Source organism: Carica papaya, chromosome 3 (genome assembly GCF_054855325.1).
Source record: "Carica papaya isolate Zhongbai chromosome 3, ASM5485532v1, whole genome shotgun sequence".
Lineage (NCBI taxonomy): Eukaryota > Viridiplantae > Streptophyta > Magnoliopsida > Brassicales > Caricaceae > Carica > Carica papaya.
In genome coordinates this window covers 21,706,453-21,778,541 of record NC_142311.1, presented here as the reverse complement: position 1 = coordinate 21,778,541, position 72,089 = coordinate 21,706,453, and the positions used below count along the sequence as shown (strand labels likewise).

The following is a 72,089-nucleotide window of genomic DNA, read 5'->3' as shown; positions in this document are numbered from 1 at the left end:
CTATGCTACTGAAATTCATAAGAGTGCAGGAACAGTCATGTACTTGTGGATCCACGGGATCCTCATAGACTTCCAAGGGCAGTTTGCCTGCAGTTCCTCATTTTCTTCCTTATCTGCAGGAACTGGAAAGAGTGAACTCCATATACTCAGTAAAGAAACAATATTAAATTAATATCACAAGATTTCAAAAGTTTATTATTTTATCTCACTGTTTAACTTTCTTATTTACCTAACTCATCATTAGAAAAGGAAATCATTTATTTGAATATCAAAATAGTACGTTAGAATAAAAAATCAAATATACATATATCATGCCAAATAATAGAAAAAATCAAATAAGTCATGAAATGCATAAATATTTCATGTCATGCTTCGTGAAGTTGTTACAAACTTCTATCTCTTAGGGTAGACACAAATTTTTAACTTCCCAAGTGGAATGACCAAATCTCAAAATGTTAAGTACCGTAAATCAATTTAAGTTTAAAGCGGTCAAAAGCCCAAATAAATAAAGTTTTTAAAGCATTTTAGTACAATGATAGGCAGGGTGTTACAGGAGGGGCATGGAAATAGTTAGTTCCATATGCTCAATAAGGAAAACAGTATTAAATTAACATCGTAAGATTTCAAAAGTAAATTATGTTGACTTAAGAGCTTACCATTTAACCTTCTCGTTTACCTATCTCACATTATGAAAAACCATTTATTTGTTAAGAAAATGGTACGTTAATATAGACAACCAAAAGTACATCATGACAGATAATAGAGAAAATCAAATAAATCATGTAATGCTCATATTTTCATATCATGCTTCATGAAATCGTTACAACTTCCATCTCTAAGGGCAAATATAGATTTCTAACAACTCAAGTGGAATGATTAGATTAGATATAGATACAGCAATTTGCTCAGGCCCATTTCTGGCTGGCCAAATCATGATACGATCTATGACCATGGTCGTACCAGTCATAGTGGCCCTAACAGACATTACTTAGCCATGAGTGACCCCTACAAATAGTGTTATACCACTCTCGTCATAGGGTACATTGTCATCCACTAGAGTGATCATCTTACATCTTTCCATACCAGATAGGGGAGAGGGAAACAGATACCCTAAAGGGTAAGGGGAATAGATACCCGTAAGAGATAAAAAGCCTAACGAGACACTTGATGCAATATGCATGTCAGTACATATACACTTCGGACCATGCACGCTTCATTCCACTTTTCTCTTTTTCTTTTCTTTTATATTTTATTTTTATCGTTTACATGTTATATTTATTACATGCAATTCATTAAGTGTCTACAATTCATATAGCATGCTTGAAAACAAGAACAATTCAATTCATCTGAACATAGAGGCATACAAAAAAGGCAAAATCACAATCATATTAAATTAGTTTATCTAAAAATACTCTTTAAGAAATAAAAAAAATACTAAATTTTTTACGGAAACCTCAATATTTTCTCCTTCACTGTTCTCCTTTCTTTCTCTTCTTCTCTCACTAGACTATTATCTCTCTCTCTAAATCTTAAAAAATGGAAGAATGGAAGTGTAGAGAGGAAAGGAAGGGGAAGGGCAATTTATAGAGTTTTGGAATCATCAAATTCGCGTCAAGTGGTGAAATTCTGTGAAGAAAGAGGATAACAAGATAAGCAGCACAAAAAATACGGAAGGAGGGCCTCCTCTATCGGCGACCCGAGGTGGCAGTGCCCTGGCCGGCATGCTGCAGGCGCACAGTCCTCCTACCGCGCATGCAGGACCTTAGCGCACTGGGCGCCACGTGCAGGCCTACTACTTACAGGCCCCAAGTGCACAAGGACTATCTGCATAGGCTTGCTACATAGACGACAAGCGCACAATGTGCAGTGCATGTCGTCGCATGAGGTGACGTGCGGACGGTCCACCTGTGCGCAACAAGACGTGTACATGTCCTGACCCTGCATCGTGCATGCAGATGGGACATATGTGTATGCGGATGGGACCTGCGCATTGTGCGCACGTCCCACGGCTACTATGCAGGCATGCGCATGAGCACAGTGCCCAGCACCCGCAGGGGCAACCTGTCTCCCCACTAGATTTTTCTCACGGGATTTTCTTCCCGTTTTGCCATTTTTTTATTTCTCTCAAATTTTTATAATTAATTTAAATAAGTTAAACACAAATTTAAATAATAAAATTTAAAATTAAATAAATATAAATATAAAAAAATTAAACAAAAATTAACCAGATTTACGAATCGTGATAGATATTAAGTATAATAAATTAATTAAGTTTAACGTGGCCAAACCCCGAATAAATAGGGTTTTCAAATATTTTAAGCACAATGATGGACAGGGTATTATTGATATGCTGACAAGGTAGGTCCCTATGCGAGCGACCACAATGCTGGTAGGGTTGGGTAGGTCTGGCAGGTTGATCTGTAGGTGGAGGCAAAGCAAGGGAAAGGGCAACTCTAATTCGTTTATCGAGGTGGCTAGTTACTAGGCCAGACAATCTCTTTTTAAGTTGTTGGGATTGTTGTTGTTGGGTACAGACTCGGGCAATGATTGGTGCTTAGTCGAGATGAAAGCTTCAGTCCACTGGGCATGTTCTAGCACCTCTGTATAGGAGCTGGGTCTCAGCATCACAACCTGTCATAGATGTCGGCACGAAGGCCCTTTAGAACTTTTTTAGCTTTTTTACTTTCAAGGGTGACCATTAAAAGGGCGAACCTAGACAGTTGGACGAAATGGGCTGCATACTGGGCAACTGTTAGATTTTATTGGCAGAGATCCTGAAATTCCTCCTCCTTTTCACAGACATAAGTAGGGAAAATGTTATCAAAGAATGCATCCATAAACTCTTTCGAGGTGGTAGGGGTAGGTAGGACTTCCTTCTTAAGTCGCCACCAATGTTCGGCTTCACCGTTTAGTATAAAGGCTGCTAGGGGAACCTTCTGTTCCTCAGTTAGGTCTAGGACAGAGAAAAGCTTCTCTATGTTTAGGATCCAAGATTTAACTACTAAGGGATCAGGACCACCTTCAAAATGTGGCAGGTTAAAGAGAAACTAAACTTCAAAACTTAAGAAAAAACTTACTTATCTAACAGTTTATAACTTTTTTTTATTGTGAGCCTTATTCCTCTTCTCTTCATCTTTCTCTGCTCTCACAACTTTAGCAAAAAACCTCAAAATATTCTCAAAAATCACACACTTCGTACTCCTTCTTCCTTCACATCTATACTTCTCATTATTTTTCTCTCATCCGAAATGTCTCTTCTTCCCTTATCCTATCCCCTATTTATAGAATTGGGAGCCACAAGAGAAAGGTTGCCACCATTATGTCATACTATTTTATCTAAAAGTTACCACCTTTCATCATGTGACTTCACCTAAAAGGTTACCACTTTTATATGTTGTTTTATCTAAAAGACTTTTTCATATGCTGCTTTATCTAAAAAGTTACTATTTTTCAAATGCCACTTTATCTAAAAGTTATCACTTTTTACATGTTATTTCATCGAAAAGTTGTTACTTTCTGTTATATCATTTTATCTAATAGTTACCAATTTTTATTATACCATTTTTCATTATACCACTTCATTTAAAAGGTTTTTACTTTTTTCCATGCCTCTTCATGTTTATTCTACATCTTTCATCCTTATCCATCTTTTTCCATTTGACTCTATACTATGTCCTTAACCTTATTATATATTTTTAAATATATAAAAAGGCTAAATTAAATATATCAAACATAAGAAATTAACTCGGGAATATTTTCAAGCTATCACATCCTCCCTTACTTAAAAAAAGAATTTTGGTCCTCCAAATTGGACTTACAGTAATCACAAACATATGTGGGTATTTGGCTTTCATTTCCTCTTTTGGCTCTCATATGGCTTCTGCAATCGAATGATGCTACCACAGTATCTTTACTAAGGAGATTACCTTGGACCGTAATATCCTTTTTTGTGATCCATTATCTGTACAGGAAGCTCAATGTAGGATAGATTGTCCTGAAGTGCAAGGGATTCATATTGGAAGTGCATGCGATGGATCTGGGTGATATTTCAGCATCGACATATAGAAGACATTGTGTATGTTGGTTAACTCAAGTGGCAACGCTAAACAGTAGGCGATAGCATCCACTCTATCCAATATCTCAAAAGGTCTGATAAATCTAAGAATGAGTTTTCCTTTCCTCCTAAATCTCATCATCCCTTTAATTGGTGAGATTTTCAAAAATACATAGCACCTACTTCAAATTCTAAATATCTTCTCCGATTGTCAACATAACTTTTATGCTTACTTTGAGCTGTCAGAAGATGTTTCCTGATCAATTTCACCTTCTCTATAGTTTTTTTCATTAATTCAGGTTCAACTAGTTTTCGTTCCCCAACTTCTTCCCAACAAATAGCTAATCTGCAAGGTCTTCCGTACAAAGCCTCATAGAGAGTCATTTGAATATTAGACTGATAGCTATTATTATACGTGAACTCAATCAGAGGCAACTGATCGTCCCAATTACCTCGCAACTCAATGACACAGGCTCGTAGCAATCTTCTAGAGTTTGGATTGTCCATTCTTATTGACCATCTATCTAAGGATGGAAAGCCATACTAAGGGATAACTTGGTCCCCATAGCATTCTGTAGACTAGTACAAAATCTTGAAGTAAAATAGGATCTTGATCGAAGATGATTGTAACTGGAATTCTATGCAACCTCACAATCTCCTTGATATAGATCCTGGCCAACTTGTCTAGTGGGTCATTCACTTTAATAGCCAAAATATAACACCTCGCCAGTTGTTGTGCTTAATTAATTTGGAAAACCCTATTTATTGGGGTCTTTAGGTCGCATTGAATTCATTTAATTTACTCCTCTATTATTTATCGTAAAACATGAATCTTACTGATTTAAAATTATTTTGATTTTATTTAATATTATTTTATTTTAAATATTTTCATTTAATTTTAATTTCATTTCATTTATATTATTTATTTATTTTAGTAAAAATTGAAAAATTCAGAAAAAACAGCGAAACGAAGAAAAAATCCCGCAGGGATGCTACCTATGTGAGATGTCGACGCACTGTGCGTGCACGCGAGGTCAAACCCTGTGCATGTCCTGTCGCATACAGGTGTGCCGTTTGTGAGTCACCTCGCACACTGATAGGCACCACACACTGTGCGCACGCCGTCCGCATAGCAAGCCGGTATAGATAGGCCCCTGTGCGCCTGGGGCTTGCAAGCAGTAGGCCTGTACACGTGATGCCCAGTGCACCTGGCCGGCCACTGCCACCTCAGGCAGTGCACCACCATCGCCTCGAGTGGTGCGCCACTATCGTCGGCGGAGGAGGCCTTCCTCCCTCATTTTTTTATGTTGAGCATCTTTTTCTTCTCTCTTCACCGAATTTTGCCACTTTGTATGAATCCAACGGTTTCAAATTTCTATAAATAAGTCTTCCCTTCCCACTCTTCCCCACACTTCCATTCTTCCCTTTTTCAAGACTTAGAGAGAGAGAAAGAGAGAGAGAGAGAGTGATTTAGAGAAAGAATGAGGGAAAGAAAAGAAGAACGGTGAAAAAGAAAATATCAAGGTTTCAGTAAGGAATTTGGTATTTCTTTTGACGTCTTAAGGAGTATTTTTAGGTAAAAAGAATTATTAAATTATAATAATTATGACTTTACCTGTTTTGCATGCTTGTGTGTTTGTAGGTCTTATAAGCTGAACTGTTCTTATTTTCAAGCATGTTATGTGATTTATAAACACTTGATATTTTACATGTAATAAAATTAATATGAACTTAGTATTGTTATCTGAAAAGATAAAAGAAACAAAAAAAAGAGAAAAAATGGAATGAAGCATGAATGATCTGAAGTGTGTATCTGTACTGACATGCATAATACATCAAATGTCTCATTAGGCTTTTTATCTTTGAGGGGTATCTATTCCCCTAGCCCCATCTGGGTATCATCTGTGTTCCCCTTCCCCATCTGGTCTGGAAAGACATAAGAGAACCGCTCCCTGTGGATGATAGTGTATCCTCTAATGAGACTGGTGACGCGAATATCTGTTAGGGGCCACCCTTGGCTAAGTATTATCGTGACTGTAGATATCTGATAGGATCTAATAGGACCATTATAGTTGGTACGGTCGTGGTCATATATCGTACCATAGTTTGGCCGTATATCGTACCATAGTTTGGTCAGCCAAAATTATGCCTCAACAAATTACCGTTATCTGTATATGATCTGATCATTCCACATGGGTAATTAGAAATCTATATTTACCTTCAAAGATGGAAGTTGTAGCAACTTCGTGAAGCATGACACAAAAATCTGAGCATTTCATGATTTATTTTATTTTCTCCATTATCTGACATGATGTATGTTTGTTTGATTATATTAACGTACTGTTTTCATAATAAATAAATTGTTCTCATAATGCAAGATAGGTCTACGAAGTAGCCAAATGGTAAGTATTTATGTTAGAATAATTCACCTTAAAACCTTACGATGTTATTTAAATATTATTTTTCTTACTAAGCATATGAAACTCACTCATTCCATGCCCCCAACCCAGATGAGGAAAAAAATGATGAACTGCAGGCTTACCTACCCCTGGAAGTATATGAGGATCCCGTAGATCCATAAAATTTGAGTGTATGATTGTTCCTGCACTCTAATAAGTCCAATAGCATAGTGAAAGAAGTGGCCTTCTTTTGTGTTTTGATTTTGTAATTGTAGCCACTTCTGGCCTCAGTTATACGTATGTAATTGGAACTCATATATTTGTAAAAGATTTGTATTAATTGGTTCTGCTGCATAAACTTTTTTCATGCACTCGTTCTTCTGTTTCTATATCTGACACTCATTTTCCTTTATTAACACTTGGGGTATCACACAAAAAATGAGTATACTTAGTTAATCTATCAACAATAACCCGAATAACATTATGTTGGGATCTTGTTTTAGGTAGACCCACCACAAAATTCATGATAATATGTTTCTATTTCCATTCTGCTACCAACAAAGGCTGAAGTAGTCCTATTGGTCTCTAACGTTCAGCCTTCACTTGTTGGCATGTGAGACATTTAGAAATGAACTCTGTTATATCCTTCTTCATCCCACTCTATCGATATTGGGTCCTCAAATTTTAATACATCTTAGTGTTGCCAAGATGCATAGCAAATCCAAAGCAGTGTGTTTTTTCACTTTGATAGCTAAAAAATAAGTAGACTTAGTTAATCTATCAACAATAACCCAAATAAAATTATGTTGGGATCTTGTTTTAGGTAGACCCACCATGAAATCCATGGTAATATATTTCTATTTCTATTCTGCTACCGGCAAAGGCTGAAGTAGTCATGTTGGTCTCTAACGTTCAGTTTCACTTGTTGGTATGTGAGACATTTAGAAATGAACTCTGTTATATCCTTCTTCATCCCACTCCATCGATATTGGGTCCTCAATTCTGATGCATCTCAGTGTTGCCAGGATGCATAATAAATTTATAGTAGTGTGCTTCTTCTAATATCTCATTTTTCATACTATTATTATTTGGCAACACATATCTTGTTTCCAAACCTCAAAACACCATCTTCTGATAGTCTGAATTCTGGCCTACGTCCCTTACTGACATCTTCTATAATTGACTTCAAGGTAGGATTAGACTGTTGGGCTTCTCTAATTTTCTACACCAAAATAGGTTATACTTTTATATTGGCTAGTTAGCCTCCTGATCTCTTATGTTGGACATTCAAGTTCAACTTCCAAAACTCCTCTACGAGTCTCCACTCTGATGTCATCATAAAGACAAGAGTACAAGTATTATTCCTACTAAGTGCATCTGCAACCATATTGTCTTTTCTAATATGGTATAGGATCTTGCAATCATAATCTTTAAGTAAATTCATCCATCTGCTTTAGCATATATTAAGTTCTTTCTACGAGAACAAGTATTTTAAACTCTTATGATATGTGTGAATCTCAAAACTTTCTTTATATAGATAATGGCGCCAGATCTTTAAGGCAAAAACTATAGCGGCTAGTTTTAAGTCATGGGTAGGATAGTTTTGCTCATGATTCTTTAATTGTCTAGAACCATAAGCTATCACTTTTTTGTGTTGTATTAACGCACATCCCAGTCCTTGTTTTGAAGTATCACTGTAGATAGAGAATCTACTAGTACCGTTAAGAATAGTCAATACTAGAGCTGTTGTCAATCGCTTCTTTAGTTCCTGAAAACGTTGTTCACACTTATCATTCCACTCAAACTTTGTGTCTTTTCTAGTGAGCTAAGTTAGTGGAGTAGTAATTTTTGAAAAAATTTCAATAAATTTTCTGTAGTACCCAACTAGACTGAGAAAACTTCAAACTTCAGTTACTGTTGTAGGTCTTTTCTAGTTTACTATCTCTTCTACCTTAGTTGGATCTACTGATATCCTGTCATTTGAAACTATATGTCCAAGGAAAGCAACATCCTTCAATAGAAACTCTCACTTCTTAAACTTAGCATACAACTTTTTTTTCCTAAGTATACCAAGCACTACTGTCAAATGCTCTGCATGTTCAGCCTCCTTCCGTGAATAGATCAATATATCGTCAATGAAGACGATAAAAAACTTATCCAAGAATGGCTGAAGACTTTGTTCATCAAATCTATAAATACCGCAGGAGCATTTGTCAGACCAAAAGGCATGACTAAGAATTCTTAATGACCATACCTAGTCCTGAATGTAGTTTTGGGAACATCCTCTTTCTTAATCTTTAGTTGATGGTATCCAGAACATAGATCAATCTTTGAGAATACTTGGACTCCTTAAAGTTGGTCAAATAGATCATCAATACGAGACAACAGATACTTATTCTTTATGGTAACTTGGTTTAGTTGCCTATAGTCGATATAGAGTCGCATGGTACTATCTTTCTTCTTTATAAATAGTACTAGAGCTCCCCATGGTGATGCACTTGGTCTGATGAAACCCTTATCCAATAATTCCTGCTATTGTTTCTTGAGTTCCTTTAATTTAGCTTTTTCCATTTGATACGGTGCCTTAGAGATAGGGCTCATACCAAAAATTAAGTCAATGAAGAACTCGATCTCTTGATCTGTAGGTAGACTTGGAAGATCTTTTAGGAAAACATTAAAAAATTCCTTCACCATTGGTATCTGTTGTAGGTTGACTTCTCTACTTTTATTTTCCACTATGTAAGCCAAATATCCTGCACATCCCTTCTTAAGTAATCATTGAGCTTAAATGTAAGATATGAGACATGGATGTTGGGCCTCCCTAATCCTTATAAATTTGAAGGCCTTATCATTGGGAACATTAAAGGTCACCGTCTTCTCATGACAATCTATATTGGCATGGAATGCTGCCAACCAATCCATTCCTAATATAACGTCAAAATCATGCATGTCTAGGAGTATGAGATCTATTGGTAACTCTCTGTTGGTAATTCTATAATACAAGCTCAGCATACTGTACTAGTGGTTAAGTCCTTATTGGCTGGGGTGGAGACTAATAATACATATTCTAAATGTGATTGTTCAATATTCAGATGCTGAACAAACTCATGTGATGTAAAAGAGTGTGTAGATCCTAGATCTACTAAAACTTTAGCCAAGGTACTAGAGATAGTGAGCATACCTTGGATTACATCCTGAGAGGCTTGAGCATCTTACTCTGTAATGGCATATACTCTTCCTTGAGTTGTCGGTTTCTAATATATTCTTTATTGATAGGACACTCTTTGATCCGATGTTAAGTATTACCACATTTAAAACATCCATTTGTCAACTTATAGTAAGGTCTGCTACCATGATGTTTTCCACATTGGGGGTAGATTTGCTTTGCTCTTATGCTAGGGCTCTCAAAGGAATTATAAAACCCATCTTCTATCTTTAATCAGGTTGTTCTGGCTTTTAGGTCTTCCTCTTATTATTTGGTATAAATGGTTGAGCTTGTTGGATCTGTTGTGGGATGAGGCTTGTAGTCTCTTCTACAATTTGGGCCCGTTTCAATGTTTATTGGTAGTCGTTAATATTTAGAATTGAGATTTTATCCTAGATCTCCTTACGCAAGCTTCTTTAAAACTTCCTGGCTCTTAAACTTCAATCTACTACTACATTGGGCGCAAACCAAGCTAATTCTATGAATTTTTCTGCATATTTTTTCACTTTCATATTCCCTTACTTTAACTCTAAGAACTCAATTTACTTTTATTCTTGAACAAAGTTAGGAAAATACTTCTTGTAGAATGTTGCTCTCAATGCTTCCCAAAGAATCGGTGTCCTCAAGGATCCCTTCTTCATATGCCACCAATGTTCTGCAGCTCCCTTGAACATTAATGTGGCTAATTGTACATTTTGTTCTGAAGTGGGGCTGAGAACATCGAATATCTTCTCCAACTCCATGATCCATTGTTTGACTAATATCGAGTCGGTTGCTTCAGCAAATGATGGTGGGTTCATCCTCTTAAATCTTTCAATGAGTTTTCCATTATTTCTCTCCATCGGCTGGGTGTTACTGGTGCTAACATTATTACCGTTAGTAACACTTTAGCTATGGACTACGTGTTGACTTACCACCATAGCAAGCCTTCGACTATATGCATGAGTCTACTTAGACTCTGCTCGATCCGGTATTTCGAAACCCAATGTGCCTGCTCTCTCGGTATCCTTGTCATTTGCTACATTTATGAAATTCAAATTTATAGGTATTTCACTATGTTTCACAACTCTATCTAAGTCTCATGTAACCCTAAACCTCATATTCAAGAGATGTCCTAGAATCGTGCTATGATACCACTTGTCACGGATCACACCACATCTTATAGGGTAATAACTGAAGCATATTTATTTAATTTATATAGACTCGAGTTAAGTAAAATAACTTAACTTTATTAACCATAAAAGAATGACATAAGCGTTATATCCCTTAAATGTAAAATATAAACATATGTTCGAGACTCTAAATTTTCTTACATTACTAAAAAGTATGAAATAGTAACCTCAATATCAGAGTCTAGCTTCAGAAATTTCTACCATATCACTGCTCACTCTGCAGTAGTATCTTTAGTATCTGGAGGGTGAGATAAAATATCCCAATAAGTGATATTATGAAATCACAGCATACTACATGCAATATATAGTTTCTTTACACACAACAAAACATATATTATATAATCTTTCCAAAAAAGATACGAATCATAACACGAATGCACAAATCATAAAACAGATTCATGTCGTATACTTCATCACTATTATGGAAGATCAATCAGTTATCATACATTATGCGTAGGTACATATACTTATCTCTGATTCTCCATGTATCCAAACACAAAATGACGTACATGAGTGTCTTGAAATACTACTATCCCCTGAATACAAAACTGTTAGGGCACACAGATCAGATTGTTTTCCCATACACTCAAACACGGAACGATTATGTACGGTCAGATTGAAGCCTAGCATAGTGTAGGTGCTTTTGAAACAACTTTTTTCCATAATGAGTGATACACACATATCAAAATCATATTTCAAAAATAAAAAGCGAAATAACACTTATATCGAAGTAAAACTTTAACAAATACTTACCTAGTAAATACAAAACACAATTCGAATGCTTTCACATTTTTATACTGAAAATACGTAAAATAGTCCAAACTTACGTAGGCTAATGAATCCATAATATCTACTTACCTTAGGTCCTTAGCAGTTGTAATCTTAATTATGGCAGACTTCTGGCTTTATTTATGACCTTTTCCTCTAAAAAATTCGGCAAAATTTCAAAATGATTTTTGGTCACTTTTTTGACTCAAAAATATCCAACATAATACTCAAAAACTAATAGCAAAAATAAAAAAGAAACCGAACTTCAAAACTTAAGAAAAGACTTATCTTTCTAACGATTTATAAAATCCTTTTAATCGTGAGTCTTATTCCTCTTCTCTTCTTTCTCTGCTCTCACAAATTTAGTAGAGTTTCCCCAAGATTTCTATTTAAAACCTTAAAATACTCTAACAAATCACACACTTCATACTCCCTCTTCTTCCTTTACCTTTATGTTTCTCACTATTTTTCTCTTATATGGAATGTCTCCTCATCCCTTCTCTTATCCCCTATTTATAGGAGTCGAGAGCCACGAGAGAAATGTTACAACCATTCTGTCATACTATTTTATTTAAAAGTTGCTACCTTTCATCATGTCACTTCACCTAAAAGGTTACCACTTTTCACATGTTGTTTTATTTAAAAGGCCTTTTCATATGCCACTTCATCTAAAAGGTTACCACTTTTCATATGTCACTTCATCTAAAAGTTAATATTTTTCACATGTCATTTCATCTAAAAATTGCCACTTTCCATTATATTATTTAATCTAATAGTTACCACTTTTCATTATACCACTTCATTTAAAAGGTTCCTACCTTTTTCCATGCATTTTCATGCTTATTCTACCGCCTTCATCCTTATCCATCCTTTTTCCGTTTGACTATAAACTATATCCTTAATCTTATTATATATTTCTAAATATATATAAAGGTTAAATTAAATATATTAAATATAAAAAATTAACTCGGGGATATTTTCAAGCTATCACAGTACGTCGGCAAAGAGACCTCTATAATCATATCGCGTCACTGCTCTTATTAGAGGGTATGTCGTCATCCACAGGGAGTGGTCCTCTCACGTATTTTCAGACTAAATGGAGAAGAAACTGAACCGCTTAGAGATAAAAAGCCTAAAGGATCATATTAATTTAAATACCATGCATGCAAATATCTATATTCATTTCACATGTTCGTCAAATAACATCATGCCATATCATCTCTCATCATGTCATTATATTCATATCATTTAGTCATTTAACAAATATTAAAATGATACAAACATGCAATATCATGAAATATGTTCATACACATATTAAAACTATATCAATAATTAAACATGTAACAAGTCATTTCATATTTATTCAATATTTCATTTATTAATATAAAAATACTCCTTAAAACGTAAGAATAAATACCAAATTCCTTACCAAAAGCTTAAAGTCTTTCCTATACTCCTCTTCCTTCTATCCTTTCCTTCTCTCTCTCTCTTTCTAGTTCTCTCTCTCTAGAATTGCTTTGGTGAATGGAAAAATGAAGATGGAGTCATGAAGGAGTGGCGGGAAGGTATCTATTTATAGAAAAAGGGAACCTTTGGATTTTTGTCAAGTGGCGTAAATCCATGAGGAGAGGAGGGAAAAAGTAGATTGATGCAACACGACAACTGACGAACGTGACAGATGGATAGTTGACAAGACGACGTCGATACAACAGCAACACGAAGATCGAAGGCATGTCGGATGAGGGACGGTGCATGCCTCCCAAACAACGGTGACACGTCAGCTGAGGGATGGTGCACGCCTTCCAAACGGTAGTGGCACGCAATGCTTGTGTGGTCGGGAAAAAATTTCCTGTGGCTCTGCAAAATTTCTCTACAATTTTCCTTCTCTGTTTTTCCTGAAAATTAAAAATTAATGAAAAATAAATAATAATAAGGATGCAAAATAAATTTAATAGTCTTAGGGCCCGAATAAATAGAAGTTTTACACAACAATTAAATGCGAAGATTTTAGGGTGTTATATTCGCCCCACCTTTAAAAAATTTGGTTCTCCAAATTTATTACAAATAGATGTGAAAATTTTTCTTGCATTTCTTTCTCTAGTTTCCATGTTGCCTCTTCTGTAGTGAACTGCTACCACTGCACCTTCACCATCGGGATTCTCTTATTATGGAAGACTTTATCGATCCAATCAAATATCATAGTTGAAACTCCTCATAAGTCATGTCTGCTTGTGTGACATCCCAAATGCTAATTAAGGCAAATGGGTGTCAGATACAGAAATAGGATTACCAATGCATGATAAAATTTTATACAGTAGAAAAAATTAATAGAAATCCTTTATATATATATATATATATATGAGTTCCAATTACATACATATAACTGAGGGCAAAAGTGGCTGTAAAGTACAAAGTCAAAATACAAAAGCAGACCACTTTTTTTACTATGCTATTAGACTCATCAGAGTGCGGGAACGATCATGCACTCAAGTTATGTGGATCCACGAGATCCTCATAAACTTCAATAGGTAGGTCAGTTTGTGGTTCCTTATTTTCTTCCTTGTTTGGGGGGGAGACATGGAAAGAGTGAGTTCTATATGCTCAGTAAGGAAAATAATATTTAAATAATATCGTAAAATTTTAAAGGTGAATTATTCTAACATAAATACTTATAATTTGGCTACTTCGTAGACCTATCTTTCATAATGAAAATAATTTATTTATTAGAGAAAACAACACGTTAATATAATCAAAATAAATACACATCACACCAGATAATAGAGAAAATCAAATAAATCAGTAGATGCTCAGATTTTTGTATCATGTGAAGTCGTTACAACTTCCATCTCTAAAGGCAGATATAGATTTTCAACTACCCATGTGGAATGACCAGATCAGATATAGATAATGGTAATTTGCTCAGACACATTTCCTGTTTGCCAAACCATGGTACGATCTCTAATCACGACCGTACCAACTATATTGGTCCTATCAGATATTCTATAGTCACAAAAGTACTTAGCCAAAGGTGATCCCCAACAGATATTTACGTCACCACTCTCGTTAGAGGGTACGCCGTCATCCATAGAGAGCAGTCCTTTTACGTCTTTCTAAACCAGATGGAGGAGGGGGAAACAGATACCCTGGATGGGATTAGGGGAATAAATACTCCTTAGAGATAAAAAGCCTATGAGACACTTGATGCATTATGCATATCAATAACGATACATACTTCGGACCATTTATGCTTCATTCCATATTTCTCTTTTTCATTTTTTTTTTGTTTCTTTTATTTTTTCAGGTAATAATATCGACTTCATATTATTTTAATTACATGCAAATCATTAAGTGTCAATAAATCATATAGCATGCTTGAAATAAAAAACAATTTAGCTTATTAGACCTACAAACACAAAAGAATGAAAAATAGGCAAAATCATAATTATCATATTTAATAATTTTTTGTATCTAAAAATACCCTTTAATACGTTTAAAGAAATACTAAACTCCTTACCAAAACTTTGATAATTTCTTCTACACTGTTCTTCTTTTCTTTCTCTCCTTCTCTCTCTAGATAACTCTCTCTAATTCTTGAAAATGGAAGAATGAAAGTGTGGGAAGAATGGGAAGGGAAGACCCTATTTATAAAAATTAGGAACCATCGGATTCACACCAAGTGGCGAAACCCGATGAAGAGATAGAGGAAAAATATGCTCAGTACGAAAAACAAGGGAAAAAAGTCTCCTCCACCGGCGGCAGCAGCGCACTGCCTGAGGTGACAACGATGCACTACCCGAGGCAGTAGTGGCCTACTCAGCGCGTTGTAGGCACACAGCCCTCTTGCCAAGCGCGCAGGAGCTAGTCTACGCGATGAACACCGCAGGCATAGGCCTACTGCGCACAGGCCCCAGGTGCACAAGGGCCTATCCGTGTAGGCTTGATGCGTGGACAGTGCGCGCACAGTGTTCATCGCCTGTCCATGCACGAGGTGACACGCAGATGGCTCGCCTACATGACAAGATGTGTACAGTGTCTGACCCCACGCCGTGCGCGCGGATGGGATGTATGCACTATGCACGCATCCCATGTCTGTTGTGCGCGTATGCGCGCGCAGTGCGTAGGCACTCGTGCGAGCAGCTCCTTTTCCCCGCGGGATTTTTTTTCGTGGGATTTCTCCCGTTTCGCCGTTTTTCTAAAATTTTATTTTTTTGTACTGAAATAAAATAGAATAAAATTAATGCAATTAAATTAAAATTAAATACAATTTATTAAAATTAAATAAAATTAAAATAATTAAAAATCAGCAAAATTACGAATTACGATAATAATTTGTAGAGTAAATTAGATGAGTTTAATGTGACCTAAAGGCTTGAATAAATAGAATTTTCTAAATTAATTAAACATAACGATGGCAGAGTGTTACAGCTTGGACATGCATTTCTTGGTGTAGAATAATGTGAGAAGGGCCAGAGTGGTACCTTTTAAGCATAAAGACGTAGAATACATCACCTGCGAACTCTGGAGGCAGAGCAAGGTGGTACGCCACGAGTCCAATACATTCCATAATCATAGAAGGTCCCACAAATCGAGGGCCCAACTTTTCCTTCGCACCAAACCGTAATTTGCCTTTATAACAGAAGATCTTGAGGAAGACATGATTGCCAACGGCAAGCTCCAGTGGTCTCCTACAGTTTTCAACGTAGCTCTTCTGACGACTTTGAGCGGTGGTGAGGTTCTTGCAAATAATGACGACTTTTTCAATGGTCTCTTAAATGTAGTCTAGTCCTAACTGACACTAGTTTCCAACTTCGTTGCAGCAAGTTGGGGAATGACATAACCTACCATACAGGGCTTCAGTCATACTAATGTTGAAATGATAACTGTTATTATAAGAAAATTCATATAAAGGAAGATACTCATACCAATTATTGTCAAAGTCGAGAACACAAGTGTGTAACATATCCTCTAGTGTTTGGATGGTATGCTCAGGTTGACCATCAGTTTTGGGGTGATAGGCAGTACTGAAGTACAATACCAAACCAAGGGCTTCTTGAAAACTGCCCCATAAATAGAAGGTGAACCGAGAGTCTCTGTTTAAAACAATGGAAGAGGGAACACCGTGGAGTTGAACAATCTCCTCAACGTATAGACGAGCTAACTTCCTGGTGGAGTCTATTATTCTAATAGGTAAGAAATGGGCGATCTTGGTCAACCTGTCTACAATGACCCATATTGTGTTGCGACCAAAACTAGTTCTGGGAAAACAAGTGATGAAATCTATGGTCACATGCTCCGACTTCCATTCTATAGGGAGGACTTGTAATAAATTGTCGGGTCTCTAATGTTCGGCCTTAACTTGCTGACAAGTAAGGTATTGAGAGACATAGTCAATAATATCTTTCTTCATTCCTGGCCACTAATATTAATGCCTCAAGTTTCGGTACATCTTGGTATTTCTGGAGTGAATGGACAACTTGGAGGCATGAGCTGCCTTGAGAACATCTATTTTGACTTCAAGAAGAACCCAAATACGATTTCAAAATCAGCACAAGCCATCATCAATGAGCCTAAAATTAGAAAATTCATCAGAAGTAAACTTACTAAGATTTTGAGTTATCTCGAGGTCGATGGATTGAGCTTCCCAAATCTTCATAAAAAGATTAGGCAATGCTCAAATTTTGGCAAGGTAGGAGCCATTGCCATAGTGATTCAAGTGGAGTGCCAGCATTACATCAACTAGTTTCTAATTAGAGGCCATCATCAAGGCTAACATGGCAGGTTCTTTCATATTCAAGGCATTAGCAACCATTTTACCTTTACTGGGGTGGTAGAAGATCTTACAGTCATAGTCTTTTAGGAGGTTCATCCAACGCCTTTGCCTTATATTTAGTTCTCTCTAAGAAAACAAATATTTGAAACTTTTATAGTTAGTATAAATTTAAAATGTCTAGCCATACAGGGCCATATCTTTAGGGTAAAGACGACGACAGCCAACTCCAAGTCATGCATGGGATAATCATGCTCATGAGCTTTTAGCTGTCTGGATCCATATGCGACTATCCGACTGTGTTGCATCAAAACACATCATAAACTTATGTGAGATGCATCACAAAAAACCTGAAATTGTTTAGTACCATCAGGGAGGATCAATACTAGAGTAGAGGTGAGGCAATACTTCATTTTAACAAAACTGTTTTCACATTCTTCATCATAAATAAAAGCTACACCCTTCCTAGTGAGATGTGTCAAAGGAGCTGCAATCTTGGAGAACCCATCAGTGAATCATCGGTAGAAGCTGGCGAAACCTGAGAAACTGCGCACCTCAACAACATTGATTTGTTGACTCCAATTAATTACAACTTCAACTTTAGAAGGATCAACATAGTCTCCTTCGTCAGAAATTACGAGGAAAGAGACTCAATCTAACCAAAATGAACACTTACTAAATTTTGTATACAAGTGATTCTAACAGAGGGTCTCCAATACACGGGACAAACGGTTTGCATGTTTTTTATAGTTCTTCGAGTACATCAAGATGTTGCGCACACAGACTGTGCGCCCCACACGGATAGGACGTGCACATAGGTGCCCGTCTGACTGGCTACGCGCCCATGAGTGGGCACGACTCACGGTGCCCATGTAGATAGAGAAAAAATTTCCCACAACCTTTCCGCAAGATTTCTCCACCATTTTCCTTCTCCATTTTTCCTGAAAATTAAAAATTATCGAAAAATAAATAATAATAAGTACATAAAATAATTTTAATTTAAAATTTAATTTTATACGAGAATTAAAAGTATACATTTAAATAGTTAATGGCTTTAGGGCCTGAATAAATAGAAATTTTACACAATAATTAAACACAAAATTTTTGGGGTGTTACAATGAACATCTAAGGCCTCTTCATGGCTATTTAAAGAGGCCTTTCTCTCTATTTTTTCTTCATTTTTCATTTCCCTCTTCCAGTCTTCCATTGTAAGAAATTTTAGAGAGAGAAAGAGAAGTCTAGAGAGAGAAAAAGAAAGCAAGAAAGAAGATAAATGAGTAAGAATTCTCTAAGACCGCTAAAAATCTTTTCTTCTCCTTTCAAAAGACAAATCAAATTGGTTATGGTAAGGGATTCTTTTGGTATTTTCTCTCACATTTCTTAGTGAGTTCTTTTAAAAAGATAAATTAAAATATTGAATGATTTTGATGCATGAATCTTTATTGTGATTTATTGTTGTTTATTTGAATATGAAATAAGGAATTATTGACCATGATGTTTTGATGCCTGAATCTCCACTATGATTGATTACCGTTCATTTGAATATGAAATACGGAATTGTTGAACATGATGCATAAAAACATGATGATTGGAAATGCATGCTAGTTTGGCCCTTTGCCTTACCTTGGTAATGGTGAAAAAGGTTATTTTAGCTGGCCTTGGCTCATGAGGATGATCTAAATGTTAAGTCTGAGTAAAATGAGCCTTGGGCCAGATATGTATTTAGATCCGCACTAGGTTCTGAACATATGACTAATACAAATGAACATCAAATATGAAAGAGAATGAAAATTCGTTTAACCATTATCTCTGAGGAGTTTCTGTCTCTCCCTACTCTGAATATGAAAGTTAGTGAATTGCTCACTGTGAATGATTGGCGTTCCCTTTAACGAGAGTAAATTCACGATATGATATGTAGGGCCACAGTGGTGACGTACGACCGTGGTCAAAGATTATACTCAATATAAAAATGGAACTGATGGGTCATTTATAATGGTAGTTAGGGATCCCCTCTGCCCTTAGTGGATATATGTTGGAACAGTTTTGTACAGAGGTCGGTAAAAGACTTACATAAAACACAAACATGAATAGGATAGTTGTTGATACTCTATGGTGATTTTGTATGATGATTCTTCTATTTTATAATGATTTTATTATGTTTTAATTGGTTTAACTAGTTTTTATTTGCCATGCTTGAGTTATGGTTGACTATATTTTCTCTACCTTTATTATTTGAAATGTTGATGATGTCCATATAGTTTTCTTAAAGAAAAATAAATGTCTTTATTAAATGTTTGAATTGAGCTCATCCTGTACTAGACTTCTGAGATAAGTTATTTAATTGAGAAATGACGCTTTATTTTAAAAGTTAATTACCTTTTTAAACCTTAGTTGTGTAGTTTAAATATTATTTCTTTTACTGAGTTATGTAAAACTCACCCCAATCCATGCCTCCTCCAGATGATAAAAGTGATGATTCGTTTGCTGAGTTGCCCCTTGAATATCTGGATCCCTTCTTGGATCCTTAGGATATTTACGAGTGCAATATTTTGTCCGCACTCTGATGACGCCTTTTTGTAATTATTGAAATGACTTTTTACTTTTGTATATTCATATTTTGGTAGCCAACATTTGACCTTAGGTATATATCGAACCTTTGATTTTGTTGTAAGATATTTCTATTTTTCGCTGCATATATATTCTATACTTATACTCATATATGTTTCTGTTATTAGACTTTTTACCTCGCTAGGTATTTGTGATGTTACATTATCCGTAACCTATACCTATTCACAATGTAGCATTGTAATTTGATTTCTAAAAATTATATGATATTTGTGATTTGATATATATATATATATATATAAAGTTATAATGTCTCTGATGTGGTACTATATTGCATGTTAATATAGTTATATGATGTCATAATTTCTACTTACCAACATTATGAATCTCACCCTCCTATCATTCTTTTAAATACATAGGGTATCGTTGAAGAGTAGCAGGTGATATAAGGACTTTTTTGTAAACTAGGCTCTTGAATTTTGGATTTGTTCATATACTTTTGTATTGTAATATAAAAATTTTGGAACCTCGTACCTTATGTAACTATGATACATATTCAATGGATGTATAAATGTTGTGTTCTTTCTGAATAAATAATATTATGTTATTTTATTTTATAAGTATGTATTTTAGTTATGCTGTATAAAAGGGAGTGGTGATATAACAATAACATGTTTGAGATATGAAATTTTGTTTTGTGAGTGTTGTAAAATTTTATGTTATCTAAATCAATAAAATATTGAGTATTTGCTTGATTATTAAATTTATTTTGACAATTATAATAATTTAAATTGTCAACATATTTTTATACCTTTAAAAGATATAAAATTAAAGAATTTTGTTACAATGAAGAGTTGGATTTCTGAACTTTGAATCATTTTTATAATTTTTAAAATTACTAAAAATTTTATGTCACTTACAAAGCTATTAGATTTAATTAGTGTGAGAGATCAAATTTTATAAATTTGAATGTTTTTATTATTTTAAAAATAAAAAAAAAATATTATGCAAAGCTACGAAATTCAACTAAAATAGTGAATTAGTTTTTCAAAGCGGTTATCATTTTCTATAATATTTGTAATTAAAAGACTAATATAGGGTTATAAATACAACTCCACTTGGGGGCAGAATTCTTTAAAGTAGGATTATTTTCCGTTATTTTTATTATATTTCAAACAATAAATAAATTTTTTTCCCTCTGAAAGTTAGATAATTGAAAAACTAAACATTATTTTTTTAGTCCATTAATCAAACTAATTACAAAATGTACATACATTAAAAAGAAAAAACATAATATTACATTTATTTTGGTAGAGCAAACGATAGATATAATACTCACGGAAACATATCTAATTAATTTGTGTTTCTTTTTTTTTCTTGCACAAATAGTTGTTAAACAATTCATAATTATTTCTAAGAACCATAATAACTCCTTTTCATATTTTTATAAAGGCTTATATATTTATTTTTACTTGCTTAGTCCAATTTGCTTTTTTTCTTTTAAAAATGTTCAAAATAATTAAATAAATAATCGGGATTATATTCCTTTGAAAACAAGAACGTAGTTAATATTTATTAAAAAAAAAAAAAATTACATGCAAAAAATAAATTTAGTTTATTTATTTTAATAAATTAAATAGACTTTACTAACTTTTTTACTAATAAGTTAAAGAGAATTTTTTGCAGCATATTCTAAAATTTAGTTCCCCTTTTTCATTTATTTATTTATTTATTTTTTGGTAGTGGAGGAATAAGCTCCGTAGCTCTAGTTTTTCTCGACCTGCATTGTTATTTGCTACTATCGCGCGACGATTATTATCGCTGATTTCCGATTCTTGTGGAAATGGACAAGTAACAGAAACCCTAACATTCAGTAAGTGTTCAAAGTTTAGTTTCTTTGATTATGCCGGCGAAATTTCTTAGGTTACTTGACTTGGATTCTTTCTCCTTCCTTTCGTTTCGTTTCGATTCTTTGGTTACTAATGGATTCTCCTAGCCGGACTACGAATGGATTGGGCTTTTGTACATAAAACATGGGACAAGTGGGTTTCTACCTCTGTCGGCTCTTCCGGTGAGGAGATAATGTTGGTTTTGATTAGCTGTTGCACAAGTTTTTTGTAGTTCATTTCTTGCATTAAGGGGGTGACAAAATCTTTATGGTTGCAATTTGTAGGTCAGCCGTTGAAGGCTGCTTTGCTGATTAACTACGACCCGACTGGACCTTCTCGCCTCTTGTCTACAATGTAAGAGATATTTCAATTACAGAATTTTCATATTTTGTGCTTTTTTTTTTTGAAATAAAAGATGAAAGTATTATTATTTACAAAGATAATAAGGGAATACCACCCAATTATATAGAAGTTACATATCAATTAAGTGGTCAATGATACATCCCAAATCTTCCCAGTATAATATTTCATGACCAAGTAAAATGGAATTAAAAGTGATTAACCATCTATCCTTGATATTTACAAAATCCATTTCGATACCTTAAAAAATTTTAGCATTTATTTCTTTCCACACAACTCAAATAATGGTAGGTGGAATAAAAAATAAATGTTTTTGCTTTTTACAAAAACCTGCTCATGCTCACAATTCTTTACTAACAGTACTACCCATTACCCAACTTACCTCTATCATCCCGAAGACCGACATTCATAAGCTGTGTGTAACCGGGCAAAATAATAAAATGTGGTCACATATTTCCTTATCAGCCTTGCATAAGTGACATCGGTTAACAAGAATGTTGCCCCACCTCTTTAACATATCAATGGTTAAAATACTTCCTCTTGAGACTTCCCAAGCAAAGAAAGTCATCCTAGGGGGGACTGTAATTTTCCAGATTTTTCTAAATGGGACTGTTACATTATTACCATTGTCCCCTTTGACTATAAAAGTATGGTAGGATTTCACCAAAAACCCATTCTTCTCATACAACTTCCAAATCCTCCTATCCTTCCTATTGTTCATGTTAATTCCAGCCAGTACATTGAGTAAATTGTAGTATTCATCATTATTACCATTGTCCCCTTTGACTATAAAAGTATGGTAGGATTTCACCGAAAACCCATTCTTCTCATCCAACTTCCAAATCCTCCTATCCTTCCTATTTTTCATGTTAATTCCAGCCAGTACATTGAGTAAATTGCAGTATTCATCAACTTCCCAGTCCTTCAAGTTCCTTCTCACCTGAACACTCCGTCCCTTCCCCCCCACCATCGTTCCCATACACTTTATCCACAGTAATATCCCTCTCACTAGCAATATTGTAGATGTTAGGGAATCTGTCTTTCAGTTTGTAAGCCCCCGCCCAATCATCCTGCTAGAATCTCACCCTTTCTCCATTCCCCACCTTCCATCCCACACATTCCCGAAATCTACTGCTTTCCCCACTGATTCTCTTCCATAAACTCATTCCATGCGGTTTGTATTTCCCTCTTCTCGCCCCATCTCGCTCCCAACCCCCCCATCTCCCCCTCCACCACCTTCCTCCAAAGTTTGTCATCCTCATTGCAATACCTCCAAAGCCATTTCCCATGAAGTGCCACATTCAAATCTGCAGTAGATCTTAGACCCAGCCCGCCCTTATCCATTCCTTTCTTCAGTTCCTCCCACCTTACCAAATGTTATTTTTTACAACCGTCAACATCATCCCAAAAAAATCTACATTGGATCATTTCAAGTTTTGAAGTAATGCTGACCGGAATAGTTATTATAGAAAGATAGTAAATTGGGAGGTTAGCTAACGTACTCTTGATTAAAGTAAGCCTCCCCCCTTTAGACAAAAAACTTCTCTTCCATCCTGCAAGTCTCCTTTCAACCAACTGCACAATCGGATCCCAAGTTCTAACGTCTTTAAATTTCGCCCCAAGAGGAATCCCAATTGTGCCTTCTTTTTTTTTCTTTATTTTCTATGCTCCAATTCTGTTCTGTTACCATTCTTTATGCTATCCTGGATCTGTTCTTAAATCTATATTGTTTCATTTTGTGATGATATCCTTATTTGATTTGGATATAAACTTTATTTGAAAAAAGAATAATATTTTCATTGAAATCTTTGTTTATCTGTATTATATGCTTATCTCTTTTAAATGTAATTGAAATTTTGAACCAAACACAAACTTGATAATTTGATGTTGCAGGCAAGGGCATTGTTGCTTCATCATATGGTGCCCTGTAAAGTACGGACTAAATAGTTTAATGTTCTTAGGCATTTCTTCGCGAAGGGAAATAACTTTTACCTTACTACAGCTATTGTTGTACTTGTGTATCAGATAAAAGTGAGGATAATATACGAGAAGTTTAACTACTTAGGTTTTCTGGTTTGATTAGGATAAAATTAGAGACTAATTACTAGCAATTTATTTCAAGAAGTGTACAACAACCATTGAGAGAATTTTACACCCTTATTATGCTTATGATTGTACCATGTAATCAACCCTTAGATTAGGTGCAAGTTCAAGTCACTCTTGGTGTAACACCTAGTTGCTCTTTTAGTTTTTTCTTGCCCATCGGTTATTTCTTGCCCATCAAACCATAATCACCAATTATCAAGAGTGATATCAGGATTTAATCCCCAAATTCCCAATTAGAGAGATTGATTTTAACTTGCTCTATGTTAATTGTATCAAATCTGAAAGATCCTTGCCATAATCCCATATTCTCACTATCAAATCTCTAATTCCCAAAGCCAAAAATCCGAAAATGAACACCCTACACAGTTGACTACAACTATTCATAGGCCATAATTAACTAGTGACTAACACCACCACCACCATCGCCAACCTTAATTTGAACTGGCCCATCCTTAGATCCCCAGCACAAGAGTTGTTGGAAATCATGCCACTCACTGCCAGAGCCCCACACCATGATTGCCTCCGCCTTCCCAGTCATGAAGACAAACATCAACTTGCAACTGTCAATCTTCGGCTAATCTTCCATTGAGGTCCCGATTCTCTTTGGTGATCTGAGATTGGAGCATGGACCTTACTTGCATATAAACCCGTGAGGGAACTTGCCCAAAGTAGACCTAACTTGTTCTACTTGATTTGACCCATTGAGCTCACTAGACCAGTCCCCTCTATCCTGTTCTTCACAAGTTTACACTGCTTTAAAACTGTTGTGATGACCTCTATTTTTACAGGATTTTTCATCATATCCATGCCCAATATTCCTTAGTTGGAAAGGTTAGGAATACTTGAAACAAGATGACTATTGAGGAAGGGAAGGAGAAATAGTCAAGGGGTGATTGACTTTTCTTTTTTGGCTGTTGTTTAAGCACATCCAAGCAGGATAAATTGAAGGAAGAAGAACGGAAGTAAGGCTTCTCTTCCTCAAACCTCAGTTATTTGTGGAGATCAAGATAAGAATCTTATTATTAAATGCTGGAAGTTGTTTTTTGTGGTTTCAGCTTCCATATGGAGTGCCTAAATCTTTGAACACAACGACATCCCTGATAATACAAATTTGAGGTTGAGTTTTTCTGACTAGTGGAATATGATTCAAGAGAAGTTTTGCTACTTAGGATTTCTAATTCAATTAACATTAAATTAGAGTCCATAACTACTAGCAATGTCCTTCCTCCATAAATAGGATTCAGGGAACTTTGCTGATATTTTGTCTTCTGATCTTCTATAAATGCACACAGCCATAGGTGGCACCTCTTTGGTGCCTTCTAACAACATTCTTCTTTTCTCTCAAAGAAAGTACTTGTAATTTCTTTCAAAGAGAATGCAAGAACATTAAGAGAATTTTATATTAGTTTATACTTATGATCAAGTGGTGCCTCAAAACTCATCTTAGGTTGAATGGCAAAGAGATCCTGGGTGTAATCCTGGGTGTAATGCTTAGTTATTTTCCTAGTTATTTTTAACTCATCAAATCATATTCCTTAAATTCTCATATGTGATATCTAAGAATCTCTAGGTTAAATTGCTACGACATTCTACGTGCCTCAAACAGGTAGATTTTTCCTTTTTTATTTTATCTATTAATTCTAATTATTCTATGTTAGAGGGCATGTAGAATTTATTTTGGAAGTTCATAGTCCTAGTTTAAGGTTTTTTAATATGTCTTTTTTTTTCCAATTTTATTTATTTTTGTTGTAAATAACTTTCGTTAAAAGAATTTGGAATGGTAAATATTCCCTTAGGATGGTCTTTTTGTCTTATTCTTCTTTTCTGCATATTTCTTCTCTTTTGTCTTTCTAGAGGATAACTTATCTCCTTTGGGTTGTATTTTCCCTTTTCTTCATCTACTACAATTTTTTTTCTATTTAAAAAAAGTTTGAACGATGAAGCACGCTCGAAACAAATTGTGAGAGGATTATGAGGAATTTTCTCTGGCATGGAGTGGGTGAGTCTTCAAGAGACCATTTGGTTAGATGGGAGTTCATGGTATGGTTGTTTTCTCTGGAATTTAACTCTTTGTGGCAGAAGGTAATCAAGAGTTTGGGTTTCACAGGAATGGCTAGGATTCTATATTCCTAGGAGTACCTCGACTTGCAGGGGGCCCTGCAAAGCCATTTGCCAGCTTTATGATCTTTTTATTCCTCTTACTTGTTTGAAGAATGCTGATGGAACCTGTATTTTGTTAGTAAAGATACCTGAATTGGTTATCTTCCACTTGCTAGGCTTGTTCCTCACCTTTATCATCTTCGAACTGTAAAAGTTCTGTTTGCCATTTCATCAATCATCTTGACATCACACCTCCTTAGATTTATGTTTCTGTAGAAATTTTAATTATAAAGAATTCCAGGATTTGATATCTTTGCTGAATACTCTTGAGCATTTTATTCTTTCTACTCATCTGGACAACAGAATTTGGATTTTGGATTCATCAAGTCTGTGCACTTTTAAGTCTCTCTTTGCCTATTTCTTTTACAATCCCAATTGCCATAATGAGGTTTTTACTAGCCTCTTTTGGAAGGCCAAAGTTTCCTCTAAGGTTAATGTTTTTGTCTAGACCTTTGATCCGGATAGGTTAACAGTAAAGATCCATTGCAACTTTCCAAGTTTAATTTTTCTATTTCTCCTAACATTTTTTATATACTACGGAGAGGCTGAGTCCCATCATCATCATCTTTTTCTGCATTTCGAGGTGACTTAGCGACTTTGGTCTAGGCTTTTTGCTAGTTCTGATAGTATGTAGGTCACCCCTCCTTCCCTTTAGGGTTACCTCTTTCTGACATTTAAAAGAGGAGGTTTGAAGAAGGATGCAAAGATGTTGTGGACCGAAGTTCTTTGTTATTGTTTTGTGAGTCTTAGTGTTGGACCCTATTTCTAGATTGTTCAAGGATCATTACTTATCTCAATCATTCTTTTGGAATAAATTGACCTTTTTTTTAAATCTTCGTGGCTAAGGCTCATTGGTTTGTCATGAATGTCTCTTTGGATATTTACAATGGAAAGCAGCATGGAATTTATTCTTATATTTTTTGCTTTCCCTTTTCTTTTTTATTCTCTTAAGAGGGTCCCTTCGCTTTTGTTCTTTTACTCTTTTTTTCTCTTCTCTCTAATAATACTTATTTTTCTAGCCAAAAAAATTAATCTGGTAACGGTCACCAAAAGTGCTCGTATGATAGTGAATCCCTGCCATTTATTTGTTATATGGAGGCTAATGCTTGTGTGATTCATCTCTCAACCTCTTTAACTTGTCCCTTGGGTGGTGTTTGGCTTGGTGGTAGATCAGATTTAGAAGCGGATGTTTTGTCTTTCATTCTGACAGCTTTTTTTCTTTAGTTCAATGTAAAGAAAATAATAGAAGTTTTTAGGACATTTGTTATCTTCTTGGTTTTGGTATGAGATTATTAATATTTTGTTAAAAGGTCACCTCTCAGGAGTGATGAGGACTTCAGGAAACTTCTAGATATTTTTTTTCTGTGGAGGTCTTCTAATTTCGTTTCTATACAAATGATGTCTGCTTGATGCCGTTGGGATGTATTGATGGAATTTGAAATGTACTTTTTCAATTTCACTAGGAATTCTTTTGGAGCTCGGTTTTCAGTTTGTTATGATGAAATTTTCATTCCATAGTAATTGAATTAAGTGGTGATTTCCAAAGAAGTTTCACAAGAATGATTCACTTGTTCAAAACATAGCATTAATGACAATGTTCATTCTAACTTTATTGTTTTTGTTCAGTGGATATCTGTAGTGCTTTTCCTTCATATGTAATGATTGAAATGGTAACAATATTGTGCTGATACTCTTGGGTGAGTCAAGGTTGGGGTTTGCTATTTGTTGCTTGGATGGGAGGTCATTACTTTTTCTTTTTCAACTCTTTGGTACAAGATGGTTGATTCCTAGACCAATGACGTGGATGCTATCTTTGTAAATGATGAAACTAAGAATGACAATTGGAGCAATTGGGGTTAAGTGTGCCTTGTACTTTACAAGTTTCTCTATTTCCTGGAAAAGAAATTTTGTGGATCATACTTACCTGAACTTGTCTTCTGCTGATGTTGTGTATACAATATCCTAAGTCCTTATATTTCTGATTGATGGGTGTTTTAAAAAATTAATTTATTGACAATATGTTACTGGGATCTTTGATACACATTCAAATGACTCTGTAAATCTTCTCTACATATGGTAATCTGGAACTAAGACATGTTTTTACGCTTCCTTTTACCTTTTTTTGTAAGATCAGATTGTGAAGAAAAGACATTGCTTAGTTCATTTCCTCTAGCATAACACTTTTTATTCCTTGAAAGATGCTAATTGCAGATTTGATGGGTTCTTGCAGTGCAGAGCAGGAGGAAATAAAGCTCAGTCCTGTTGAATTGACTCAATTTGTTGATTTCGTCAAGTGCAGCAAGCTCCAAACTGAGAGCTTCATTATTGGGGCAAACCAATGTAAGTTTACTGTGGCACTAAATGGAATTTAATATTCTTCAGCTGAGTAGGAAAAGAATTAAATGAGGAAACTGAAAAGGGGACAGCCTGACATTAACTAGAAATGATTACATTGATTAGTGTTTACTAGAAATGGTGTCAATATCAAAAAAACCCCGACTGCTAGGTTCAATTTGCTTCTCTCTCTCTCTCTCTCTCTCTCTCTGTCTATCTATTTATCTATCTCTCTCTTTTTCTCTTATAAATTTCCTAACTTTGAGAATACTTGTCTTTTCATGTGACAGACTCAGCTTCTAGGGATGTAAGTTTATATGCTGGGTGATATCTATGCCTAATTTCCTTTCTCGCTCTTGAAAAGTTAAGAAATGATGGATTTAATAGTAAATTGACGTGTGTATGTGTGTGTAAATATATTTGTCATATTTATAGGTACTTTTGTATGGTCAACTAACTTTATTGTGGCAGTGATGTATGTGTATCTTATTTTTCCTTCCCTTCAAATTGGACATTGTATGACCAATCACTTTATTTTTTTAATCCACTCTTTGTAGATTTGACTGTGCCTAGATTTTTCTAAGACAAAGGATGTTGTTGGCAGGAGGACTTAGATATTCTTACCGACTTGCTGTATATAGGACCATATAGCACTTAATTTTTAGTTGTTGGAATTAGGGTTAGCACCACCTGAATAATTAACAGGGTAGTTATTGGTATCTTTCAAATTCGTAGAGAAAATCATAAAATTCTCTTGCTTGGTGAGTTAATTATAAAATATTGGGTGTTTCAAATTATAAAATGTTGGGAAAGTATAGTTCGATATCTTGTAGTTTGAAACTTTTCAAATTTGATATATATTTTTTATTTCTCCAGTACATATGTTTGACTGGAACAGTGTCATTTTCGGCATGTAGATAGTCTGAATTTTAAAGAATTTTATACATGGACAGCACAGTTTAGACTATATTATATCATAAAAAGACTAATTAAATTTAGAAATTTGGTATCAAAACTAAAAATAAATAATAAACTCAGAACATAAAAAAAAGGGTTCCGAAAAGACTCCTCACTCCAGTGCCTCCTCTTCCGTCACTGTCATTGGTACCTCTCATAATCTCTGGGTACACCTCTTCAAGCCCAGTGCTGATCACCCAGGTCGACCTTTGCTTGGTCATTGTCTATTTTTTCACATTGTGAATTCACAATCTTCACCCATATGTCATTCTGTGACAATTGTTGTTGCCAGCTGGCAAGGGATCTTGGAGTTGTGGCATCGTTAAGCTTTTGTTGCTTGTTTGGTATTCGACAGTATGACTTTGATGCATTAGATTTTGCTGACAAATATTTTGAGGATTGCATCCCTTTTGGAACTGCTCGGGAAGTGTTCCATCGCAGGAGGAAAAACTGGTGGGAACTTGGCTCACCACGTGTCAAAAGAGTTTAAGGAGGACATGTTTCGAAATCAAAATGCTAGGAATAGAAATAAAACTGTTTTTCAGCGGGAAAGAAAGAATCGGAAATGATGAAGATGAACTAATGAAGCCCAAGCAAGGTTCTCTTTTCGGTTTTTTTTAATATTTTAATATTTAGTTTTGTTATCTAATTTAGTTTTATTTTTAAGTTTTTCTTACATTTTTTAAAATTAGTTTTTTTTGTTAATTGTGCATAGTATGATGTGAACAGTTCACATGTCAAATTTTAAAATCTAGATCGTTCATGTGTCCAAATAATGATATCATAGTAACTGATAGTCAAGCCACGAATGCTAAAATCACGGAAAAGAAATCAGATTAAAAATGAAAAACCTTAATATTTCAACCACACAATATATAGGGCAGTTACATGGAAATACAAGCATGGATCAAATGCATTGTCAAATAGTGGTTTGGCAATATATGAATGCTTTAGCTTTTATGCATAAACTTTTTATTGTTCTGGAAAGTGACAGGTTTTGTTCAAGTATCATAATGTATCATATGCACGTCTTTTTTCATTTTTGTTTGTTTGTTGTTGACTGTAATTTGTTTCCATTGGTTTTAAAATTTGGTAGATGGAATTTTGAATACAGATTTGGTTACATCAATTCATGAGCATTGGTTTTATGCAAGGTGCATGAACCCAGGAAAGCCGGATGGGGAAGGTGCAATTGTTATGCAGACTGCAGTATTCTTGTTGGTTGCACTGTAAGTGCATCACTGAATTTTTTTTTCTTTTCGGTAAACTTTAGAAGGTTGCTTATGACAGGAACAAGTGAATTCTAAAATATTATAGAATTCATTAAAAAACTAATCTTATATTTGTAGTTATTTCAAATAAGGGGATTCCATTGGTTTGCTGAATTTCAAATCCTATCAAAATTAATGAAATCTAAAAATAAACTCAAGAATTTGCAGAAAGGAAACTTTGTGCTCTTGTTTACATTTCACAAATATAATGATTCTTGTGAATTTCATTAAATATTTTAAACGACCGTATGATTGATTTTAAATGTAGAGGTTTATTTGTGCCTGAAGAATAAACTGAAGTGTTATTACGGTATTCCTCTTGTTGTTATGTTGAAGAATAATGGATGAGGACTTAAAAGGATTACCTATGAATCAGAGTTGTAAACTAAGAAGAGAACCTATGTATAATCTTATCCTCTTAAGACTCCTCAAGGTAAAGTTTACATTAGTTGAACCATATTATAAATAAACTGACGTAAATAGAAAACTTGAACTAGAAAAAATTATGGCTTGATGAATCCTACAAATACTTGCAACAAGATCGATTAATGTTATAAACCACTCGGAATGAGATTGATTGGTTTTGCAACTGCTACTTCAAACAAACTAAACCAACAACTTGCAACTTGTCACCAATAACTAGGTAACTTGTACCTTGATGACAATGGTAAACCTTCCATGAAAATGATCCTTAACATCAACAACTTGCAACAAACTTCAATAAATGTCCACAAAATCTTTCTCTTTTTCTTTAAATAAGCCAACAAGCCTTTACTCCCATCGAATAGCAAACTCTAATGCTAATTCTCATTATCCCAAATAATGAAAGTTTAAAATAACTTTTGTAGGTCAACTAGTTCTCATTCTCCTGAGCAAAAATATGAGCTTGACAATATCTGGTTCTGACTCCCTCCTGCAAAAAGTTCTAGGTTTCATAACAAACTTTTGTGAGAACTATTTTTCATCTTCTGAAGAAAAAGCTCTAGGTTTATAACGAACTTTTGTGCATAATTATCTTTATTCTTCATTTCCATTCACTCAAAAAGCTTTAAACATTCACGATATCAAAATTCTTCTGTTGTTTTTCTTTTCCGCAAACTAGTCCATAAAAATTTACATAGTAAACTAACATAACTCTCCTACCAGAAAAACCCAATTTCCCAAAAATCAGAACATAGACTCAGCACAAGATCTCTTAGATCTGCAATTTAAATAGCCAAAGCATGCCAAAAATTTTCAGGCTGGAAACAGCGTTATTCCACCTGACTGAAACGATGAATCTTGGACAACCTGACCTCTCATTCCTGGACTTTAAGCAAACCATTACTTCTCAGGGCTGCACTTAAAACAAATGAAACAAACTAATCCAAGACATCTCCAGACTGATCCCTCTCTCTCTTTGTTTCTTTTAGCAGATAACTCTTCCAAAAGTGGAACCAAACACAAAGAATTATGAACTGACCACCAGATCAAGCAAAATCAACGTCAATTGTAAAAGATCGCCATGTCTTCAACAAAAAAAAAAATTTAAAATCATCTCCAATGAATGACTATAAGTGTAAACATGCCACAAGCTAGGAAAAAGGACAGTAAGACGGTCCAAGTAAGGGAAAAAGAACAGTTGTCAAAGCAATTTCGGCATGTTGCCGATGAACCTGATCTGAGTTGGATGCATCAAAGAAAGAAACCTATTGATGCAGACCTGAATTTCTCTCTAGGGTTTTCGAATACCACCATTTTTTTTTCTATAAGAGATGAAGTTAAAATAAAGAAAAGAGAAACTGTTTGATAATTGAGCCTAAAGACAGCTATAGAGACTGGGAACAAAAAATTAAAGGATTTTTTAGTGGTAATAATAAGACTAACAGATTGGATTTGCAAAAGAAACATAAGAGAACAAGGAATCAAAAAGAAAAAAAAAGGATACTTAGATACTTTGAAGGCTAATAGATATTTTATATATTCTCTCTCTAAAACTTCTCTCTCTAAAAAGTTCTCTCTATTCTTCATTTCCGCCTAAACTTTCCAAAACAGATCCTTTCTTTCTATCAGTCTTCATACTGTTTTAATCCTTTTCAATCCTCACCTATTTAGCGAGGTATGTGGGGGTGTTAAAGCGAACAAAAGAAATCAACATGGGAGTCTAGAATGATCGAAGATTCTTGGTTATTGAGAATAAAACTTTTGATTTGGTAAGTAAGGGAAGGAAAATGGACAGACTGTGAATTTGCAAGAACGGGAGAGGTTTCTGAACTTCGATATCTCTGGGAAAGGTGGAAGTTGATTGGTTGTTGAAGGCATTTGAAGAATTTTACTGGTACAACATCAAAACGCCATGGGCGAAACGTTTTTGAGGCCACAACCGAGATCTGTGGAAATCGTTTGGAAAGAATAGGAGGGGTGTGTATCTACTCATTTCGGAATCATGGGAAAGGAAGATGAAGCGCATTTTTATCCCGGATGGGTATAAGGGTAGAGGCTGGTGACTTTTCATGGTGGCTGCCTTTTGAGTTGGCGGACCGAAAGTTTGTCAATCTGGACTCCAAAAATATTCGGAGAGGAAGGTGGTTGTGTCAAGTTGGAGGACCTTAGTTCGGGATGAACATCGTATGTTCTACTTTAGTTGTCCGTATTATGAAGCGGTAATCCAATATTCCAAAGCGATGGGGGGAGGCCGAAGTTATGCGGCGACACATAACACTGCGAGGAAAACAGACTCACGGGTAGGGCAAACTGGATCCATGGAGTTTGTAGATGGAAGCAAGCTGATAACCCGACCCAACCCGCGAAAGCCTTGGGTGGGAGATCAAAGGTGCTATGGTTTTAATGGTGCTGGCCCAACTCCTCTTGGGTTGTTGGGCATGAGACGGTATTCACAAGAAGAGAAGGGTAAAAGTATTGTGGTATCAAGTTTGAAGGAGGATGGGACAAGAAGGAAGAAAGACATTCTTATGGCTTTTTGGAGGCCCATTGGTGGCAAAAATGTGTGTGGTGAGTCCTCGGTTTCAAAAGAGGTGCAATTTCGACAGATGTTTCAGTAGAGAATATGCAGTGTAAGGAAGGTGGATTTGAGATGGTTGGTGAAGAAGCAATCAACGAAGAAGAGCAGATGCTTGCTCAGCTGTTCGATGAACATGATACAAGTTTACTCGAGGGGATCGCGGATGAGTTGTCGGAAAACAAGATTGAGGACGTGGAGTTTTTAGAGGAAGGGCAAAACCCTAACGACAACGAGCAGGCAATTGTTGTGTTAGAAGAGGAGGCTCAAGCCTTGGATGCCTAGATAGTGACCGAGAATGGGAAAGCAATCAGTGTGTTCTTCCAGTTTGAGGCACCAGTATGGTAATCAGATAAAAGCAACTTGAGTTGGGTCTTACACAATATTCATAAATTCAGCAAGATGATGGGTGTTTCACTGGATGGGATGGAAGATCAGGTATTTGTTTTCTTTTCCGGAATATATAAAAGGTGTGTTGAGAGAAAAAAGATGGAAGAAAAGGGGACAAAAGGGAAGAAAAAAGTTGAGGGAGGTATTCCGAGAGAGCTGAAAAGATTAGAATTTGTAGTGAATTATGATGGGTAGAATTTTCGGTGAATTATGATGGGTAGAATTTTCGGTGAATTATGATGGGAGGAAAAAGGAAGGGGAGATTGAGGAAGCCCATAACAGAAATTAGTCTTAATGATTGACAAAATTGTGTCTTGGAATGCGAGGGGAATGAATGACAACAAGAAGTCAGTAATCAAGAGCTGTCTGGGGAGATGGAAACCATCGGTTATCTGTCTACAAGAAACGAAAATGAAATCTATTGACCGCAATTTGTTAAAAAGCATATGGGAACTGGGGAACATTGGTAGCCAGTGTGTGCCGGCCAAAGGAGCTGTGGGGGGGATTGTGGTGATGTGGAATCAAGATCGTGTTCGTCGCATGGATGTTCTGATTAGTGAAGTCTCTCTGTCCACTTTATTTAAGAGCTGCAGGGGGGGAGTGGATTGGGTATTCTCTGGAATTTACTGTAGAGGAAACAAGGAGGAGAGAGAATTTTTATGGAAAGAGTTACATATTTGTAAAAGGAAATGGGAGTGCCACTGGGTGGTTGGTGGCGATTTCAATATGATTATGAAAAAGAGATGAGAGGAGCAGTGGTAACTTTGAGACTCATACTGCAATGGAGTTTGTTGAAGCGGCGGAGGAGCTTGATTTGGCTGATATTTCGTTGTTGGGAGGGCAATGGACGTGGACAAATCAAAGGGTTAATCCTTCTTGTTCCAGAATTGATAGATTCCTCATTTCTTCTTCTATTCTTCTTCAGTTTCCGGGAATTACACAGACCTTGCCTCAACGGACTATATCTGATCACTACCCTATTTGTCTCGCCTTCGATGGTATCCAGTGGGGTCCGGCTCCCTTCAGGCTGGATAATAGGTGGGTGCATGAAGCAAAATTCAAGGCTCTGGTGGAGGAGAAATGGAAGGGTTATTAGGTATCAGGTACTGCTTCTTTTAGAATCGTGCGCAAACTGAAAGTGCTTAAAAATGACATTAAAGTGTGGACTAAAGGGGAATTGAGAAAGGAGGAATATATGGGCAGTCTGCTGAAGGAATTAGGGGACTTGGATGACAAAGAAGGTAGTGAAGGTCTGGATATAAAGGAATTAAGTAGACGGGATGAAATTAAAGTTTTGTTTGCTAAACAGGCCAGAATTGAAGAACAAACATGGAGACAGAAATCTAGGGAGAAATGGCTAAAAGAGGGTGATAGGAACAATAAATATTTTCATGCTTTAGCTAGCCACCGAAGACGCGGCAATTACATTGAGGAGTTGTTGGTAAAAGGTGTGAAATACAGTGGTAATGGCAAAATGAGAGAGGCTGCCACGTCTTCAAAGAGTTATATGATGAAGAGTTCAAGATTCGGCCAAGACTTGACGGTCTAACTTTCAAGAGTATTAGCATGGATAGCAGGAAAAATATTGAGGCTGTTGTCACTGAGGAAGAGGTACTTGCTGCCTTAAAAAGTTGCAATGGTGACAAGGCAGCAGGACCGGATGGTTTTAATATGAATTTTATCCAAGTTTTTTGGGATGTGATTAAAGATGATATCATGGAAGTTTTTAATGAATTCCATCAAAATGGAAAATTTGTTAGGTCCCTTAATGCCACTTTCTTGGTGATGATTGCCAAAAAGAGGGGGGTGAAGCATGTTAATGATTTTCGACCTATAAGCTTGGTGGGGTGCATTTATAAAATTATTACAAAAGTCTTTGCAGCCAGGCTTGCTAGCGTTTTGGGTGAGGTAATTAACGAATGCCAACATGCGTTTGTGGAAGGGAGACAAATTCAAGATGCAATACTTGTGGCAAATGAGGTGGTGGATGAGCTGGTCATGAATAATATTGATTGCCTGGTCTGCAAATTGGATATGGAAAAGGCATATGATCATATCTGTTGGAATTTTGTCGTCTACATGTTGGGAAGGTTGGGTTTTGGGCATAAATGGAGAATATCGATGAAAGTGTGTTTGTGTACCACATCTTTTGCGATCTTAATTAATGGAGGGCCTTCCAAATTTTTTGCAGGGTCTAGAGGCTTAAGGCAAGGGGATCCACTTTCCCCTCTCTTGTTCATTGTTGTCATGGAGGCTTTAAATGGACTGATGTATAGAGCTCCTGATCTTGGTCTGATAGAGGGGTGACTGTTGGTAGAGGGGACAACAAAATGGAGATCTCACATTTGTTTTTTTCTGATGACACACTATTGTTTTGTCAACCGAAAAAGAGAGGTCTGATGTATCTCAAGAGTCTTCTCTTGTGTTTTCAAGGGGTGTCGGGTCTTAATATTAATCTCCAAAAATCTGAACTTGTTAGGGTGGGGAACAACGGTGAAGGCAACTGTTTTGCCAAGATATTGGATTGTAAGCTTACCAAGCTGCCTCTCAAATATCTCGGGATCCCACTGGGAGCTAATTTCAAAGATAAACTATCTTGGGATCCTGTAGTAAAAATGTTTGAATCGAGACTAGCGGGATGGAAAATACAGTTTCTATCAAAGGGTGGTAGACAATCTTATAATGAGCACTCTTGCTAATCGTCCCATCTACTACTGTCTATTCTTACCATTCCATGTAACATTGCTGAAAGGCTGGAAAACATTCAAAGCCGCTGCCTTTGGGGTGATGGAGAAGAAAAAAGAAAATATCACTTGGTAAACTGGTTTGAAATTAAGAAACCGAAAACGGAGGGAGGTTTGGGTATTTGCTCTCTTGTTGAAATGAATATGGTGCTTAAATGTAAGTGGTTATGGAGGTACATGAAGGATGATGGAAAGCTTTGGAAAAAGGTTATCAATGCTAGATGGAGTGGGGCTACTCTTGAAGGGGTAGGGGGGGTTAGACAGAAGGGGTCATGATCTGGGTCTGTGGAAAAATAAAAAGAAGGGGTGGCCTGGCCGTTTTCAAAGAATGTATCAATTGGCAGTTAGGCAGAGGCAATATCATCAGATTTTGGCAAGATAAATGGTTGGATGGGGACTGCCTAAAAGATAGATTCCGAAGGCTGTATGCAATTGTACAAGATAAATATATGCGGGCTGAGGGTATGTATTCTTGGGCGAATGGCAGCTGCTCTTGGTCGGTTAATGTTAAACGTAATCTGAATGACTGGGAAGTTGGGAATTATCTGAAGTTATTGGGTTTGATTGCACAATACCAAATCAATGATAAATCGGACCATGCTATTTGGAGGCTGAACAAAAAGGGAGAGTTCTCTGTGTCTTCATATTATAAATGGATTATTGATAAGAATACCAGCAGAGGGTACTCTTTCCCTCACAATCTGATTTGGAAAGCCAATCTTCCTCGGAGAATCGCTTTTTTTGGCTGGGAGGCTTGCGGGGAACGCATTCTGACTCTTGACAGATTACAAAAAAGGGGTTTAAGCCTGGCAAATCGCTGTTTTATGTGCAGGGAGACAGAGGAGTCCTGCTGCCCCCTCCTCCTTAGCTGCCCGGTGATGTATTTGTGGTGTATGATTTATAACTTACTGGGTATTGTTTGGGTCTCTCCGGGTTCGGTGATGACAGAAGTTTGGGCATGGGGTGGGATTCACTCCACAAAGAATATTGTAAAGATTATTCATTTGACTATTTTTTGGGTCATTTGGAAAGAAAGAAATTGTAGAGCTTTTGAGGGTGTAGAAGTTGATAGCACAAATTTAGAGATAGGTGGTTTAAGTATTTTGACTCTTGCATATTGGGACATGACATTATTAGGGATGAAGATTTTGGAGATGTTAATGATACCCTTACCTCTGTAAATTTCTTTGCATACGGGTGGTACCCCTTTTGGTGCCAGTCTAATTTATTCTAACTTTTTCTTTAAAAAAAAAAAAGGATTCTTTTAGATCGTTTTTTGAACAAATCAACAATTTTTAGGGAATTCTCTGAATACATATTGTTTAACTAGGAGATGCTGAAAATTCTAATAAAATGATAAATTGATTTTCTAGAGAATTTTATTTGATTTTTGAAATAAAAGTATAGTATGGTATTATATTAACAAAGGTATCAAAAGGGTACCGCCTATATATAAAATATTTATATGTCAATAAAGTAGTTGACATTCCCAAAATTTTTCATCCTATTAATATTATGATCCAAAATCATAGAACCAAAAAATGTGAATCCATTTATCTCTAATGTTATCAACCTCCCTCTCGATACCCTCAAAAGTTATAGCATTTTTCTTCTTCCAAACCACTCAAAAGACAGATAAAGGGCTTAAGAGTAAGTTTTCTTTTTACACAAACCTGCCCATGCCCATGCCCATGCCCACATCTCATCTCTCATAGAACCCGCAATAACCCAATTGATCCCCAAAAGACCGTACACCATAGTCCATATGCCATAAACCTTCCGGCACCAAAGCAGAATATGATTACAAGATTTTGCATCCATCTTACGTAAGAAGCATCAATTGACCATAATTTTGTCCCTCCTCATCAACCTATCAATAGTCAGGATACTTTCTCTATATGCCTCCTAAACAAAAAAAGCGACTCTTGGAGAGGCTTTTATCTTCCAAATCTATTTAGTGAGGAAATGAGAGAGATCATTTCCATCCCCACTAGTCAACTGCTTGTAGAAAGATCTGACTGAAAAATTCCCTTGTTTTTTCGATTTCCACATCAGTTGGTCCCTGTGGTTATTTAATTGGATCTAGGATAAGAGTAGTAGCAATTCTTGATATTCATTAATTTCCCAATCATTGAGATTTCTAGTAACATTGCACATTCCAATCCTTACTCCTCTCCCCCCTCCCCCAGCACAACCAAGTAAGCCTCCTCCACCACGTCTCTCGCATGTGCAATGGCAAAAATCCTCAGAAAACGATCTTTAAGTTTAAAATCTCCAATCCACTCATCTTCCCAAAATCAGATCCCGTCACTTTTTCAAACCTTCCATCTAGCACATTCAAGAAATCTGTGTTTCCCCATTCATATTTTCTTCCATAAATTCATTCCATGTGGTCTATCAACCTCTGTAACCAATTCCTCCACATTCTCTGTACCCCATCAAGATTCCACCACCCTTTCCCACAATCTCCTACCCCCTCTAATGAATCTCCAAAGCTATTTACCATGAAGATCAATGTTCATCTCCATAATTGATCTCAACGCGAGACCCCCTTCTGTGAATGGTCTTTTAACATTTTCATACTTAACTAAATGGTACCTTTTATTTCCCTCCTCATCACCCTATAAAAAACAACACTGGATCTTTTCCATTTTCCTAGCAATCTTGACAGGCACAGTCAAAACCAATAAAAAATAGACAGGAAGATTGGCCAAAGTGCTCTTGATCAATGTAAGCCGCCCACCCTTAGATAAGAAATTCCTCTTCCATCCTGCTAGTCTTCTCTCAAACAACTCAACCACCGTATCCCAAGTTCTCACCTCTTTAAGTCTAGTTCCCAATGGTATACAAGGTATTTTATAGGCAATTAAATTGCTTTACACTCCAGCACCCCTGCAAGCAGTGGAAATATCTTGTGTTACGAACCCCCTCCTTTTATCTCTTCTAACCATATCTCTTGCTTTTTATCTTCACGAAATTGCCTCCATATACAATTTTTTTTGCCACCTCCCCTTTCAAAGATTCTCTTCTAACCATATCAGTCTCTAATAAGTTTCCCTCCCCTTCCATCTTGTCAAGATCATCAATTCCTTCAAACGGTTGTTGATCCCCTCCTCAAATTTACTTTCCACTTCCTTAGCACATATTTTTATCTGTCTTTAATGTCTTAAGCTTTCTAGTAATCCTGAAGCTTGCAGTCCTTTCCATCCTCGTGCCTCTCCAAACTGTCTCCACTATTCTCCTAAAGCCGTCCATCTTAATCTACTTATTGTCGAGTCTTAATAGAAGAGGGCCCTATTTGATACCATAAGGAGTTAAACAGATGGGAAAGTGGTCCGCAATGGGCCTCTGCCACACTTTTTGACTCAAACCTACAAGCTAAATAAAAAAATCGTGAGATATTGAAAAACGAGTGATCCTCGAGCATGATGGGCTGCTTCTTAGATTCGTCCATGTCCATCTACCCCCCATCAATGGTAAGTCCACCAAATTAAGTCTATCCACGACTTCTTTAAATTCCTCTTCTTCCCCATTCGGATTGCCTCCATCCGATCTTTCCAACCTCCTAAGTACCATATTGAAATCCCCACCCACAACCCATTTCTCGCCCCATCTATTTCTGCACACCTCCAGCTCCTCCTATAAAATTCTTTTCTCCTCAAACAATGTTAAGAAGTATCGAATACCCTGTTCCAATTGCAATTGGAATAATTTTAATGTCATTTTGATTATAGTCTAATAGAATTATATTGTTTTTCAATTTAACTGGGTGTAACTTTCTATACTAACTCCATAAAAACAGTTGATTAGTTCCAAATATAGCCTTAGGAAGAGAAATTTGGCAATAAGTATTTCCTTTTTCCTGGTTTTTCTGTCATAAATGGCTGAAAAGCTGGAAGGTTGGTAGTGAGAACAAAAATGTGAAGGCTACTATGCCCTAGCACCGAGTGCTGTTACATTATGCTAGAAGAAGAAAAGGATATATTATTTGTGTAGTGCTTCTGTTATTATGTTGAAGAATAAACAAAATATGCCCAATATTTATAGAGATACATTTGAATGAGAATGAGGAAACTAAAAATAGAACCTAACTGCACAGTCCGTTGACTAAAAGTTATATACATAAATAACATATGAGAGATTTCACTAACAGACTATATAAAAGATGGTCATATTCTCTAGTGATCCTTAAATGAATTTAGTCTAATTCGTTTGTAGACCAAATAAAATTTCATTATTTTTCTTCCAATCAAAGCTTTTGAACTTCTCTCTTACACAAACTCTACAGTTATGATGGATCAATTGGCTCTGCATCTCATGCTATGGTGGCTGTCGATCAACTATCATGGCAATTGGGTCGGAAAAATCTTTGACTTATCTCCCATTGTAAAAAGGCAGGGTTTTTTGTATTACACCTAGTGACTGCTAATTGGTAGACAAAGTTATGTCTGTTGTTTAGTCCTAATGATGCTTCTGTTAAAATTTGACCTAATCGTGCCACCCATCCAATGCAAGTGTGCTCTATCATATGTTTGATCAAATATGTTCAATGCAGAATCTAGTAGATGGACTAGATTATTTTTTGGTCTCTGGTAACCAGTAATTACTGTTCTGCATCTTCTAATTTGAAGCAAAGCCAACTGTAGGAGAAAAACTAATGGTGACAGAGCGGATCTGCATGTGAAGCACAACATCTGTGCCATTGTGTTAGTTTTCCCTTATGGTAGAAGCTACTAGTGCTTTTCCATCTTCTGTTATTACATGAATGAAAGACCATGACTGCATTAGCAAGTTTAGACAATGAATATCTCCTACCTTCTTGACCAAGATAATCTAGTTTTACAGCATTGCATCAAAACTTCATTTAAAAAGCACTGGTAGCTTATCACTGTACCATTTTGGTTGAAGCTGTGCTAGCTAAATTGTTTTTTCTTAGCTTCTATTTTGGAAAAGTGTCATATTTTTAAATGATATTGTGCAAAATTCTATTATGAGTTGATAGGAATCAAGTCACGATGATATCCTCTATATGAAATTAATTGTAAGAAAATCACATTTTCGTCTTGAATTTTGTTGTATTTATATCTAAATAATTAATTATATATTTTTTACTCTTTATAAATTATAAATAAGAATTCATAAATGCAACTAAATCTTTTAAAATAAATTAAAATACACATATTTTTGTATTCTTAAAATCTTAATCTTCTAGATTTAAATTAAAATTCTCTTGATTATATATTAAGTAATATTTATATATGTATTGTATCATATTTACGTATAATAGTAAATGTAACACCCTAAATTAATTTTTTAATTTTTTTTAATTTTAATTTAAAGTAAAAATAAAATAGAATTGATGGAAAATTAAATTGAAAGCAATTTTGGAGAAAATTTATAAAAATTTGAATTTTAGGGGTATTTTTTTTTAAAAAAATTGAAACTAGGGATCAAAATGTAATTTAAATAAGTTTTGCTATGTTAGACACCCGGTCAGTAGGCTTGATGAATCAGGACGTGCTACATTGCAGCGGACGCTGACGCGGTGTCATGGGGGCAATCTGCATGCCTGCGATTGAACGGCTCAGATTCGTTTTTGCGCGCACTGACGATCCAGATGCATTCTCTCTCTAAACGGGATCAGTCGGTTAGATTTGAACGCAATCGAACGGCTTGGATTCGATCGTGATGGACGGCTCATATTAGATCATGATGAACGGTTCAGATTCACTTCTTATTTAATCGCGATCGGACGGTCCATATCAAACGCGATGGATGGCCCAAATCAAAAGTTGACGAATATAAATAACCTCCATCCACATCAAATCTTAACCCTAGCAACCAGACCCCTTCGCTGGAGAAGAAGACTTAGTAGCTGAGAAGGAGACCGCCACCACCCACCGCCGCACCAGAGCCATTTCCGACCGCCAAAAAAGGTAAAAAAAAAAAATTTTGCTCGGAATTTTTAAACACACTCATGACTAAATCGGAGCAAAAAAACTAGCCGATTGGTCGGAAAACGTGGGCAAAGCCCGGCAGTGCCACCGCGAGGAATTTTACAAAACGTTTTCGATGAGACCCTTCTCGATTCTCGTTCTGCGTGATTTTTCTACCATTGTGATCACCGTTTCCTTTTTTACAGGTTGACTGAAACAAAACACTCAACCGCAACGCGAGCTGGAGGAGCCGCCGTACCGGAGAGCTCTACCGTCGGTGAGTTTCAATTTTTTATGTTTTTTGGATCAACTGATGCCCCTTAACATGTTTTCTCGTAGGGATTGATGCGAAATCGGCTGAAAATAACCGACCCGAGGCGGACCGCCATCGCGGATGGCGGCGCCGTCGCCGGAGCACGGCGGAGTTGCCGTGTCGGAACTCTGAAATTGGCCGAAATGGGCCCTGATACTGATTTTGGGTTTGTTTGGGACATTTGTAGGTACTTATAGCGCGTTTTGATTTCCGAAGAAAATTTCAGAGAACCTATAAACCGCCTGTAAGCGCACTGAGCAGCTTAGCTTTTTAGGCACCAAATTGAGTAAGAATTTTTCACCCAATACTCTGTTATGGAATTGAAGTTTAATTTTAAATAATACAGTATTTTGTGAAACTTATAAAATATCTATAATTAATTACGTATTAATGGAGTCAGAACCGGAAATTATTCTCTGGGGATGGCAGGTTCGTAAAAGGGTTTTCTAGTCTAGCTGCTCCTCTGACTCGGCTCACAAAGAAGAATGTCAAGTTTGAGTGGAACGAGAACTATGAAAGAAGTTTTTCAGAACTAAAGAAGCGACTGACTACTACACTTTTGTTGGCCTTGTCGAGTGGATCAGGTAGATATACAGTTTGCAGTGATGCCTTCTATCTAGGTTTGGGTTGTGTTTTAATGCAGCGTGGGAAGGTCATAACCTCTAGGTCCAGACAGTTGAAGAGTCATGAGAAAAATTATCCCACCCATGACTTAGAGCTTGCCGTAATTATTCACGCCTTGAAGACTTAGCGCTATTATTTGTTTGGGGAGATCTTTCAGATCTATATCGATCACAAGAGTTTGAAACACATATTTACTCAAAATGATCTCAACATACGTCAGAGAAGGCGAATAAAGCTTTTTAAGGACTATGATTGTGATATCCTATATCACCCGGGTAAAGGTAACGTGGTAGCCGACGCGTTCAATAGGAAAAGTGCAAGCACATTAGCCTATTTGATGGTTTTAGAATGTAGGCAGATAGGGGTCGCACAGCAGGTACGACTTCAAGACCTTAAGAGAGTTACATGTTTGAGCCACCTGACTGTTCAGTCTGAGTTAATTCAGAGAATAAAAGAAGCTCAGTCTACCAACTCCACCCTAGCGACCTTCAAGAAAGATGCAAAACAGAGAGTTAACATAGAATTTCGAGTCTTCACCGATGGGTTACTCAGATTCCAAGACGGAGTGTGTTCCAAGTGACAGTGAGTTAAAAATGGACATTATGACAGAGACCCATAGCTCAAAGTTTGTCATGCATCCCAGAAGTACTAAGATGTATCAGAGTATGCGATCTCGATTTTGGTGGAACATGATGAAAAGAGATATAGCTGTCTTTGTTTCTAAATGTTTAGTGTGTCAACAAATCAAGGCAGAGTATCGACGCCTAGGTGGGCTACTTCAGCCATTACTAATCTTGGAGTGGAAGTGGGAACAAATCACCATAGATTTCGTGACAGGATTACCTAAGGCACACTCATGACATGATGTCATCTGGGTAATTGTTGACCGACTTACTAAGTTTTCTCACTTCTTGGCTATCAGGATGACCAATTCCTTGGACAAGTTGGCAAGAATATATATCCGGGAAGTAGTCAGATTACATAGGGTGCTAGTGGCAATAGTGTCCATCCGACAAGGACCCCAGGTTCACTTTTCGGTTTTGATCTAACCTTCAACAAACTATGGGAATGAAATTGTCCCTTAGTACTACATTCCACCCTCAGACCGATGGGCAGTCAGAAAGAACAATCCGCACACTTGAAGATATGTTCCGAGCTTGTGTTCTTGAATTCGGAGGCCATTGAGATGACCATCTACCCCTGATAGAGTTCACTTACAACAACAGTTACCAAGCAAGTATTGGCATGGCTCCGTATGAGCCGTTATATGAGTGCCCATACAAATCACCGATTTGTTAGGAGAAAATGAGTGATAGAAAACTGTTCGAACCAGATGTGATAGAGGAGACTACATCCAAAATAGTTAAGATCAGGAAGAACATTCAAACGACTCAGAGCAGGCAGAAGAGTTACATGGACACCTGAAGGAGAGACTTAGAATTTGTAAAAAGAGGGAATCAGTAGGTTCGTCAAGAGGAGGAAACTGAATCCCCAATTTATTGGATCATTCAAAATCGTAGATAGAATTGGTACTGCTGTCTACAAACTGACACTGCCTGTAGAACTTTCCAGGGTCCATAATGTATTTCATGTGTCCATGCTGCACAAGTACAACCCAGACCTCTCTCACGTCTTGACTCACGAGCCTCTTTCACTCCAGGAGGATCTATCCTACGAAGAATTACCTGTCGGCATTGTGGACTGAAAGAGCAGATTACTCTGGAACTGAAAAATTATCTTTGTTAAGGTCCTATAACAGAATCACACACCGAGAGAGGCCACATGGGAGCTAGAATCAGATTTCAAAGCCAAATATCCTCAGCTGTTTGATTGAGAGTGAGAGAGACAAATTTGAGAGACCAAATTTCTTTTAAGGGAGAGAGAGTAGTAACACCCTAAATTAATTTTTTGTAATTTAGGATTTTATTATAAATATAATTTCCTAATTTTTTTAATTTTAATTTAGAATAAAAATGAAATAGAATTGATGGAGAATTAAATTGAAAATAATTTTTGAAAAAAAGGTAAAAATTTGGGTTATATGGGTATTTTTGAAAGAAAAATTAAAAATTAAGAGTCAAATACAATTTAGAGAAGTTTCGCCACGTCAGACGCCTGGTCGACAGGCCTGATGAATCAGGGCACGCCGCGTGGCAACAGACACTGACACGGTGCCATGCGGGAGGTCACACAGGCGATTGCGCGCCCGCGATCAAACGGCCCAGATCCGTTTCTGCATGCACAGACAGCCCAGATGCGTTCTCTCCCCAAACGCGATCGGATGGTCAGATTTGAATGCGATCGAATGGTGTAGATTATATCGCGATGGACGTCCTAGATTGGACCGCGATGAATGGTCCAGATTCACTCCCTATTTAATCGCGATCGGACGGTTCAGATCAAATGCGATAGACGGTCCAGATCAAAAGCGAACAGATATAAATAACCCTCATCCACACCAAACCTTAACCGTAGCCGCCAGACCCCCTCGCCAAAGAAGAAGACCCGGCCGCCGGGAAGGAGACTGCCGCCGCACCGGAGCCCTTTCCGATCGCCAAAAAAAGTAAAAATCTCTCTTTTTGCTCCGAATTCAATTTTAAACACACTTATGGCCAAATCAGAGCAAAAGAACCAGCTGATTGGTCGAAAAACGTGGGCAAAACCCGACGGTGCTGTCGCGGGGAATTCCACAAAACGCCTCCGATGAGGCCTTTTCTGATTCCCGTTCTGCATGATTTTTCCACCGTTGTGATCACCATTTCCTTCTCTACAGGTTGACCAGACAAAACACCCAATTGCAACGCGAGTCGTAGGAGCCGCCGCACTAGAGAGCCCCGTCGCTAGTGAGTTTTGGTTTTTTGTATTTTTTCGACCAACCAAGGCCCCTTAACATATTTTTTTGCATGGATTGATGCGAAATCGACCGAAAACAATCGATTCGAAGCGAACCGACGCTGCGGGCGGCAGCCCCATTGCCGGAGCACGGTGGAGCCACCATACCGGAATTTCGAAATTGGCTAAAATGGGCATTGGGACTAATTTTGGGTTTGTTTGGAACATTTATAGGTACTTATAGCGCGTTTTGATTTCCGAATAAAAATTCAGGGAACTCGGAAACTGCCTGTAGGCACAGTGAACAGCTTAGTTTTTCGTTTACCAAATTGAGTAAGAATTCATCACCCTATCCTGTTATAGAATTGAAGTTTAATTTTAAATAATATGGTATTTTGTAAAACTTAAAAAATATTTATATAATTAATTACATGTTACTAATAAGTCAGAATTGAAAATTATTGTCTGTTGATTTATGTTACAGTGTAAGTAAATAATAGTATCTTATTTATCAATTTTATGGTTTAAATGCTTGTATTGTTGTCTTACGTGACTACTGTTAAATTGGAAAACCGAAATATGATTGCATTCTCTGATGCATATTTGTTTGTATATGTGATTACGGTTAATTTGGAAAAATAGAGACTAAAGAAAAATAGAAAAATTGTGTGATTAAGTGAATTGATGAAATGACAATTTTACTGGATATTGTAGGAGATGGGGGACAGACTGAGTACAATAGGGAACCCTACCGTGAACGTTGTCTCATACCGGACGGAGTATCGAGACTTAGTAATTTAGCACTCATACCAGATGGGGTATGGGGATGGCCCGTTTCACCCTCATACCGGATGGGATATTGAAATTTATTTGTTTGGTGCTCATACCGGACGGAGTATGGGAACGACACTTTAATTAGAAATATTGAAGAAAATGGTTCATGCATAGCGGAAACATACCTATGAACCTCCATGGATACCAGTAGGCCGGTAAAAAAAAATGTTGTTATTTGATTTATTAAATATAGATTTATAATATGTGCCTGTTACCAATTGCATATGAAATCATGATAAGTGTTATGTTATTGTCTCTATAGGTTGTTTTTATAAATGTCACTGCGATAAGTGGATGGTAAAAGATTTTAGTTATCATAAATAAATTTGTTTAATTAAGTGCTCCATTAATTATTTTGATTTTTTTCCAATCTTCATTTTTGTGTTGGTGATATAGTGTGATATTCTTACTGGGGTAGTGTATCTCATCCTTTATTTAATTATTTCAGATTAAAATGATCAAGATCTAGAGTCTTATCCGTAAAAAGGTTGTGAATAGAATGCTAGTTTTATTTATTTTCCGTTCATGTCCTTGTTTCTTTGTATTTCTTTCAAATGGGTGAATTCCAAAATACAAATTGGTATTTTAAGTTATTGTGTAAGAAATGTAAACTTTAAACATTTATTTCGCTTTCGCACTTTAATTATCATTTGTTTCACTTGAATATTTTTGGATTCGTTACAGTAAAGATGTTATATTTACTATTAAAAATATTTATTTAATTGTTTTGATCTTTCAGTCACTATCTGAGTCCTTTTCATAATTCATTATTAATTTTAAGATGAATAAAATAAATTATGCTCTTTATGAGATGCTCAATATGTTGATTGATTATGGGAATCAAATTACATCTGAGAAGAAGAAATGAGCTGTCATGTTAGTTGACAACTCTTCTAATAAGGGTAAGGGTAAGAAGAAACCCAAGAAGAAGCCCACTGCACCTAAGGGTGGTATGACTAAACCTGAAGGTAAGGGAAAAGCTTACCAATCTGATGTTGAATGTTTCTTCTGTAAGAAGAAAGAGTATTGGAAGAGAAACTGTAAGGAGTATCTTGCATATCTAAATGACAAGAAACAAGGTGAGACCTTAACGAAAAGTGTTTCCATGATTTTTTTAACTTCTATTAATCCATCTATATGGGTATTAGACATCAATAGTCATTTTAACATTTGCAATACATTGCAGAGACTAAATTAAGAGAAGATTAAAGAAAGGAGAAGTTAATCTTCAAGTTAGGAATAGTGCACAAGTTGCGGCCCTAGCTGCAAGATTAATTTCTCTTAAGATACCTACAGACAAAATACTTTTGTTGGAGGATTGTTATTACGTTCCTAAATTTGTTTTGAACATAATTTCAATATCTTTTTTGGACCAACATAGTTTTCATATTATTTTGAATAATGGAATTTGCTTTATTTATGTCTTACCTGATATGAATGAAAATTCAATTTTGCATGTTTCTAATCTTAAGAGAAAAATAGATGATCAAGTAAATTATACATATTTTTGACATTGTAGGCTTGGTCATATTAGAGAGAAAAAAATAAATAAGTTGTACAATGAAAGTTACCTTGACAAATATGATTATGAATCATATACAACTTGTGAATCTTATCTCAAAGAAAAAATAACCAAATATCTATTTATTGGAAGTAGAGAAAGAGCTTTTGAATCATTGAGACTAATTCATACTGATGTTTGTGGCCCCACGAAAATTCAAGCAAGAGGAGAATATTCTTACTTTATTACCTTCACTGATCATATGTCAAGATATAGATTTGTGTATCTTATGAAATATAAATTTGAATCTTTTGAAATGTTCAAAAGATTCTATAGTAAAGTTGAGAAACAGACTGACAAAAGTATTAAAGTGCTAAGGTATAATAGGGGAGGAGAATATTTTAATGATGATTTTACCAGATATCTCAAAGAGAATGAGATTCTCTCACAATGGACCCTTCCTAGAACACCACAACACAATGGTGTGTACGAAAGAAGAAATCGAACCTTATTAAATATTATAATATTAATGATGGGGCTCACAGATCTTCCAATTAATTTAAAGTTACGAATTTGGGCTGTTCAAAAAATTTATATTTGAACTTTTCACAATTGGCCAGTCCATCATCCACATGTTTTTGAGTGAAAACTTGAAGCAACTCTTTAAGCTTCTTTGCCTTTGATCTTATTACTGGTCCGCTGAAACTTTTCAGATTTGGAACTCTATTTGTGTTCACGTCATTTAAAATTTGCTCTAAGTCACCTTTTGTTGCTCTTTGAGTATCTTGAGTGTTTTTAGCCTTGTTTGCATCAGGTAGATTAAAATCTAAAGCCGAGAAGGAAAAATGTTATGAATGGGGGGAGCAGGGTCACTTTAAGAGAGATTGTCCCAAGTTGAAAGAGAAAAAAAGAAAGAAGTAAGAGAACTCTACTAATTTAGTTAACGACAATAACTCTGATGATAGTGATAGTAGTAGTGATAGAGAAGTCTTATCTATGAGTTCTGATCATGGAAAGAATTCTTGAATTCTTGATACTAAAGCATTGTTTTGCTACATACAAACAGATGGATGGTATTATATACATAGGCAATAATAGTCCATTGACTGTAAACGATATCGGTGACATCATATTAAGAATGTTTGATGGAGCTATCAGAACTATTGAGTGTTGGCATATTCTTCAGATGAAGAGGAACTTGATTTCTTTTTCTACTCTAGATTCTCAAGGATACAGGTTTCATGCAGAAAATGGTATTCTGAAAGTGTGCAAGGGTTCAATGGTATTCATGAAATGCAGTTTGGAATCTAGATTATATATTTTTCAGGGTAATACAGTTTTAGAGAAAGTTGTTGTAGCATCATAGAACAATGATCAAAATTAAACTAAGTTGTGGCATATGCATCTAGGTTATATGAGTGACAAGGGGCTTTCTGTGTTGGGCAGATAGAATTTGTTGAATGGTTATAAAGAAGCTATGGATTTTTGTGAACATTGTGTGTTTGAAAAATAGACTAGGGTAAAGTTTAGCAAGCAGGCAACGCACAAAATTAAGGATAAGTTGGATTATATCCATTTTGATTTATGAGATCCATACAAAACTTTCTTCAAAAATGGTGCTAGGTATTTTATGACTCTGATTGATGGTTATTCTTGGATGCTTTGGGTATACTTTCTGAAGTCTAAGGAAGATGCATTTTCAACTTTTGTCAAAATAGAAGACCATGATTGAAAAGTAGATAAAGAGAAAGATCAAGTATCTTAGGACTAACAATGAGTTAGAATTTTACAATCATGTGTTTGATGACTTTTGCAATATGGAAAGAATAGTGAAATACTACACTTGTGTTGGGACACCATAACAAAATCGTATTACAGAACGCATGAATAGAACGCTTTGTAATAAAGCACGAAATATGTTGTCTCATTCAGGCTTGGGACATTAATTTTAGGTAGAAGCTGTGAATATTGCTTGTTTCTTAGTTAATAGATGTTCATCCATAGCTATTGAGTGCAGAAATCTTTTTGAGGTATGGTTTGGTTCACCTACTAATTACTCTCAATTGAGAGTATTTAGTTGCCCTGCTTATGCTCACATAAGAGATGGTAAACTTGAGCTGAGGGTAAAGAAATTCATATTTCTAGGGTATGTTTCTAGAGTGAAAAGTTACGGGTTATGGTGCAGTAATTCAAAGTTTTCAGAGTTTATTATCAGCAGAGATGTGATATTTAATTAGTCTGCTTCACTAGACAATCAGAAAGAGAATGTAATAGCATAATCAGATCCTGATGTTGGAGAACAAGTGGAGGTAGAGGTCGAGACTCTAGCACCTCAGTTAAACAGAGTATAAGGTAGTACTAATGATCAACAACAGTCTTATAGCATCATAATAGACAGGGAGAGAAGACATATTAGACCATCGCAGAGGTATGAAAATCTTGTTGCATATGGCTTAGTAATTACAGAGACATTTTTTTTACAGAACTTGGAAGTTATAGTGAAGCTATTTTCAGTTCAAATGCATATCAATGGATTAGTGCTATGGGGAAAGAAATTGAGTCACTTTACAAGAATCAGACTTGGGAACTCAAGCCATTGCCAAATGGAGAAAAGATAGTAGGTTGTAAATGGATTTTCAATAAGAAGGAAGACATTCCAGGGGTAGAAGCGCCGCGATGCAATGCTCGATTGGTAGCTAAAAGTTTTACTCAACGAGAAGGGATCGACTTTAATGATGTGCTCTCTCTAGTTGTGAAACATAGTTCCATCATAGTCTTACTTGATATGGTTGCTTTTCATGATTTAGAGTTGGAGCAGTTAGATGTAAAAACTATATTTTTACATTACGAATTAGAGGAGCAGATCTATATGAGTCAGCACGAGGACTTGTCATTCCAGGCATGGAAAAATATGTTTGTCAACTTAAAAAATCTTTTTATGGTTTGAAACAGTTGCTTAAACAATGGTACAAGAAATCTTATATATTCATGAGACATAATGGTTTCATCCGTAGTGCCTCTGACAATTGCGTGTATCACAAGAGACTGTCAGATGATTCTGCTATATATTTGCTATTATATGTAGATGACATGCTTATTGTTATTAAAAGTATATCACATATTGATAATTTAAAAAAGTAGTTGGGTGAAGAGTTTGACCTAAAAGATTTGGGTACTACAAGGAAGATACTGGGAATGAAGATTACTCGGAGTAGAAGTGCTGGAAAACTTTTTTTGTCTTAGCAATCATATGTTGAGAAGGTATTGCAGTGTTTCAATATGAGCAATGTAAAGCCCGTAACTGTTCCACTTGGTACTCACTTCAAGTTATCTACAGACATGTCACCGAAGATAGATGAAGACATGGAGCATATGTCCAGTGTTTCATACTCGAGTGCTGTAGGTAGAATCAAGTATGTCATGGTATATGCTCGTTCTGATATTTCACATGCAATTAGTGCAGTGAATAGATACATGGTGTATCCTGGGAAACAACATTAGCAGGCAGTAAAATGGATTATGAGGTACTTAAATGGTACAATAGATATGGGTCTGATGTTTGATAAAATCAAGATGAATGATTCATTTGTAGGCTATGTGGATTTAGACTTTGCAGGGGATTTGAATAAGAGGAGATGTTTGACAAGTTATCTATTTACTCTATTTGGAAGTGTTATTAGCTAAAATACAACGTTGCAAGCTACAGTAGCCTTGTCTACCACAGAGGTTGAATATATGGCTCTAACAAAAGCAGTAAAAGAGGTTATTTGGCTACAGGGTTTGGTGAGTGATCTTGGGTTAACACAGAAAAAATTGACAGTATTTTATGACGAGCATAGTGTCATACATCTCACCAAAAACTAGATATGTCATGAGCGAGCAAAGCATATTGATGTCAGATATCACTTTATCTGGGACATTGTATCACAGGGTATCATAGTTGTGCAGAAAGTATCTACACAGGAGATTCCTGCGGATACGATGACACCAAGGCAATCCCAATTAGTAAGTTTAGGCATTGCCTATAGTTAGTTGGAGTATGTAATACTCACTAGTGCCCTCGAACGAGCAACATAAAAAAAAACCTAGAATGCTCCCTAGATATAGATTTGTTAACCTATATGTATTGTACTCTCTTTTAATCATATTGAAATATTTTTCTTTCTAATCTTACACGTGGATGTACGCACATTTTCGAATCACGTAAAATCCTGCGTTATTTTCTTTTCTGCTTTTACTTTGTGTTGTGAATACTTTAGGGATTAATTTTTTTAAAATATATATATATTAATGTATTCAATTATTGTTTATAAATATTAATATTTTATGATGATGTGGCTTAATGTAGTAACACCGATGTCAAGCTTTATATATCAAACTTTACATATATATATATATATATATATAAGATCAAAGATTAATTATAATAAATTTTATTTTTTAATGACATTTTATGTGAAAAAAATCATATGTAATATTAAATATAATGAATATTATTCGATAATTATTGCTAAAGAATAAAAGAAAACTTTTAGATACTTTACATTAGTAATTAATTTTTTTTTAAAAAAAAAAATGGTGCTGCAAATCAAGAATAAATTAATTTGTTTTTGCTGCATGTTCTAAGAGGTATAGTTTTATGCTTTGGGAATCAGGTGAAGTGTGAAGTTCTCATTAATCAGCAGTATCATAATGTTTGTGAAATCTTTATCTTTGTGTTCATTTTTACTTTTTTAATATTATTTTCATTTTTTCTTATTCTTTTATACACTTTGCATCATTTCTTTTATGCTTTTGTCTTATGTTGTTGTTTGATATAATTAATTTAATTTGTTCCTTAAAAACTCACTTTGCCATCAACAGACTTTGTTTACTTTGTTTCTTCGTCTTCATAGTTGCAACCATCGTGTTGAGTTGCAGAGATTGTTGCACTCCTTGCTTAGTGAAAATTTTAAAAATTATTTTCTATTTAGTAAAATTAGTTGTAAGAATATTGTCATTTTAAAATATATATATAAATTATGTGTTTAGAAAAATTGACTTCTAAAATTTTAAATTTTTTTAAAAAAGGGACTGAAATCGTTTTGTAAAAATCTGTACATTTTAGTTTTGTACTTTAAATGCATAAAAAAACATAGTCTTTAAATTTTGTCAAAAATACTTTACATTTTATTTATTTAATTATAAAAATAATTTTAAAACACAAAAATTAAAACAAAAAACTAAAGGCAACAATCTCTTAATTTTCTGGAGTGAGAAGAATAAAATATAATTAGATTTACAAAATTAAGAGAAAATGAAAAATAGTTTTGAGCTTCTCTTTTTTACTCGGTGTTCACTTGACAATTTTACTTTGATAGTTTCATTTAAACAAAAAAAAAAAAAAAAATCTTAAACCTTTATTAAATTATCACATACTCAAATATTGTCAAACTAAATTATTAAAATCATCCAAGTAAAATCAAAAGTCAATATTCGTACATTTTGGAAATTTTTCTTTTGAATTTCTCTAATATACTTAGAAATACATGATTGGTTTGTGTATTATTTTAAAATATTTAAATATCACTGTATAATTTGTTTCCGCTTAAATCAGTTTTGTATTATAGGAAAAGATCCAAATAAGCTTCTCTCTATTTTCATTATAACGCAATCACTTTTAATGCTATTTGACGCTAACATGGTCATGTGGTTTAAATTTTGTTTCCCCAAAAAGATGCCAATGTGCAACACAGCTGCTATGCTGGCATTCATTACAAAAACTATTTTTATCAAATGTTATAATTTATTATAAAATAAAAATAAATCAAAATAATTTTATGTTAAAAGTTATTTAAAATTTTAATAATCTTTATATTAAAATTAAAATTTATTTCATATCTTCTCTTCCTTCGCTGGCAACCTACTTCAACAATTACAGTTTATAATTTAGAATCAACAATATAATCTGAACCCCCTCCCCCCCCCACATACACAATTAGTATAAAAACTTAATCCATAAGCAAATTCTCTCTATTCAACTCACAATCAATTTATAATTAAAACTGATTTAATTGAAAAAAAAAAGAATAAGAATTAACTAAAATACTACAAGAGTTAACTTGATAAGTAGAAATAAATTCCTCATTCAACAAAAAAAGGTTGAAGAAAAGACTCCCCTAAGAGCACTAAAGTCAACGGCTTCCGAAGCTTGAAAAGCTTTGATATTTTGTTAATTTGAAACTTGAATGAACACAATCAATGCATGAGTCCTATTTATAGATGTAGGCTGAGAGAATTACTGTAGCAGCCCCGGAAATTCGTAATTGAATTTATATTATAAATAACAAATGCGGAAGCGAAGTCAAAATTTGAATAACATCCCTTACACGAAAACCAAAAACGTGCTCACAAAATATAAAAGATTAAACTACCTAAAGGGGAAACTTGAAAGTAAAAACTACGAATGTGACTATGGAGTCCTTAAGCGTCCCCTTCGTCATCCTCCTGCGGAACCGGCTCGGGAATGATGTCCTCTTGATCTGAAATGATTAAATAAGGAATGAGCTACACTAGCCCAGTAAAGACATCACGATATCTCACCGTCACAGAGGTAAAGGTGGGTAGAAAAACACAAAAGACCAATGGAGCATGATTTACGACAAATCCTTTTATTAATAATAAAACCTTTACCATCCACTTACCTCGGTGGAATTTATAAAACAATATACGAAAGCAATAACATTATCATAATCATGGAATCATATAAACTGTAAAACATAACACTTATCACGCCTTTTGTAATTCAATCATTATACAATATATCTTTTCCTCATTTACCAGTCTACTAGTATCCGTGGGGGTCCATAGGGGTCCCGCTACCCGTTAACCTTTAACATTCGTCATCAGATTCCAGGGCCGTCCCCATACCCCGTCCGGTATGGACGCCAAAACCATAAACCTCAATACCCCGTCCGGTATGGACGCCAAAACCATAAACCTCAATACCCCGTCCGGTATGAGGGTGAAACGGGCCGTCCCCATACCCCGTCCGGTATGGGCGCCAAAACACATAAGATCTCCATACCCCGTCCGGTATGGGAGATCACAATCCCGGTAGGGTCCCCTACAGACCCGGTCCGTCCACCATCTCCCAGGATATCTAGTCAGGCTGATCACATTATACCATTATCCATTTACATAATTGTTCGTTCTCTTTTTCCTCAATCAGCATCATTAATCCACATACAAGCAAGCAAAATGATAATTTATGCTAAGCAGACAACATACAGCATCAATATCCCGGTCATCTAATCCATAATCAATAAAACAGTAAAACATGCACACGAAACTATAAAATGAAAACATCGAACCTCATGCTACGTTTAAAACTGTAAAAAAGGCCAAATAACAATTAACCGACAAACACACTAGACTCGGGCTCCATTAGCGACCCTAAGCAATTTCACACATTTGTTGATTCATGAAATATCGTTTTATCATTTATTGAACTTTAAAACCGTGATAGGAAATAAGGTGAGGGGTCCTTACTCGTTTCGGGGTCCGAACACGGCTTCACAGTGCGCTTGCAGCCTGTGCCTAATTTTCCCTGAATTTTCCTCGGGGAACTGAAACGCACTACTGGTACCTGCACGTGTTAAAAAAAAAACCCAAATTAGGCCCAGGGCCTCTTTCGGCCCAAATCGCAACTCCGGCACGGCGGCTCCGCCGTGCTCCGGCGACGGCGCCGCCACTGGCGGCGGCGATTCGCCTCGGGTTGGCTGTTTTCGACCGTTTCCGGCCGAATTCGGCCACACTCGCATCGGTCCCTGCGAGAAAACAACCCTAGGGCCCCCGGGGGGCAAAAAAATCACAGAAAAACAGAGCTTACCGGCAGCGGCGCTCTCGGGTGCGGCAGCTCTCCGGCGAGGTTCGTGTTTTGGTGATTCGGCCCCTGGTCAACCTGTAGAGAAAAGAGTGGTGATCACGGTGATATAAAAATTGCATCAAACGGAGGCCGGGAAGGGCCTCATCGGAGGTAAAAATCGAGAAGGGCGCGGCAGCGCCGCTGGGCTTCGGCCGTGCATTCCGGCCGTTTGGCCGGGATTTTGGCTCCGATTTGGCCACAGGAGGAATCAGCGTGGAAAAACGAGTCGGGGGTACGAAATTTACCTCGATCGGCGGTCGGAAGTTCCTCCGGTGCGGCGGCGGGTGGCGGCGGCCGGCTTCTGGTTCGTCTTCTCCGGCGAGTGGCAGGCGGCTAGGGTTTGTGGTCTGGTGTGGGGGTTCTATTTATAACCCCTTGCCTTTTGATCTCAGCCGTCCATTTTGTTTTAATCTGGGCCGTCCGTTTTTGATTAAATCTGGGCCGTCCGTGCGTTTAAATCTGGGCCGTCCGATCGCACCCACGCGGATCGCCAACGTGGCCCTTTTGGAACGACGTGGTTTTGCCACGTGGCAAGTCCCGGTTGGCCGGGACTGCTGACCGGGCCTGCTGACGTGGCTGCCGACGTGTTTTTTTTTTTTTTTTTTTTTTTCTCCTCCTCGGTCCGGGCGTTACAATTACAATAGAAATTGAACTCCTAAAGAACTAAAATGTTAATATCTAAAGCTTATCTAAGACTCTTATAAACAATTAATTAAACCATGCTAAATTACATAAGAATGAACTCTCTTCTCTTGAATGTATCCTTGGAATCTTCAAGGATAGGGCCAACCCTATCATGGAGTAGAATGCCTCAATCATGACTCTTTATTTGATGGATGTTCTGTTGTGAAGATAAAATAGAAGCTAGCCAAGTTAATGTAGGAGAGAACTTTTTTTTCTTGAGAAAATCAATGGGGAAAAACAACCAAAAGTTTGGGATAAGCTTATTTGATTCTCCACATGTTTAATATGTCTTTAGTAGGGAAGAATTCGACTAGGAAACTTGAAAAAAGAGTGATTGAATTCTATCTTACTTTATTCCTGAGAGTCCATGATTTTGTGGACTCTTGTGTTGTTGATTATGTTGAGATGAAAAGGGAGAGAAAAATTCTCTTGTATGAGAGAAAATTTGTCACGAATGAGAAAGAAATTCTCAATGTGATTGAATCAGCCATGTGTTGTTAAGTTGTAGGATAACATGCTTGGTCCTCCATTTGGCCAAATGGACTTGGATTTATTCCTCCATGGGCTTCCACATTTGGTCCTAGCCTCTCTTTTTCATTAATCTATTCTTGGACAAAAAAGTTAGAAGGCTTGCTTGAGTTTTTTCATCCTTGATCTTCTGATAGGCCCACTAGGCATCATTACACTCCTCCCAAGTGACCCAAGTCCATTATATGTTATGTTTGAGGCTTATTTGTGTCCAGGTGACCATTGCATGGCCCAACCTGTCTTGATATTTACTTAGACAATCCATGCCACCTTAATCTCCCTTTGGACAACCTATGTCACTTTAATCTCCCTTTAAACAGTCCATGTTGTGATCTCCTAGGATTGGATGATCCAAGTCGTGTGTCACAGTCACAGCCCCTCTTATACGGCATCCAAAAGCATACACATTTAATTAAATAACATAACTTTCATTAATATAAAAATACACAGATGCATTTACATCTTTTAAATATATACAACAGTTACGTATACTATAGAATCTAAAATTTTTCTTTTCATTACAATACAAAATACAAAGTAGTAATCTGAATCTTAGAGCCTAACTTTAAAAATTTCCTCCATATCACTGATACTTTGTAGAAGTCTTCTCAGTATCTAAAAGGTGATAAAAGTGATGAGATCCACAATCTCGGTAAGCATAGAATACGACATTATAACTTAATACATGTAATATATATAGTATTTCACACATATTGAACTCATATATAACTTATACAATTCAAAAATTAGATTCACAAATTAGATACACAATACTGCATTGTATAATGAGTCATAGTTATCATCACTATTATAGGGGACCAATCACTCACTCATCTAGCTACACTATGTGTAGGCACACATTTATCACTTTTACTTATTCCCAATACACTTAAAACATAAAAACGGTGTATATGGACAAAACGATTTCCCCTTCCCGAAACATGGAAATGATGGGGTACATATTCATACTAATTCCTAACATAGCATGGGTGCAAACAAAAGGCCTCTTTTCCATAATAAGTGATGCACAAATATCGAAACACATATCCAAAACACATTATAATAATAATTCAAAATTTAAAATATATACTTAATGATAAAACATTTCAAAATACTTTCAAAAACATAATAGTGTTAATTTGTCATAACATCCACTTATGAAAATACTTTAAACTACATAGACTAATGATACCATAAAATTCATTTACCTTAGGTCCTTAACAATGTATTCCAAACCTTTCCTCATTACTATCAGCTTATATATTGACTTGGGTAGAGTCTCCCCTTATAAATTATCTTAATTTCTCTATTCATTTGGACAGAGTCTCTCCCTATAAATTCTCTTAATTTTACTGTTGTATAAGATTAGAAACATCCACAATACTAATTGTAAAAAGACACAACTTTTCATGAGTTTATAAAGGAAAAACCCTTATTGTAAAAAATGTGAATCTTGGTGAGTATATAAGGTAGAAAAAAATTGTTTATATTCAATTAAGGAAGAAGATAACATTCAGAAAAAAATATATATTACAATTTTCTCTCTCACGTTGAGTTAAACCGTAAACAAACTTAAGTTCTAGGGTATGAAGAGTACTTGAAACTCTAGTATCATTTGGGAGAAAACAAAAGGCATCAACAATTAAGGATCGTGGGTAGAAAAGCAAGCATTTTATCCTATTACTTCTACATTAAGGTTAGTCCTAATTTTCTAACAGTGGTATCAAAGTCTAGTTTTTTGCATCTATTCTCGTAATAATCATACTCCAATATGAATTAAGTTTGTTGATTTTTTTATGATGATAAATCCAAAAAACATTTTGTTTTTTTTTTCTTATGTATATTTTTCTTTTCTAAGAATCTGAAAATAAAAAAGATCGCATGATTGACGCATTTATCTTACTCTGACTTGTCTCCTAAATGTAAGTGTTGAGATGGCTGAATATATGTAAGCATTTGCGATGGCTGTGTTGCCGATAATAAAAAATTGGGTATTTTGGTTTGCATCTAAAAAGAAAAAAAATAGCCATGGGTGAAAATTGAAAAGAAAAATAACAGGAGTTGCACTGTGTGTGTGTGAAAGAAAAAAAAAAGATGATGCACTGTGTGGTGCGTGAAAAAAAAAGTGCATTGTGTGTGTGTGAAAGAAAAAAAAAAGGGGGAGAGAGGAGATTGAAAACATATATATACATACATACATATATTTGAAAAGGCATGGCTGATTCCTGCAAAGAAAAAATAGGGGTTTCTTTGTTTTATCATTTTTTTCTCTCTCATAATGATGATGATGATGATGTCATTTATTTTATCTTTTACTTAGAAAAAAATTAGATGTTAAAAAATAGGATTTGAACCTTTAACCTCTCCAACCATATCCTTAATTTAGCACCTTCATCACTTTTGGCCTAACTCAACATATAGATGAATATTTGTGTCTTTGAGTATGGGTATTTTAATAGAATTTCGTGTACGCATATTATTTTATTTATTTAAACAGTATGTTAGTATTTTGTAAAGTTGTTTTATAATTACTGTACTAATATATATTAATTAGTTTATGTACATTAATTAGTTATGCATCTTTAATTAAGTTGAGATAACTACATATATCTATGTGATATTTTTTTTTGCTAATTAAGTTTGAAAAAATTAAAGAATTATATTGATATGTTTCATTTAATTTTTTTATTATGATAATTAAATTATAATATTTCTAATTTGTATCATATGTGATGATTATGAAACTAACGAAATTTTTAAACATGTGATATAAACAATAAAATTTTGATAATTTAATTATGAAAAATCGTGTCTAATGTCTATTTTTTTATATATTTATAAAAATAGCAACCAAGAACATGATTATTGATTTCTCCACCAACGAGAAGTTGGATAGGACAAATTACGATATATGGCATAAGAAGATTCAGTATTTTCTTAATGAGCGCAGTGTTTTGAAAACCCAAACCACTACTGTACCTGAGCCAAAAAATATTGGTAGTGATCTGTACAATAAGGATCTAACTGCATACCAGGAATGGTTCAAGAATGATCGTTCTGCACGTTATACTATGTTGTATTACATGCATAATGATCTCATTAAAAATTTTGAGAGTTGTTCCACGGCTAAGGACCTGGGGACAAGTTTAAGGTCACTTATGGCCAGATATTTGTTATAAGACTCTGTGCCTTGGATTTAAAGTGGATGAAGTATGATATGGATTCAAAGCACAATATAGTTGATCATTTACGTGTTATAAGGGTTATGGTTCGTGACCTTAAGGGCTGGAGAGTGTGACATAAGAGATCAAGAGCAGATTCTCATTGTGATCCGTTCCCTTCCAAATGAACTTGAATCTTGAAAAAATTTTAAACTCCTTATGGTTCATAGTGAACATATTAATATTTTTTCTGAAATTGCTAGGCACATTAAGATGGAGGTTGAGCGTCAAAAGGTGTTTAATCCTGCTTAATCCTTCCAATGCGGCACTTATTGCCCATAGGACCTAAGGGAAACAAGCCCAATCGTGCCAAACAATTTAAGAAAGGTCAATGCCCTTCTCAAGCCAATGGACCTAAAGGTGATGTGGCCAAAAAACATAAAACTAAGGGCCATAGAGAGAAAAGTGTAGCGCATATGAAGTGCTACAACTGCGGCAACAAGGGTCACTAAGCTCGTGATTGTTTCGAGCTGAAGAAGGTTCATTTCTCTATTTTGCCTCTTAATTTATTTATTTGTTTCCATGCATTAGCTACTAATTCTTTTCCTAATTGGATTATAGACACGGGAGCAAGCAAACATGTAGTTCAAGATCGAGTTAGATTTGTGGACTACTATCGTGTCCTGGTGGGTTCGCAAACTGTTGTATTTAGCAACGAAAGCGAAGAAGACGTCCTTGGAATCGGAACATACCAGCTCAAGCTATATGAAGGAAATACTTTACTCCTTAATGATACTCTCTATGCACTCGGAGTGCGATGTTGTTTAGTTTCAGTTGTTTTCTTGTTAAGATTGGGTTTTTTCTTTAACTTCAAGCCTAGTACGCTAGACATTTCATATCATGGTAATGTATTTTGTCATGGGTCTTTAAGAAACAATTTTTTTGTTCTTGACTTGGATGATCATATATAATAATTCTATGTTTGTTTATGTTTTTCACTTTAATTGTGATTCTGAATATGTTAAATGATATGCTAGACTTGGTCATATTGGCCAAGACCGAATGAGTAGACTAGCTAAAGAAGGTTTTTTAGACCGGCTTACTAAGATTAAGTTGTCTAAATATGGTCATGCTTAATCGGTAAAGTAAGTAAGAAGTATTTTGGTAAGGCTTCAAGGTGTCAAGTACCTTATAATTAATCCATTCTGATATTTGCGAGTCTTTAAATATCAAAGCACGTCATGGTGTTATATACTTTCTCACTTTTATAGATGACTATTTACGATATGGATATGTGTATCTAATTTCTCACCGCTGTGAAGCGTTAAATATGTCCAAACATTTTATAGCGGAAGTAGAAAATCAAATAGATCGAAGAATAAAAACTCTTCGAACCGATCATGGTCATGAATACATCTCTGATATATTCAAAGAATATTATGAGAAAAAAGGTATATGTAGACAACTTATAATTCTCCATACTCTGCAACAAAATGGTGTCACAGAATGAAGGAATCATTTATTACTAGACATAGTTAGATCGATTATGGCACATGCCAACCTCTCTAATAGTTTTTGGGGAGATGTGTTGCCTACGGCAACCTACATCCTTAACTGTATACCAAGTAAAAGTGTACTCATTACTCTATATGAGTTATAGAATTGCAAAAAGCCCATTTTGGATCATTTACGTCATTGGTGGTCGACAAATTATGTGCATAACCCAATCCACAAGCACGAAATACTAGGTTCGAGAGCAACTAAGACGGTATTCATAAGATATCTTGAACATTCAAAAGGATATGTAATGTTTGGAGAACACCCGAATGGTACCATGACCGAAATTGACTCCCACAATGTTGATTTCCTTAAGGATTAGTTCCCAAGCATTGGTGAAATAAAAAGAAATATCGAACTATATGAGTTACATGAGTACATGTAACTATTTATTGGTGAGAGAGAGGTATTAAGAACTTATCAAATCACTAAGGATAGTAATATTCCACTAAATGAAAGAGATAGTAGGAGTGATCCAACTATTCTAGATGGTGGAAACTTGCCTACAAATGACAGTCCACCAGAAAATGGACTTAGTCCTCAAGATCCGAGCTTTAAATATAAGGTTAGCCTTCAAGTTCTAAATCACATGCCAAGGGATAGTGGGAGAGATTTATCATATAGTCAGGCAAGTGATGAAGGTCTTAGAATCTGAAGGAGTGAACGTGAAAAAATTCTCCGATGATATTTCCAAATCGAATGAGAAATTGTCTTATGTACTCTTTTAAAATTTGAGGAACCTACCTCCTTTAAGGAGACTGTGAATTCACCAAATAGTAAAGAGTGGATTGATTCCATGAGGGATGAGATGGATTCAATGACAAGAAATAAAGTTTGGGAACTAGTTGATCTCTTGCCTCGATGTAAATTAATTGGAAACAAATGAGTTTTTAAGATAAAACATGGAAGGGATTGATCAATTAAAAAGTTTAAGGCTGACTAGTAGTGAAAGGTTTTACTCAAATTGAGGGTATAGACTATGAAGAGACTTTTTCTCCAGTTGTGAGATTTGCCTCTATTCGCCTCCTTTTAACCCTAGTTGCCCATTTGGACTTTAAGTTATTTCAAATAAATGTTAAAATTGCTTTCTGCAATGGTACACTTGAGAAAGAAATGTATATGGATCAACCTATTGGATTTGTCTCAAAAGGTCAAAAAAACAAAGTTTGTTATCTTAAAAGATCCATATATAGTCTCAAATTCCATGAAACCATTACTTCGTTTGGCTTGTCCATGGTAGATGAAGACCATTGTGTATATGTCAAGAAAACAATGGGAGGGATTATGTTTCTCTCCTTATTCGTTGATGACATACTATTAGCTGGAAATAACATGGAGATAATCAATGCCACTAAGCAATAGTTGTCCTCTGTTTTTAAGATGAAGGATATGGGTGAAGCCAGGTTTGTCCTTGGCGTGGAAATAATGAGAGACTGTCTTAAAAAGATTCTAGGACTGTGCCAAGAAGCATATATTAAGAAAGTCTTAAAACGATTTTGGATGCATTACTCCAAACCCGTTGACACTCCTCTTGAGAAGGGTCTAACCTTAAATCTTGGCCAATGTCTAAAAACAGCTTAAGAGAAAAAGAAAATGAGCAATGTTCCTTATGTTAGTGCAATAGGAAGTTTGATGTATCCCATGTTGGGTACACGGTCGGACATTTGTTTTGTAGTTAGTTTGTTAAGTCGTTATCAAAGCAACCCTAGACTTGCTTATTGGTAAGTAGTCAATTGAATCTTGCACTACCTTCGTGGTACAAGTGACCTAGTCCTCTGTTATCAATGAGGGGACTTAAGGTTGAAAGGATATTCATATGAAAATTGGGGTACCGACTCGGATGAATCTAAATCAACTTTAGGATAATTTTTGTCCTTGGTAGAGGTGTCATATCATGGTATAGTAAAAAGCAAGATTATATTACTTTATCTATAATAAAAGTGGAGTATATTGCTAGTTGTCCTACTGTACAAGAGGAAATTTGGTTGAGAAGCTTTCTGCAGATCTCAACATCACCCCTAATGTTGATGAACATGTAGAAATGTATTATGACAATACTACTGTCCAATATGCTCGAGATATGAAATTTCATAGGAAAACCAAGTATATTAAGAAGTGTTATCACTTCGTTCGAAGTGCCATGAAAAAGGAGAAGTTGCTATTAAGTATATATCCACTAACAAAATGGTTGTTGATCCTTTGACTAAGCCCATACCTAGAGATGCTTTTCGGGGTCATGTGAAGAGTCTAGGTTTGCGTAGGTTTTAATTTTCAAGTGGAATTTGATATGTAATAAACATATATTTTTGTGTATTGACCATTTATTAAATAAAAATGGTTATTTTCTTATGAAATGTTCATGAACATAATTACACGATTAGGTAGGTAATAATGTCACCATACTTTATGATCGACCTTATCACATGGGTGATCTCCCTAATGCTTGAGTAGCAGGTAGGATAAGACTAAATCATGTTGGTATTAAATAACACAAATGGAACTAATTTTCTTAAAACCCACCAAGAAAGACATGAAACTATTATACAACTCAGCTATCATCACATGGCAAATCTTACCTGTACATATTCCTTAGTTTGAGAAATTCTACAATCTGATTATTCACCGAAATTTTTAATGATAATTGTTACATAAAAAAAGAAAATACTATTATATTGAAAAAATTAACTTTACAATACATTACAGACCAAAAATTTTTAAAGAAAATAATGTTTTCTTTATTTTTAATTCTTAAAATATTTTATTAATAAGAAAGTAGATTAATGAAAAAAAATGGAATTTTTTTCTCTCCTACATGACTGCAAATGTGTTTGTCCTTTTTTTTTCCTCTGCTTTAACAACCACGCATCAACGTTGCACATTTTTAATCTTATGTCATCATTCTTAATATTCCATGCTCATAATCAATCTATTAAAGAAACAAGAAAAGAACTTGATGAAAATTTATTATCTTCTCTTTTGAAGAAAAACAATGATGTATATACTGCAAGAGATGCTACAAACATAGAGGGGGAGGGTAGAATCTGGTAAAGAATAGCTTAAACGAAGGATACTTAGTAAGACTCTAGCTTTCCCACTCTATCTCCTACACGATCATGAGGAAATTCTTTTTTTTTTTTGGAGAAACATGAGCGCAACGATGTGAATCTATATTTTGCATGAGTAAGCTATGAAGACAAGAGGGAAAAAAAGAGTCTTACAAAGAAGAGCCCAAATGAGGGAACTATAGCAAGACTCCCCTTCCTCTTCCCCCATGTCTCTTAGGCTCTAATGGGAGGAGATCAAAAGAAAAAACTACAGGTATGAGTTTTTAAGTTAAGGGGTTTCAAGGTATAATAAAGAGAATAAATGATAATATTTTGCATGAGTGGCTATGGGGATATAAGAGGAGGGAGAGGAAGTCCTACAAAGAAGAGTCCAAAAGACGAACCTTTAGCAAGACTCCCTCTTCATCTCCTCCTCTATCTCCTCACCTCTCATTAGAGGAGATCAAAAGAAAAATTGCAGGGATGAGTTTAAAGTTAAGGGATTTTTAGGGGGGTTTATTTCCAAAACCACCTTAAAATATAAAAGTTAATAATGGATGCATATTAACAAAATGAATAAAACTTTTTTGCAAAAATAAATAATTATTAAAAATTTTGGATTATAGAAATATAAAAATAAACACAGCCCAAGTACTACGAGGTGCAACCTTCACTCTCTTCTCCTAGATCTCTTTTTTCCTTCGTGTCTCCCCACGCTAGCGTAACAACACATAATCACCAGCCTTTCTAGGCTCAATCTGAAAAAAAGCTAGTACTCGTAATCTCTATAAGCTCAACCTCTCCATAACTCCAAATTAAGGCTGCTGCATCTGATCAAGTATATTAGGTTTATCTTAATAGCAAACAAACAAATTGTGACATCCCCAATTTCTTAGCAGGAAATAGGGGTGTCAAATCTCACCAATTAATATCTAGAATTTGGGAGCTTTCTCAAGTTTCAAGCTTGTATCTCATCTATACTATCCCCAATCTATAGCTAGATCATGGGGTCAACCAATGTTAATATAACCTTCAAATTTTTCAATCTGTATGTTTATCTCTATTACAATGTATCACTTTAAATCTCAAAATCATCAACTATCACACTTCTAGAGATTTTTAACATATCAACATGGGACTAATTGAGTTTTCAATGTGAAAGAAAAGAAAAAAGTAATCAATATGAAAGGAAAGAAAGAAGTAATCTCCATTCCCACTAGTGATCCTTAGTGTTTTTCATGTCTTAAATGTCCAGTTCATGCGTTATTTGAACCTTACCGATATGAAAAATCAAAGGTTGATAAAAATAATTAAACAACCAATGGAATCATTATCTTTTTTTAAAATCAATTCATTTAACTTAAAAACCGTTATTTCATACTTACCCTTATTAGTTTCAAAAACCAACCTATGAAGACAATAACCCGAATAATATTTTTATTACAGATTCAAATGAACAATAACAATAAACTTACATCCTTACCTACTTACTAGTACTACTAGGGGTCCATAGGGATGTCCTCCTATGCGTGAACCCAATATCTAAATTATCAATCAACCGATCGTCCTCATACCCCATCCAGTAATGGACACTAAATATACCACCACTACGATATCTCGTCCGGTATGAGAGTGATCTATACCTCCCAACCCCTTTCGGCATGGGACTTCTCAACCCCATTCAACTGAGGAATTATCCATGATAAGGTTTTTCTTATGCACCAAGTCCGTACACCCTTTCCTAGAGTACCCGATAAGCACTTTTATGGGCATGCTCACATCATTTAGTAGCTACCAATTATAACTACAATCTCATTTCATGATTACATGAGAAATAGAACGATAATTTAGTAAACTATATAGTTTAAAATTAAACATTTAGAGTGAAACATAATCAAACATTTATTTCAAAACCAATCAAATGATAGGGATAAATAGTTAAGTAAATTAAAAAATGAGAAAATAATTAAACCTACGAATTTAAAGTACATGCAGTAAACAAACAATAACAGTCTAGCAATAATTGAACAGTATCAATAAAATAGGTAATTTTGTACTGACCAATTATCATCTCCATTAGTGACCTGTAATTAATTTTAGAGTTTTTCAATTTTTACAAAACACACCATTATTAATTATTTAAACTTTAATTTACCATAATGGAAAAAAGAGTGAGAGATTCTTACCCTGATTTAGTATTCAAAACACAATTCTTTTTACTGTACGTCCTAGTAGTTCCCGGGCTTTCTGTGTTTTTTCTGTGAAAATCAAAAATATGTGTCACATATCCTAAAATACCTCAAAAGGCCAAAATAAATATTTTAAAACTTTTTCGGCTAGTTTAGGGTTCCAACACAATGTCGCCACCATGCTCCAGTGCCAACTCTATTGTCAACGATGGTGTTTCCTCTCGGCCTGGCCATTTTTGGCCAGTTTTGGCCAGTTTTGCATAGAAACCTACGAAAAACAAGGTTAGGGAGTCTCTGTCGACCAAAAAAGGGAAAAATCGAGACCCTACTAGCTAGGGGGTTATCCGGTGCAGCAGCTCCGTCGTTCTTCTCTTGCGGTCAGGGTTTTCCTTTGGCTAACCTACATCAGAAAGAGACGAAGAACACATTGATCAAAGAATAAAAGAAAACGAGAAACGAGAAGGGGGTCATCATAGAGGTTTTTAGGTTGCGTCTGCGGCGGCTCGATCGAGCTTCGCTTGCATTTTTTATTTCACCCATTGCCCTTTTGGTTCTGATATGGGTGTGGGGAGGTTCAAAATTCAATTTCGAGTGGAAGGAAATTTTTTTTACCTTTTTTAGCATCGGTGGTGGCTTCGATGCAGCGGCGACGATGTCCTTCCAGCAACCGAGCTTTCCTCCGGTCACCCTTCTTTTTTTTCTTCGATCAAGGGTGTCAGCCAGGGTTTTGGGAGCCAACCAAAGAGAGATTTAAATACTTCTCTTCCCCTGATCCTGACCGTCCATTCACGTTGACGTGGAGCAAGGAGAGTTGTCTGATTCAAGACCCGTTTAGGCTGATCCATGTGCAAATTTGGATCGTCCATCGCAATCAAATCCAGTAGTTTAATCGCACTTGAAGAGGAAACAGATAAGGGTTATCTATGTGCGCGAGATGTGATCTGAGCCATTGGATTTACTGGTACACGGATCGCCCACGTGGCCTCCCTCATGGACGTGTGTCCACGTGTCTGCCATCCGGCATTTGGAGACTGGTCGTGCTACTGATGTGGCGGTCTACGTGGCCAAACTTTTAAAAATTTTATTTTTACTCTAGTTTTTTAGATTTCTTTCAAATAGGTCTTCCCTTATTTCTACTGTGGCCTTGATTTTTGAAAATGATTTCAAATGCTTCCAAAATCTAATTTTCCTAAAAAATTAAAAATCAAATTATTTTAATTTAATTTTCTTATTAATATTAAATTATTCCAGGCTAAAGTTTTGGGCTTGGGTGTTACACCAATGATAATATGACATGACATAATAGAATAGTGAGAAACATAGTAGGAATCAATAAAACTAACAATGGCATAAGATGACATAATAGAACAGTGAGAAACATATTCAATTCAAAAAATAATCTGAACATGGGTAACCAATCAACAGTCCTAACTAGAAAATCAAACAATTTGATTTAATTATGGATTTTATATCAGTAGAGAGCAGAAGGGATCCCGAGCTACCATTGTGAATGGAAAACAATTCAGTTTGATATTCGATAAAGTAGTTGAAAACTATGACCAATTCAATTTGATATTCGGTAAAGTAGTTGAAAACTATGACCACGGTCATAGTTTGCCACTGTGACCCTTATAATCAGTCATGATTCCGCTTTCGTTAAAGGAAACTCTAGTACCATTCAAAAGAGTCAGTTCACCAATAATCAGTAGCAGTCATATTCGGTCACCCCTCAATGATAACAGTCAAACTGATTTCAGTCTTTTCACTTTTCTCATCAGTTTGAAATCATAGTTAAATTTATAGTTCAGACTACTCCACCAAATTTGAACTTCAAATTCCATGTATTTTGGCATCAGGAAGAAAATTCATCCAAAAAGGTCATTTTAGGGTTTCTCAGGGAAAAAGTTCCTTAAGCTTCATTTTTCTCACGTTTTTCTTGTTCCAAAAATTTTGTCACTTTACAACTTTCTTTTCTAATATGTTAACTATTATTCTCCAAAATTTTGGCTTCAAACTCCACTAGTTTTGGGCTCGGAAAATGTTTTTATCATGAAAGGTCATTTTTCTCTCATTATTTGGGAATTAGGGTTTTCATACTTAACCTAATTCTCTTTTTCTCTTTTGAATTTATCTTCTAACAATTTTTTAATTCCCTATGGATGTTTTTTAACTTTTTAAAATGTTGCCTCGATCTTAAAAGAGTTCTTTGGCTGAGAAATATTGATTTCCCCTTAAGGAAAAATTCTCACTCTAAGAAAATTTTTTTGACCTAATTTTCCTTTTTTCTTTCCATTTGTCTTTAAATTAGGTTCTTGTTCTTAGTACATTACTTTACACAGAAGCACACATGCCTAATCAATTCTATCAAATATAAGAAATCAGTTCAGGTATATTTTTGGGTTATTACACCATGACCTCCAAGGCCCGAATGGTCCAAGTTGCTTTCATTCTCACAATTTCCCTATTCCTTGAAAAGATTCTTTCTCGAATAAAAACCTACTTTAAAAGGATAAAGACCATAAACATTAAAGCAATAGAGACAATATACGCAACAAGTAGATTTATCTTGTAGGCTAATTCATTTATGCACTTCAAGACTTGAAATGGACCATCAATTTAGGATTTAATTGGATTTTCTTTATTTGGGAGGTTGTTTTTTACTCATATGAAACCAAACCCAATCACTAGGTTCAAACATCACTTATTTTCTCCATTTGTTTGCATTATAGGTATAAAATTCATATTTCTTTTTAAGGTATTGTCAGACCTTTTCATGTATTATTTTAACCACCTCTGTTCTCTATTATCCATCTACATTAGAAATCTCATGTAATGGTGAAGGTGTTAGATTAAGAGGAGTTGATTAAAACCATACACAACTTTAAAAGGAGAAAAACATGTTGAAGAATGAATACTATGGTTGTAAAAAAATTCAATCAATGGAAAACAATCCTTTCTAAGTTTTTAAATTTCTACCAATAACAGCACGTAGAAGAGATCCTAACGTTTTATTGACAACTTCAGTTTGATCATTAATTTATGGATAATAAGCAGAAAAACAATAGTTCATTAATAAGCTTATTCCATAAGACACGTTAAAAATAACTCGAAAACTTAACATTTCTACCACTTATAATGTTTGTAAGAATGCCATGCAAATGAACAACATCCTCAAAGAACATGTTAACAATATTTGTTACATCATTTATTTTATGATAAGTAATAAAGTGTTGAGTTTTACCTAATATATCTACGATAACAAATGTACTATTACTTCCCTTTCTAGTCCTAACTAGCTGTAAAACAAAATTTATAGATCTATCAATTTAGGGTACATTAAGAGTATAAAATGTCAAGAAAATGAGAAGAGGAGGGATTCTCTTGTGAACTTCATGAACAAGAAGAGAAAAAATATAATAAATATTTAACTTTTATTTTTTAAAATAATTTAAATTTTTTCTACACAAAATAAAAAAAATTATATTTTATACCACCTACCACCTTCATGGCTCCACCTTAGTATTCATTAAATGAAAAATTAAATAATGTAACTATATCAACAATCATAAATTAACAGTGTTAAATGTCGTTAATAAAGAATTTATTTGATTTATTTTAAGAAGTAAATGATGAATTTAATATAAAAAATATTATAGTACAATATTTGAATATTTTAAAAAAGATACAAAATTCATCATATTGAACCTTTTAAAAAATATATAGACACAATCCATGCAAACATGCAACAAAAGGACAATGATGAGGTGGCGCCTTTTGATTGGAAAATGTACAGGTAATCAATTCCACGTGGTTGTAAATAGAATTGGAAGACAATATTTCT

General features: G+C 35.4%; 1 protein-coding gene across 8 annotated transcripts; it reads left to right on the top strand.

Annotated features, from left to right (window-relative positions):
• The first annotated feature begins 21,639 nt into the window (after positions 1-21,639).
• LOC110820641 (Profilin family protein) lies at positions 21,640-48,344 on the top strand. 8 transcript variants are annotated; one of them, XR_015817940.1, is made up of 8 exons: positions 21,640-21,803; positions 21,927-22,001; positions 22,104-22,173; positions 28,676-28,785; positions 29,070-29,086; positions 30,165-30,334; positions 30,891-30,965; positions 41,428-41,580. XR_015817940.1 is itself a non-coding variant. In XM_088216280.1 (7 exons), exons 2-7 carry the CDS (start codon positions 21,938-21,940, stop codon positions 47,643-47,645), a joined length of 423 nt encoding a protein of 140 aa, XP_088072406.1. In that variant the 5' UTR covers positions 21,640-21,803; positions 21,927-21,937; the 3' UTR covers positions 47,646-48,344. The 8 variants fall into 8 exon arrangements, 7 of the variants coding, with proteins under 7 accessions (XP_088072406.1, XP_088072408.1, XP_088072407.1 ...); XM_088216280.1 differs by lacking the exons at positions 30,165-30,334; positions 41,428-41,580 and adding an exon at positions 47,559-48,344; XM_088216282.1 differs by lacking the exon at positions 41,428-41,580 and having other exon boundaries at positions 30,833-30,968.
• The last annotated feature ends 23,745 nt before the right edge of the window (positions 48,345-72,089 follow it).

Excerpts from the sequence above, each read along its gene's own strand:
- LOC110820641 (XM_088216278.1), top strand. The coding sequence starts at position 21,938 with ATGGATTGGGCTTTTGTACATAAAACATGGGACAAGTGGGTTTCTACC. Across the intron at positions 22,002-22,103 it reads TACCTCTGTCGGCTCTTCCG|GTCAGCCGTTGAAGGCTGCT; the intron begins GTGAGGAGATAA and ends TGCAATTTGTAG. Across the intron at positions 30,966-41,427 it reads GTATTCTTGTTGGTTGCACT|TTATGATGGATCAATTGGCT; the intron begins GTAAGTGCATCA and ends CAAACTCTACAG.